Source organism: Rhinopithecus roxellana, chromosome 7, assembly GCF_007565055.1.
Source record: "Rhinopithecus roxellana isolate Shanxi Qingling chromosome 7, ASM756505v1, whole genome shotgun sequence".
Lineage (NCBI taxonomy): Eukaryota > Metazoa > Chordata > Mammalia > Primates > Cercopithecidae > Rhinopithecus > Rhinopithecus roxellana.
Genome location: NC_044555.1, coordinates 58,701,045 through 58,773,133, shown reverse-complemented (window position 1 = coordinate 58,773,133; position 72,089 = coordinate 58,701,045). Strand labels below are relative to the sequence as shown.

Here is a 72,089-nt window from a genome sequence, read left to right as displayed (position 1 = left end):
TCTACCAAGCAAATGGAGAACAAAAAAAAAAAAAAAGCAGGCGTTGCAATCCTAGTCTCTGATAAAACAGACTTTAAACCATCAAAGATCAAAAGAGACAAAGAAGGCCATTACATAATGGTAAAGGGATCAATTCAACAGGAAGAGCTAACTATCCTAAATATATATGCACCCAATACAGGAGCACCCAGATTCATAAAGCAAGTCCTTAGAGACTTACAAAGAGACTTAGACTCCCATACAATAATAATGGGAGACTTCAACACTCCACTGTCAACATTAGACAGATCAACGAGACAGAAAGTTAACAAGGATATCCAGGAATTGAACTCATCTCTGCACCAAGCGGACCTAATAGACATCTATAGAACTCTCCACCCCAAATCAACAGAATATACATTCTTCTCAGCACCACATCGCACTTATTCCAAAATTGACCACATAATTGGAAGTAAAGCACTCCTCAGCAAATGTACAAGAACAGAAATTATAACAAACTGTCTCTCAGACCACAGTGCAATCAAACTAGAACTCAGGACTAAGAAACTCAATCAACACCACTCAACTACATGGAAACTGAACAACCTGCTCCTGAATGACTACTGGGTACATAATGAAATGAAGGCAGAAATAAAGATGTTCTTTGAAACCAATGAGAACAAAGATACAACATACCAGAATCTCTGGGACACATTTAAAGCAGTATGTAGAGGGAAATTTATAGCACTAAATGCCCACAAGAGAAAGCAGGAAAGATCTAAAATTGACACTCTAACATCACAATTAAAAGAACTAGTGAGGCAAGAGCAAACACATTCAAAAGCTAGCAGAAGGCAAGAAATAACTAAGATCAGAGCAGAATTGAAGGAGATAGAGACACAAAAAACCCTCCAAAAAATCAATGAATCCAGGAGTTGGTTTTTTGAAAAGATCAACAAAATTGACAGACTGCTAGCAAGACTAATAAAGAAGAAAAGAGAGAGGAATCAAATAGATGCAATAAAAAATGATAAAGGGGATATCACCACCGACCCCACAGAAATACGAACTACCATCAGAGAATATTATAAACACCTCTACGCAAATCAACTAGAAAATCTAGAAGAAATGGATAATTTCCTGGACACTTACACTCTTCCAAGACTAAACCAGGAAGAAGTTGAATCCCTAAATAGACCAATAGCAGGCTCTGAAATTGAGGCAACAATTAATAGCCTACCCACCAAAAAAAGTCCAGGACCAGATGGATTCACAGCTGAATTCTACCAGAGGTACAAGGAGCAGCTGGTACCATTCCTTCTGAAACTATTCCAATCAATAGAAAAAGAGGGAATCCTCCCTAACTCATTTTATGAGGCCAACATCATCCTGATACCAAAGCCTGGCAGAGACACAACAAAAAAAGAGAATTTTAGACCAATATCCCCGATGAACATCGATGCAAAAATCCTCAATAAAATACCTGCAAACTGGATTCAGCAGCACATCAAAAAACTTATCCACCATGATCAAGTGGGCTTCATCCCTGGGATGCAAGACTGGTTCAACATTCGCAAATCAATAAATATAATCCAGCATATAAACAGAACCAAAGTCAAGAACCACATGATTATCTCAATAGATGCAGAAAAGGCTTTTGACAAAATTCAACAGCCCTTCATGCTAAAAACGCTCAATAAATTCGGTATTGATGGAACGTACCTCAAAATAATAAGAGCTATTTATGACAAACCCACAGCCAATATCATACTGAATGGGCAAAAACTGGAAAAATTCCCGTTGAAAACTGGTACAAGACAGGGATGCCCTCTCTCACCACTCCTATTGAACATAGTGTTGGAAGTTCTGGCTAGGGCAATCAGGCAAGAGAAAGAAATAAAGGGTATTCAGTTAGGAAAAGAAGAAGTCAAATTGTCCCTGTTTGCAGATGACATGATTGTATATTTAGAAAACCCCATCGTCTCAGCCCAAAATCTCCTTACGCTGATAAGCAACTTCAGCAAAGTCTCAGGATACAAAATTAATGTGCAAAAATCACAAGCATTCTTATACACCAGTAACAGACAAGCAGAGAGCCAAATCAGGAATGAACTTTCATTCACAATTGCTTCAAAGAGAATAAAATACCTAGGAACCCAACTCACAAGGGATGTAAAGGACCTCTTCAAGGAGAATTACAAACCACTGCTCAGTGAAATCAAAGAGGACACAAACAAATGGAAGAACATACCATGCTCATGGATAGGAAGAATCAATATCGTGAAAATGGCCATACTGCCCAAGGTTATTTATAGATTCAATGCCATCCCCATCAAGCTACCAATGAGTTTCTTCACAGAATTGGAAAAAACTGCTTTAAAGTTCATATGGAACCAAAAAAGAGCCCGCATTGCCAAGACAATCCTAAGTCAAAAGGACAAAGCTGGAGGCGTCATGCTACCTGACTTCAAACTATACTACAAGGCTACAGTAACCAAAACAGCATGGTACTGGTACCAAAACAGAGCTATAGACCAATGGAACAGAACAGAGTCCTCAGAAATAATACCACACATCTACAGCCATCTGATCTTTGACAAACCTGAGAGAAACAAGAAATGGGGAAAGGATTCCCTATTTAATAAATGGTGCTGGGAAAATTGGCTAGCCATAAGTAGAAAGCTGAAACTGGATCCTTTCCTTACTCCTTATACGAAGATTAATTCAAGATGGATTAGAGACTTAAATGTTAGACCTAATACCATAAAAACCCTAGAAGAAAATCTAGGTGGTACCATTCAGGACATAGGCATGGGCAAGGACTTCATGTCTAAAACACCAAAAGCAACGGCAGCAAAAGCCAAAATTGAGAAATGGGATCTCATTAAACTAAAGAGCTTCTGCACAGCAAAAGAAACTACCATCAGAGTGAACAGGCAACCTACAGAATGGGAGAAGATTTTTGCAATCTACTCATCTGACAAAGGGCTAATATCCAGAATCTACAAAGAACTCAAACAAATATACAAGAAAAAAACAAACAACCCCATCAAAAAGTGGGGAAAGGATATAAACAGACATTTCTCAAAAGAAGACATTCATACAGCCAACAGACACATGAAAAAATGCTCATCATCACTCGCCATCAGAGAAATGCAAATCAAAACCACAATGAGATACCATCTCACACCAGTTAGAATGGCAATCATTAAAAAATCAGGAAACAACAGGTGTTGGAGAGGATGTGGAGAAATAGGAACACTTTTACACTGTTGGTGGGATTGTAAACTAGTTCAACCATTATGGAAAACAGTATGGCAATTCCTCAAGGATCTAGAACTAGATGTACCATATGACCCAGCCATCCCACTACTGGGTATATACCCAAAGGATTATAAATTATTCTACTACAAAGACACATGCACACGTATGTTTATTGCGGCACTATTCACAATAGCAAAGACTTGGAATCAACCCAAATGTCCATCTGTGACTGGATTAAGAAAATGTGGCACATATACACCATGGAATACTATGCAGCCATAAAAAAGGATGAGTTTGCATGCTTTGTAGGGACATGGATGCAGCTGGAAACCATCATTCTCAGCAAACTATCACAAGAAGAGAAAACCAAACACCGCATGTTCTCACTCATAGGTGGGAACTGAACAATGAGATCACTTGGACTGGGGAAGGGGAACATCACACATCGGGGCCTATCATGGGGAGGGGGGAGGGGGGAGGTATTGCATTGGGGAGTTATACATGATATAAATGATGAATTGATGGGTGCTGATGAGTTGATGGGTGCAGCACACCAACATGGCACAAATATACATATGTAACAAACCTGCACGTTATGCACATGTACCCTAGAACTTAAAGTATAATAAAAAAAAAGAAAGAAAGAAAGAAAGAAAAAGAATTAATAATAAATAATTATTTAAAATTAACAAAAAAAAAGAGAATATCATTTCTTTTGACGCGTTTATATTTGGCCAGAATACACCATTATAGCTACACCAATACTTACAATATTGAGATAAAGGTACTTAAGTACCCATTTTTAATCTCTGCCTTGAGCCTTCTGAGTGCTTCCCTGTTGTCCCTGCCCATTGGTCATCTTTGAGATTCAGCAACACAGCAGGGGTTTCCTGTTCTGCTGGGTTTCTGTATATCCTGCAGTATACCAGGTGTTAAATCTTTTTAATATTATCCCTCTCCCCATCTATTCTCTCCCCTCTAGTTTTTATGTGCAAATTAATTTTGCTTTCTGAAGAATGGATGATGTTATAACCATAAAATTCCACTTTCTGAACTGGAAAGAAAAAAAAAAAACAAAAGAACACTGTAATAAAACTAAAGCATCTCATTATACTCTATAATTCAAAAGTATTAAAACTTAGAACAACTGGAACATAATCATCTCAGTTTAATCCTGTCCTTTAAAATAGGCTCTAACAAATGACAAACTGGGAACTATCTGCAACAGACCAAGAGTTAATGCCTTTACCCTATAAAGAATCTTTGCAAATATATAAGAAAATCATACCAATAGAAAAACAAAACAAAGCAGAACAAGTCATTCACAAAATAATTAAAAACAAACAACAATAAAAATAATTTAAAGCAAAAACACTTTTACAAAGCTTTAAGTTCATCAGTCATTAATAAATGCAAGTGAAAATGAGTTAGTTATAATTTATTGCCTATGAAACATCCACAGATAAGATAGAGTGAAAATAGCAGCACTGACTAGAGTATGAAAAAGTTACTTTCATCACTTAATGTCCAGGTGTTGGAAATAAATTTTTGGTGCCACAAAAGAAATAGCACTTGAACATAAATTTCCTCAGCAAGGCAATTTTACTTCTATAGAAGGGTGCATCTTGTGGATGAAGCAATGGCGAGAACACACCTGAACAAGGGAGGGGAAGGGATTCTTATCCCTGACGCAGGTAGCCCCTACTGCTGTGTCATTCCCCTATTGGCTAGGGTTGGACTGCACAGTCTAAACTAATGCCGATTGGCTATTTTAAAGAGAGCAGGGGTACAAGCCAGAGAGGCAGGGTGAGCAGTTTCAGCAGGAAAGACGGTTATGGAACAGGTGACTAAAGGAGACTCAGGTCAGAGCAGGTGACCAGGGGTGATTCAGGATGGAGCAGGTGACCAGGGGAACAGATGTGAACTACTGATTAGAACTGGCAGGAAGGTTGCTTACTGAAAATAGGGGCAAGGAGATGAAGAAAATGAGAAAGTTAAACTTTCAAATTGAGAACAAAGACCTGAACATACTGACATACTGACTCTTTGAACAGAAACTTAGAACTCACCGTATTTAACACAGGGAAAGAGTAAATCAACTGGTATAATCTTTTCTGAAAAAAAATCTGGCAATATACAACAATAGTTTTTAAGATTTATGTCCTTTGACTCAGAGATTCCAATTACAGAGACTTATCTGTGGCCTACTGCCATGGTTACCACTTGAGACCATCATTACAACAGTTACTAGTGTCACTACTTGAGACTGTCATTACAAGACTGAATGAAGGGACAAATGTAGAAATGAAAACTTAAGACAAAAGAAATTGTTTTAAAGAAGGGTCCAGGGGAAGAAGAAGAGAGTTCCCTGCTTCTGGTGAGCAAAGGCAGCCCCTGAGCTTCCACAGCCTTTCATATTTATTGAGTAGCAAGAGCAGGGAGGAGGAAGTAATGACTGGTCAGTTGCTTAATTGATAACAGGTTCATATTATTACTAACAGGCTTCAGATGTACCTAATCACAAGAAACACTGCGCTTGGGTCATGACTGCCCCCAGCATTCCTTCTGGGCAGCAGATGCAGTTTGTCAGTTTACCAACATTCTGCATGTATGAGAACAGTTTGCTGCTTACTCATATAGCCTCCAGTGGTATACTGAGTTGATCGAGACCCTCATTCTTTCGGTCTGTAACGTTTATCCTAAGGAAATATTTAAGTTTGTAGATAAAGCTTTGATTACAAGGTATTTTATCACATTATATACAACATAGGTAAGCCAGAAATCTAATTGTTCAACCGTAGGTATAAGTACTGTAACACACTTACATAATAGAATACTATGTAGTACTTAAGGTGATCTGTAAAACTATACTCAACATGGAGAGAGGTTCATAATACATTACTGAGTGAAATAAATATATTACAAAATATTATGAATGGTATCATCCTATATTTGTCTTCTCTGTGCCTGCCCTAGTTTTGCTGAATATCACAGGAAAAAATAACCCCATCATGTTTTATAATAAATTCATGTTCACAAACCTCAAATCAACATATTATCTGACAATCTTACCACTTTTCCCCAAGTTTACTCTTCCCACTCTTTGAGCTGATTAGTCCATAATTATTTCTCTTTCCTCAAACCGCCAATACCACCTCTCCCAACTTATTCTGAGCCAATGAACTTGCTTTCCTTCTGTCATATTCTTAAAATGAAGGAACTATCCTTTGCTTAAAGCTCAATGCCTTCTTACCATCCTCTCTTACCTTCTCTTCTCCTTTAGTCTTTCTCCCCTCCCCACGCCGCCCCTCCCTTGCTCGCATCACCAACTTTCCCATGTCTTTTAGATCTTTCTTACATGTAAATTTGTTCTGGGATCTCCTAGCTTAAATAAAATCCTTTCCTGGACCTTACATCTCCATCTAGCTACTAAATTTCTTCCTCCCTTCAGGGGGAAACTTCTCAAAAGAGTTATCTACACAAGCTATCTCTACTTCATCACCTCTTTGATGTGGCTTTTGTGAACCCAAAAAATGTCATCCAGGTTGAGGATGCATGCCTGTGACACAGCCTCAGGAAGTCCTAAGGACATGTGCCCAAGTGTGTAGCTTGGTTTTACACATTTTAGGGAGGCATGAAACATCAATCAAGTACATTTAAGAAATACATTGGTTTGGTCCAGAAATGTGGGACAACTCAAAGAAGGGGGTAGGGGGTCCAGGCTATAGGTAAATTTAAACATTTGCTGGTTGACAATTGGTTGATTTTGTTTAAAGACTTGGGATCAATAGAAAGGAATGCTTGGGTTGTGATGAGAAGTTGCAGAAACCAAAAAGTTTTATCATGCAAATGATGAAGCTTTTAGCTAGCAGGCTTCAGAAAGAACAGGCTGTAAAATGTTTCTTATCAGACTTAAAGTCTGTGTTGATTTTAATGCCAGAGAGGTATAATGAGGTGTGTCCAACCCCCACTTCCCTTCATGGTCTGAACAAGTCTTTCAGGGTAAAATTTAAGAGCCCTGGCTAAGGAAGAAGTCCGTTTAGATGGCTGGGGGTGCCTTAGAATTTTATTTTTGGTTTACACTTTCATCCCCACAATTCCAATAAAATGACACTTGAACATATCAACAATAATATGATTCATGGTCCCAAGTCAACATTTTCTATCTTACTGTTACTCAACCTTTTAGCAGCATATGTGTATCTGACCAAGCCCCTCTTGAAACACTCTCCTATTTCAGCCTCTGTGAAGCCACTTTCACCTGTTTTTTCTCCTACCTCTCTACACACTTTATTGACTTGTCCTGTTCTGGTTGTTATTCCTCTATAAGACCTTTGAAAATCAAAGTTCCTGCGGGCTAGATGCTGGACCCTCTCCTATACATTTCTACCTTGGATGATCTCATTCCTTTCCATGGGTTTATATACCAACTATATGCTCATAACATCCAAATTTATATCAGTAACTCTGACATTTATGAGTTCTAGCATCTAATTAACAAATGTTTGTTTTTAAAAATGTCACACACACACACACACACACACACACACACACACACACACAAAGTTCCCATTATCTAAGGACAGCTGGCACTGAAAATGCCACCAGAAGGGAATCAACTTAATAGGGGAACAAAATTGCATCACAAATGATAGAAAAGAGGTTTTATTTGGGACTTTAGAAAAATAAAACCAAAAATCATTAAAATAAGCTTATATAATCTCATTTAAAATATTTTAAATTTTAATTGCAGCTAAACAATAATTTTTAGAATGGACAAAGAATGAAATAAGAACTATTTGAGGGATTTGGGGTAGTTCTCTGATAAAAGTATTGAATGATACAGTATCCTTTACCTCATAAACAGGGTTATTTTTACCAAAATGTTTGAACAATTCACTGTTTCCTCCAAAGGTCTCTCATTAACTGGATATTCAAAATACCCATCACTCATCATCCAAGTAGATTTTTTTCACTTCAACTTAACTGATTTAAATCATTTTTCATGGGCTTTGATGTATTGAAATAGTTATCCAATACCACTTTCAACTTTATGAAATCCTGTGTCTTTTCCAAGATTTATAATTCTACATTGCAATTAATTTCTCTTTTTTTTTTTTTTTCACTGTTAGCATTCAATAGTCAACAGAGGACCAGTGATATGATGGAGAATAATACATGCTATTGTTTAGCAGAAAGGGGTTTTTTGAGGAGGACTAATTTTATAAGTGGTTAATTTACTGGTGAAAATTTCTATGGTATAAGGGATTTTTCTTTACTATACATCATAACTTATAAGCACTCAGAAAAAAATTAAAAATAATTGTATATACACATACACACATGCACATGTCTACATAGGTATATATAAAGTCTCGTGAGCTATATGCCCCAAATGGCAGGATTAAGGTTGATTTTTATAATTTTCTTATTTCCTGTTAATATTTTCTGATTTTTCTATTACTGGTCATGCATTACTTGTATAAATAAACTATCATGACTTATTAAATGAAAGTAGGCTTTGAATAGTGTTTGAAAACAATGAGGTTTATAGTCCCTGTCTGGTGACAGCTTTCATTTGCATTTGTATTATAAACTGGCAACTGAAATTAGACCTTGGTAGTCGTGTATTCTAGAGTCATTAAGTCCCAAATTACAGGGTACCAGTTGCTAGGGACAATAAACAGACTGAAACTACAAAAGGAGAGATTAAGGTTATATTTACTAAAGAATATTCTGACTGTTCATGTTGTTAATTCTGGAAGCATGACTGCAAATTGAAAAATCTGACCGCAGTTTAGAATTAAACTGAATCCCATTTTGAGATTTGGGGATTAAATAAATAGGTTGTCATAGTCTCTACTTTTCCAGCATTTTCTAAACCACGTTGCTTATCAGAATCATCTGGGTCTCTTGCTATAAATACAGATCCTCATGTTGCACCCTCAAAAACGTGACTTTGTAGGCCAGGAATCTATGTTGTTAGCTAACCGTAGGTGATTCTAAAGTAGCTCATCGATACAACCGTGTTTAGGAATCAATGTTTTAGGCCAATGGTTCTAGGAAGAAATCACCAAGCCCTTGGTGAATGAACATTTACACTCATTTCATGATCACATAACAGAGAGTTTCCTAGGGTATGGTCCTCTTTGGGCAATACAAATTGTGATACAATTTCTACTTGTATCAACTGCCTATCCTTCCCAACCAAAAGAAAGTGAGAATCAACAGTGTTACTCCTCAGTATCAAGTACCAAAAAATAGAATGCAGCAAAATTTGAAAGGGAAAAGCAGTCACTTAAAGCACACCTTTTGTCAGACTCCAATACATACAGATCATAAAAAATTTAAAACTGAAAGAATTCTTAGACCAGCTAATTCAACCTCGTAATTTTACAGATGAGAGTCAGAAAAACGAAGTCGTATGATAGTGGCAGTTGTTACAAAAACCAGGACACAAATACTCTTACACTTGTCTGTTTTTCCACTTTACCATGTATTTAATGAACCAATGATGAGTATTATTGGAGTTCCTTGAGAGCATGTATCTCTCACACTTCCTGGCACATGATGCCTGGGTTAAAGTTTGTTGAATTGAATGCTCTGTTTAAACTCCAAGCAGTAAAAATTAAAGTCATGGTGATAGCTTCTAAACATACTTACCTAGAATGTTGGCCTTTTTAATTTGTCAGGTAAAGCTGTATGAATAACTTTCTCAATAAATCTGAGACAAGTGAATTATGTTGCCTTAATGACTGAAAAAAAGAGAAGTCCCTTTTGTGGGATTTACTACATAAGTAGTAACATTTTCCCTATTATATCTCTGCCCCCACTTATCCTTGAAGATGCAGTTCGGCTGTGAAGTCAGTTTGTGCTTGGCCACAGAGAAAGCTGCATTGTATTAATATAAAGGGTAGTTTGGAGTCAAAACAGAGTTGCATTTTATTTTCAGCTTTGCTATTAAGGTACTTAACCTCTTTAAATCTACGTTTTCTCACCATTGTTCACTATATCCTAAGATATATCTACACCATGGAGATGTTTATGGGTTGTTTTTAAAATTCTACTTGTTGCTGAAATTTCAAGAAATGAATTTCAAGATGATACTACCCAGGATTGTTGGAATATTCATTGAAACCATGTATATGTTTCAAAAACAGAATGTAAGAAATCTTGCCTGACGTATAAGGGAAACTCAACAATTGCAGTCTCCAAGAGGACAGGAACTTCGTTTTGTGTACTGTTGTATTAGTGCCTTAGACATAGCAGAAACTCAGCAAATAATGTTCATGTGTTTCCCTTCCTTCCTCTGCCTACTTTGTTAATAAAATAAATCTCATATCAACTATCATTGTATCATACATAAATATTCTACACTTCTCTTAAATTTGTGTGACTTTCCATTATACTTAGAAATTTACTGTCTTCTTACAAAAAGTATTTCCATCTCTCAACAAAGTTAGTGATCTGCACAGCTGTGCCAAGAAGATGTAGTAATCTTTAACGTAGGAAGATGAACAATTTGAAAAACACACACATTCCCTGATTTCATTCGTGTTACATATGGACTCATGGCCTTCAAACACTCAAACATAACATGAAAACCATTGCCTTCGCATTGCAGCTACCTGAAGTTTTTGTTTTTTTCCTTACAGGGAACCACTGCAAGCCACAGATTTGAAATAAAATTGAGGGCAGTAGTATCAGGAGAAAAATCGTTGGGAATGTGTTGGAGAGAGTAAAACGGTCCAGCAGGCAGGTGCGTTCTGTCTGGACTTGCACTCCTACCTCCGTGGCCCCAAACTCGGGGCGCGGGGGGATGATTTAGAGCAACGCCTTTGGGCCTTACTGTATTAGACTATGGGGGTGCACTCCAGCAGTGGTTTTCCCCCATTATTTTAACCGCAGTTTCCTTTCTTCCAGAGAAGTGCTTCGTGTGAATCTCCAGCTGGGTGGGGAGGATACAAAAGAAAACCAAAGCCAATCTGGTCTCCTCGCATCTCGAAAAAGGTCGCACGGTCCATCGGCTTGCCGCCGCTCTCCCGAGTCCCGGGCCACGACCTCGCATTCAGAAGCCACGTTCAGCATCTAAAGGTAGCGGTCCACTCCCCGTTGGAGTGAAGAGAACGGGGAGAACGCCTTCCCAGAGCAGCTGCCGCCGGTCCCTGTCCCCGGCTCGCTTCAAGCTTTGCAGCCGCTGGGGCATTTCTGATGAGGGCCCTGGGAAGGCCCTCCGAAACATTCCGCCCCTCGCAAGTATTTACTCACTGTCTTCCAACCTTTTTGCTGTGGAATGTGTGCTCCATGCTCCCTGTCCCCATCTTGGGAGAAGGCAGGAACCGAAATGAGGGAGGAGCGCAGAAGCAAACACTTTACTTGCCCAGCTGGAACTGTTCGCTTTGGTCGACCAACACTGATTGCCCATTCCTCTGTGTTCCCTCTTAAAGAGCTTCTGAAAATTGCTCGAGAGGGGCGGAGTTGGGAAGCCAAGATCGTGGGAGGCAAACCTCAGCCCCCTCGCTGTCTGTGAGGCTAGAAGCCTCGGTTTTCCTTATCTGGAAAAGGGGGTTGATAATAATAATAATTACTTCACACCATTACTGCGATGATTAAATGCAGTAATATATATCTATCTTAGAATACTGTTTGGTACTGAGGAGTGTTAGCCCTTGTCATTAGTATGCATTCTTTCAACAAACTGTAATTGAGCACAAGCTCTGTGCTACCCTGAGAAGATAAGAGTGGTGAACAAGACTAATAATGTTCCTGCCCATATGAAATGTATATCCTAATGATGGTAAATGGAAAATAAGCTAGTAAACAATAAAAATATAATTATTTTAATTAACATAAGAAAATAAAACGAGAAAATACGTACAGAGGGAACATGTGGCAGGTGGCTAATGAGAAGCCAGTGGTCATGGACACTCCATCTGAGGAGGTGCCTGAATAACAAGAAAGACATGCACACAGATCTGAAGGTTCAGCATTCATTGCAGAGTAAACAGCTCAGGCAAAGACTCAAAGGTGAGCACATGCTTGGTCTGTTCCGAGGTGGAAATCAAGCACTTATTATATGACAATGACTTAAAGATGTATTTCTACCCCTGCACGTGTAAGGATAATTTATATGGGCATCTTCATTCTCGCCAAGAGTTGGAGAATGGGAAAGATATGGGAACCTGTCCCAGCTGTTTTCTCATTATTAAAGTGATTGATGACAAAGATCAGTATATGTGCAGAGAAACAGATCCAGCACCTTTCACCAACAGAAAATTCGTTAAATGCTGAAGGATTTTTAGCTAAAATTCTGAACAACTGGAAATAAGTTAAGGTGGAAAAAAATCTAATGCCAAGTTACAGACCTTTTTCATGAGGACACCAGTTTTGTGGTTTACCATTCCCTTAGAGTATGGATTCTTTTTTAAAAAAACATTCATTTATTTAATTTTTAAATTTTAGATTCAGGTGGTATGTGTGCAGGTTTGTTACAAGGGTATATTGCATAATGCTGAGGTTTGAGGTCCTAGTGAACCCATTGCCCAAATAGTGAACATAGTACCCAATCGGTAATTTTTCAGGGGAAAGAAGCTGTTCTATTAAAAAGAAACCTTGCACTCATATGTTTATTGCAGCACTATTCATAATAGTAAAGTCATGGAATCAATCTAAGTGCCTATCAATGGTGGATTGGATACAGAAAATGTGGAACATATACACCACAGAATATTAGGCAGTCATAATAAAGAATGAAATCATGTCCTTGGCAGCAACATGGATGCAGCTGTAGGCCATTATTCTAAGTGAATTAACATAGAAATAGAAAACATAGGCCATTATTCTAAGTGAATTAACAAAGAAAGTGAAATTAACATAGAAATAGAAAATCAAATACCACATGTTCTCACTTATAAGTGAGAGTTAAAGAGTGGGTACACATGGACATTAAGATTGAAATAAGAGTATGGATTATTTACATCAAATCAAAGAAGAGAGCCAATAGATGGGTCATACCCTCATTTTATGCTTAGAACTTTGAACTGGAATTGTTCTTAATTTTCCATCAAAGTTTTAAGAGAAGATAATTTCAAAAACAGTGCTGTCCTTCAGTTTCATTATTTTGTGTCTTAAAACTAATCATTCAATATTTGATAGCAATAGCATCTATCTCAAAGTCATTAGTATACCTTGGTTATTAACATAATTCAAATTAACCCTTCCAGTGAAGCTGACATCACCTTTGCTATTTTTAGAAACTTTGAAACTTAAGAAAATGAGTTGCCTCCTCACTGCTACACTTCCACCTTCTTCACCAAGCCTTAGGCTTGCCCTTAGGGTTTCCTTTTTAGAATGTTCATTTGCTGTGAAGCAGGCCTTTTCTGTTACTCTCCATGCAGTGTGTTAGTTGTGGCTTTAAAGAAAAAAATTCGCTCCCAATTTCTCCAGAGCTACAAGTTAGTCGTTAAGAAAGAAAAGTCAAAAAGTGAAATAGTCTCGGGATTTGGAGTTTCTATATGAATATTCCATAGGTTTCTTAAACATTAGGAAAAGATAAAAAGACAAGCAGCCAGGAGAGGTGAAATTCGTAACAGAATGGAGGAGCAAAACGTGGTAACTTAGTAAATAAAACACTTGAATAACTTTGCCATATCAGAGCAGGTATTTCTATATCCACACGCTCACGAGTTTTTAGAAAAGGCTAATGAAATTGCTCTCCAGATGGGAGTTGATGTCAAGTCTTATAGCAAATGACAATGCTTTCAGCATTATCACAATATCACGTCACTTCACCTAAAAGCTGAAGAAGCTACAATAACTCTGTTTGCTGAAGATCTTGAAAGTAGGAAGCAAAATCTGAATAGATGTACCCATGGGGCACATTTACTACACCTCTGTAATCTGCAACCAAACCAGAGGCATTCTCTGACAGAAAAATATTTCTTTGGACAAAAATAAATATATAAAGAGAGTTGGGTCATCAGCCTTCTTTTGTCAGAGTGTTGAGAACAAGAAATTTAAATCACCTATGTGAAGAATTTAAAATTTCCTTTATATACACAATTTAACTGTGTGCATATAAAATTAACAAAAATGCACTGATATCTAGCAGGTTGTTTAGGGAATGGTTCCTATAATTAGAGAGAAAAATGGCTTGCCAGAACGTGAACACTCTATTACCAATAGCTGCACATAGTCATTGAAGGTTTAAATCAAACACATCTGTAGCCTTAAAATTTTTTTTTTGCCTGCCAGCACCATGGCTACAAGTAGCTATTAAACTGAGATATAATAAATAATCAAAATGTGGATGCTGGAAGTGCTTGACACATTATGAGAAGCAGTGTTCCTATCACAGATATAAAGAAATGGCATGTTCTTGATGTAATGAGAAATCTTACCTACTATGTGGAACACAGACACCTCAGAAGTAATTAGCTGGGGGTAGTCGCACATGTCTGTAGTCCCAGCTACTAGGGAGGTTGAGGCTGGAGGATCTCTTGAGTCCAGGAGTTCAAGGCTGCAGTGAGCTGTGATCTCGCCACTGCACTCCAGCCTAGGCAACAGAGTCAGACCCCGTCTCAAAAAAAAAAAAAAAAAAAAGATAATAGTTATTCACAACTGCTTTGCAAAAGCTCGTGTTAGAACCACAGATGGCTCAGATAAACAGAGGAAGATACTTGACGACTCTAACTGGAATAAGCTGCAGTGAAAAATATATCCCTTACTCAAATGTCAATTACTTTATAGCTATTGATAATGTGTTAGCGCCCTCTACCGATTGTGAATTTCAAGGATACCCTCTACATCAAGGTATCCTTGATGTAGGTCTGTTTTGAGCATAATATAAGAGGAAGAAAAGTTGCCTAAGTTGAAACATCCAAGAGAAAAGAAGCATGAACAGCAATGGCGAGCAGTAATACACTGGAATCGTGTGAATTATTTTGATTCAAAAGCAACAGAATCACTAGATGTGTTTGTAAACCACAAAATAACACATCACGTGAAGCTGGAAGCCATTATCCTCACCAAACTAATGCAGGAACAGAAAACCAAACACTGCATGTTCTCACTTATAAGTGGGAGCTAAACAATGCGAACACATAGACACAGGGAAGAGAACAACACATACTGGGGCCTGTCGGGGTGGGGTTGGAGGAGGGAGAGCATCAGGAAAAATAGTTAATGCATGCTGGGCTTAATACCTAGGTGATGGGTTGATAGGTGCAGCAAATTACCATGGCAGACTTTTACCTGTGTAACAAACCTGCACATCCTGTACATGTATCCCAGAATTTACAATAAAATAAAATTAAGTAGGATAGAGGACAAACTGCTAAATCTAAGATGCATATTTGCAGCACTGCCCAGCATAGTAATAATTTAGAACATCTGGCAGCCCTTTAAAAGTCAAGAGACTGCTTTCATCTCTGTTATCTCATGTGATCGTCCTAGGACTTGGTGGATAGAATTATCTCCATTTTACAGGGGAGAAAACTAAGGCTCCAAGATTTAGTAACTTACTTCAGACCCATCAAGAGAGGACTGGATCAGATTCCTGATCCAATTGCCAGGAGGCAAACCCTGATCCAATTGCCAGGATCCAATCCTGATCAAATTGCCAGGAGGCAAATATTTCTGCTGCCCCACTGGAATATAGGGCTCTCCTGGCCTGCCCTTCTAGGGTCTGCATTTGCCAGCTCTAGGATGAACACTTATACAGGAGCTATTTCTAAATATCTAGATATCCCTGTTTATCAGTGCCCCACCATTCACTATGGTAACCCTACATGCTGAAAATAACCGTATCAAGGAAATTAGGCTGTGTACATTCACTCTCATCGCCATCTTGGTTTTGGTGGGTTTTGGCCGGCTTCTTTACTGCAATCTGTTTTATCAGCAAGGTCTTTATGACCTGTATCTTGTGCTGACCTCCTATCTCATCCTGCGACTTAGAATGCCTTAACTGTCTGGGAATGCAGCCCAGTAGGTCTCAGCCTTATTTTACCCAGCTCCTATTCGAGATAAAGTTGTTCTGGTTCACATACCTCTGACAGGGAGGTCTCAGGAAACTTACAATCATGGCGGAAGGCAAAGGGGAAGCAGGCACATCTTACATGGCCAGATAATTACATTACAAATTTTAGGGTATAGATAAGATTACTTTAGGAGAGAATATGGAGTAAGAGGGGGCTTTGCTAGAGTCCTAAAAGCTCTAAAGAGAGGCAATATTTAGAGTTCACACAGCTTAGTAACTCAGATATCTCTGACTCTAAAACTCATTATTTTTCTAAGATACTATGTTGCCTCTTAAAGAATAGATATTGAATACAATGTCATTAAGTTAATATTAATATGAAATGTGAACTTTTGCAAAGGGGAGATAAAGCATGGGGAATGATTAAGATCAGCAGGAAGAGTGTGAAGAGTAAGAAGAGAAGATGGCGTAGGGCAGAACCCTACGGAATGTGAACATTTCAAAAGAAAATGAAGAGCTGTCACAGAGGTGGGAGGAGAACCAGGAGGGTATAGTGTCTTGGAACGAGCTAAGAGAATAAAGGGGTTCAAAAAGGAGGGAATAAGGGCCGTGTGCGGCGGCTCATGCCTGTAATCCCAGTACTTTGGAAGACTGAGGTGGGTGGATCACGAGGTCAGGAGTTGGAGACCAGCCTGGCCAATATGGTGAAACCCCGTCTCTACCGAAAATATAAAAAATTAGCCGCATGTGGTGGCACGCGCCTGTAATCCCAGCTACTCAGGAGGCTGAGGCAGGAGAATCACTTGAACCCGGGAAGCGGAGCTTGCAGTGAGCCAGGATCGCGGCACTGCACTCCAACCTGGGCAACAGAGTGAGATTCTGTCTCAAAAAAAAAAAAAAAAAAGGAATAATCAAAGTAAAATCCTGCAGAGTTGAAATATGGTAATGGCTGAAAAGTATCTATTTGTTTTAGCAACACTGTTGAGAATTTTGTCTGTAAAGGAGAGGTAGGAGAAAGACCACTAGCTTATCTGTGTTTGGTGAGGGGGCATGGGGTATGAGTTAAGAAAGGTGACTTTGGAATGTTTTAGATGAGAGAAATTTTGACAGCCTTTAAGTCCTGAGAGTAAAGAGCCAGTTAGCAGAGAGCCGTCGAGGAGTCATGCAACAGCAGGGTTCATCAGAGGAGCTTGACTCTGAGTCAGCAACAGGGAATAGGGATGGAAGAGGGCTGGCTTAGATCAAAGGAGAGTAGTCGTTGTTTATCGTTATTGTTATTATTATTATTGCAAAAAGAACAGGAGAAAGGATTGGTGAGAGGTACAAGAAAATTAGAAAATTTCATGGCGAAAGTAGAGGCAGTTCCTGTCAGATGAATTCTATTTTGTCTGTGAAGAAACAGGCGACGCTGCCTACAGAGACTAAGCAGGAGAGACGGGGCCAGCTTGGTTCTTCATTTATGCCGCCCACCATTGCTGGTAGATTCTTTATCTAGCCTGCATCCTCTCATTTTCCTGGATCCCTATACGGCGCTTGACGCTGTTTACCACAAGAAATGTCGAACGAACGTGAGACACTAAGTGTGATACTCCAGTCGGAACTACTACTCCCAGAATGCAGTAGGGCTCCTGGGAAGTGCGGGCGGCTGGGAACGCAGCAGGCCTAGCCCTGTCGTCTGCTGCCATTGGAGGAGCGCTCCCACTCCCAAGAGGCCACGCATAGGCGGGGCGCTTCATGCGGAAGTCAGCGGCGTCCGGTCCCGGCGTCCGGTCCCAGCCTCCTCTGGGAGCTGGCAGTTGGCGACCGTGCGCTGACCCGCGCCCCTCGGTCCCGAGCCCGCGCGCCCTCAGAGGGTGCCCGGACAGGTAAATGGAGTGGGGCGCGCTCTGCGGGAGGCGAGGAGAGAACTGCGGGGGGAGGGCGGAGGTGTCGACGGAAAGGTGCTGGGGTGGAGCAAGGAGGCAGTGCAAGGGTGACTTGGGCTTCTCTGGTGTCGACAGTTTCAGTTGTCGGGCAGGACCAGTTTTGGCGAGGTGCGTCTTATGCCACTGGAAAGGCTTCGAGTTAGAGTGTCAGAATGCGTCACTTAAGCTGTCATTACAGGAGGAAAAAAATGTTAACTTTCTCTCAGTTTGCATTCTACAAGACCTTTCTGTAGCATTTAAATCTCTTGAGATCGCCCGAGTCCTCCAAAAACTCTCTACGTCCTTGTTCGATGACGTCACTTTCTGCTTCACCTTCTACTTCTGGCTGTTTATGCTCCTTCGTGGGTTCCTAGCCCCTTATTCGCCCTTCCTCCACTGCTCAGTATTGACAGTCCCCTTCTTCGTCTGTTCAGGAACTGTATTTCTGACTCGACCCGTTTCCTCAGCTTCAGACCTGTTTGGTGTTTTTATTAGTGGCCAATGTTTATCAAATTCTGACCGCGTACTTTGGTAAATGCTTTACATCTCCCTCTCCCATAACTCTCACAAGCAATCAACTGTCTTCATTCGGCCTCATTAATTGCTTTCAACTACCTGTATCTCCATTCCCCCTCCATTGATCCCAGAGGATACAGTCATGTTGGGGATATTAATTCCCTTTGAATACCTGTGGCTGAGAACAGATCCATTCATATATTTAACAAATATTTATTGAACGGCTGGTATATGCTTGACACGCTTAAGTGCAGGGGATACAGCTGTAAACAAGACTTAAGAGGTTGCTACTCTCAGGAACTTACATGTTTGTGTCTAGAGGGGAAAACAGGAATAATCGGGATGATGTTATATATTGGTTAATGCGAAATAAAACAGGTGGTTGACTTGAAAGGGTGGGATCCTATCCTAAGAAAGTCAGAGGGATCGGACTGGGTCTCAGAGCATCCTCCAGAAAGAATAGTTGTAATACCAACAGGAATAATCTTCATCTGTAACATGACCTTTCATAAACACCTCTTCTTTTCCCCATCTAAGCAGTGTTTATTCTTCATTCTTCTATCTCCTCCAAGGTTATTGCATCAGAATTCATGGTTTATCTGTAGTTGGTTTATTCCTTATAAGACCCAGAGAGAAGAGTGGGGGATTGAATTACTATTAGCTCAACTGCTGTATCTTACTGAGAAAGATAGTTTGGTTGTGAAAATATTATTCTTACCAGGTCCTTCTGAATATAAAGTTATCTACCATTTATAGTATATTTAAAACCAAAATATGCTCAATGTTCACTCATTTATTCAACAGATATTTGAGGGAATATTAGATGGTAGGCACTGTGCTGAGCACTGGGAAAATAGGGTAAAATAGACACTTTCACCTCTCTTCCAAGGATAAATAATCCTAACAGTATGCTGAGGAAATTCCTAAGGCATAGGCTGACACCTACATTTCTGTTCTTCATCCAAGGTGAGATCATCACAAAACATTAAGACATTTCCTGAGTAATTGTGAACATTCTGAGATTATTCACTTATTATTCTTTATGCGTTTATTTATATGTCTTTCCCCTTTGTTCTATGACTCCCTCAAGTATTGGAATCCCTTCTTCCTTAACTTTATACCTCTAGTGTCTACTTTGTCATATAGTAACCTGCCAGTACATACGTGTTGGACTGAAATAGAAAGACTCCCTATTTGATCAAATTTAAATGACATGATTTATACAAGGCCTTCTTTATGTAAGGCCATCAGCCGTATTCCTCAACCTTCTCATTCACCAAAGGTGGACCATTTCATCTTATTGGGCTAACTTACGTACCTTCTTTACCTTGTTCTCACCTCTATGCCTTCTCTTGCTCCATCCATCCCTCCTAAAATGATCTCCTATCTCTTCCCAGGCACCTTGTGTACCTCCCTCCATTAATTTAGTGGGCCAGTTTAATAATCTGCTCATGATATAAAGGTGGAAAAAAATTAATTTCCTTTTTATATTTCCTATGAAAAATTCTGCCAATGAACTCTTGCAAGAATTAACATAATAGGTCCTCCTGCAATAATATAAATAAGGATACAGAATACTTTTTAAAAATTTTACATTGCCTATCACCATGTGCTATGTAATGAGTTAATTGTACTACTTTATTTGAACAATTGTATAACCTCTGTTCACACAGCATGTTTTGGTATCATTTGGTTTCTACTTGGTAGAAACACATCTTTTTCTGTTTGTTTGTTTTGTTTTTTGAGATGGAGTCTTGCTCTGTCGCCTGAACTGGAGTGCAGTGACGTGATCTCGGCTCACAGCAACCTCCACCTCCCAGGTTCAAGCAATTCTCCTGCCTCAGCCCCCTGAATAACTGGGATTACAGGTGCGCACCACCACGCCCGGCTAATTGTTTTTTGTATTTTTAGTAGAGATGGGGTTTCACCATTTTTGGTCAGGCTGGTCTCGCCACCCACCTCGGCCTCCCAAAGTGCTGGGATTACAGGCATGAGCCACCGTGCCCGGCCAAGAAACACATCTTTGAGTATTACTTTCTCCTTCGCCTGAGATAATTTAAGTGGTAATGTTATTCTGCCACATTGTCATTTTCAGGATGTCAGTTAAAGGCTTAAGTATTAAAATTAAAGTTTTTTGGTTTTTTTTTTTTTTTTTTTTTTTTTGAGGCAGAGTTTTGCTCTTGTTGCCCAGGCTGAAGTACAATGGCATGATCTTGGCTCACCTCAACCTCCATCTCCTGGGTTCAAGAAATTCTCCTGCCTCAGCCTCCCAAATAGCTGGAATTACAGGCCTGCACCACCACGCCTGGCTAATTTTGTATTTTTAGTAGAAACAGAGTTTCTCCATGTTGATCAGGCTGGTCTCGAACTCCTGACCTTGGGTGATCCACCTGCCTCGGCCTCCCAAAGTGCTGGGATTACAGGCATGAGCCACTGCGCCCAGCCAAAACTGAAGTCTTATTCCATGCAGATATCTTTCAATTGTAAATCATTACTGCAAAAGACAAATTTTGTCTTTATAACGAATTAAAAACAACAGTAGTACAAGAGTGCTTGAGTCATGACTGTCATGAATTTAGGATGTGCCAACCTAAGATCAGCCAGATGCTTCTAAGATGTAAACATTAAGCATTGTCATTTTAGGTGATTTATTGACACCTATTTCTTTATAGACAGGAATGCAAGTGCAGCACTAAATTGTGTGCCATTGCTCATTTATAAGACATACATGTAGATGATCCAGAATATTGTTATACATTTTTCAGCGTTATCAAAATACAAATGCAGAATTAAAAGACTTCTCAAAACACATGGACTTGGCCTTTCCCCTTAGTTACCTGAAACTGTCTTCAGCCTCTACTTGAAGATGCTTTTGCTGAGGAGGAGCAGTTTCATCATTGCTGTTGTATTTTGTTACCAAATTTTTTTATAAAGGCAATTCCTTACTTACAAAAGTATATATTCTAAAAGTACTGTTGTAAGCTTATTGTTTGGAACGCTAGATGTATTTTCTTCTATAAATAATGCTATCCATGACATTTACGTTGTTATGCCAACCAGTATCATTTTATTAACTTTTAATTTAGTGGACTTGAAGACCTTCCCCACAATTTACAATAACTCCTCTATTAAAAAACTGCATTTATAATTCTCATTTGAATTCCCTTATAGCATATCTTTTTTTGGAAACCCAACAACTAGAACAAAAATATCATTTCTTTAGTCCCTTAACATAGTAAAAACAGACTTTTCGAACTCTAAGCTGTTGTGGGTGACCCTTCTAGCCCTTAGCTCTAAGGAAAGTCCTCCAATATGAGCAAGGAAAAAGAAGGGATAGAGGTTTTAGAGAGGGAGGCAAGTTGGGCAATATGAGTATCTGGAAAGGGAAGAGTAGGATTTGTTTGGGTGAACAGTGAGTTTCTAAAATGGAAGTCTGCATTGCTTGTCAGCCTTTTGGCTAAGATCAGGTGTAGTATCAGTTTAAAATGGGGGCTTGTTGTGGGTTGAATTGTGTCCTCCAGAAAGCTGTGTTGAAGTCCTAACCCGTGGTACCTGTGATTGGGACCTTATTTAGAAATAGGATCTTTGCAGATGTAATTAAGATGTAATTGAAAATGAGGTCACACTAGAGTAGAGTGGGCCCTTGATCCAATATGACTGGCATCCATATAATAAAAAAGAAGAGACAACAGAGAATGCAGTGTGAAGACACAGATACAGAGTACATCATGTGACTACAGAGGTAAAGATTGAAGTGCTGCATCTCCAAGCCAAGGAACACCAAGGATTGCCACCAAACTATCAGAAGCTAGAAAGAGATAAGGAAAGATTCTCTCCTACAGGTTTCAGAGGGAGCATAGCCCTGCCAACACCTTGATTTTGGACTTTTAACCCTCAGAACTGGTAGGCAATACATTTCTGTTGTTTTAAGCAACCAAGTTTTTGGTACTTTATTACTGCAGCTACAAGAAACTAATACAGGGTTCTTAGCAGGAATGAAGTAGAATTGGGATGATGGCTGTGGGACCAAGTGAGGAGTGAATAGGAGAACAAAGAGGAACAGAGTTGATATGGGGCTTTCCTTTATGTTGCATTATCTTTTTTTCTTCCCTTCTCTCTCTGGCTTATTTTTTCATTCTTTTTCTTCTTGGATCTTATCTTTATATAGCACTTCATGGTTTAGTAGGCATTTATATACTGCTAATAATTAGCAGAGCCAGGTTTTCTAACTTCAAATGCAGTGTTCATTGTACCACAGTTGTTTCTGTTATTCCAATACTCATCAAGACGTTATGGATTCTATTACAAGACGCTTACAGTGGGGGCAGGTAAGACTTCATAGGTGGGATTTTTAGCAGTATAGGAGAGAGGAAGGAATTCCCATTAGTGACATCTGGAAGGAAAGTAAAGTTTCTGTTGCTATGTACCCACTGTTTAACAGTCATTTTTAAGTTGGGGGCTGCTTTTATTGAATGAAACACTACTTGCCTATAACTTATATCCATTGTTCCTAGTTATATTCCGAATAATGTGCTCCCTGTTCCAGGTAACTGTACTTTATATAAACTCAAAAACTATTGTAATATTCCTTCTAAGTCCTCTTTCTCATGTTACATAGCTCTAGTTCCTCCAGCCAGTCTTCAGATGACATAATCTCCATGTCTCTCACCCATATTGTCTCCCTTTTGTCCAATCGTTAAATATTCTACCCAGAATTGAATTCAGTATTTCACATATGTTCTAACCAGCACAGAGTGTAATGGGACTAGTACTTAAACAGGTCAAGACACCCTGTTTCTTAACGTACTTTGAGATTATGTAAGCATTTTTAAGCAATATCTCATACTGTTGGTTCATAATGAACTTACAGTCCACTGAAACACTAGATCTTTTTGTATTAATTGTTGCGAAGCTCAATTTTCTTCTTGAACCTGCACAGGGACTGAGGCTCCTACTTTTTCATCTCTCTGTTCCAGGGACCATATGATTTCTTATTTGTTTCTCTTTGTGTTTTTGTTCCTCTCTACTGTATGTCTCTTTGACCCTAAGCAATGACCTCCTTCCTTGTTATAAAATTTCATTGATTGTTTTACAGTCTTCATGCTCTTTCTTTCCTTTTGGCTTCTGGGCCACCACACTTTTGGCTTTCCCATTTGGTCCTCCTTAGTCTTTGTGAGTCTCGATCTACCTTTCACTCAGCTGTTGGTTGTGCTTTGGGTTTTATCCTCGGCACTCTTCTTTTTTTCTGTATGCAATATATCTTCAGCAAATAAATCATGTTTAAAATGGCAGATCTAACTGAGCTCATCTGGGAATAAAAGGGCACAGAATCAGTCCCGGAGGAAAGTCAACATTTAGAGGTCAGGTAGAGGAGGAAGAGTCAGCAAGAAGACAGAAAGAGCAGCCAGAGATGTAGGAGCATTTCAAGGAGGATTGGTCAGCAGTGTTGACTGTGCCTGAGAGGTCAAGTAAGGTAAGAATAGAGAAGCAACCACTGTATTTTGCAACACAAAGGCTGTTGGTGACCTTAGGAAGCATGGTTTTTTGGAGTGTTAAGGGCAACAGCCAGATTATAGTAAGTAGAAGAATTAAAAGGAGGCAGAGGAGCAGAGATAATGCGTAGCAATGCTTTGAAGAAACAGAACAGGGCCAGGCACGGTGGCTCATGCCTGTAATCCCAACACTTTGGGAGGCCAAGGCAGGTAGATCTCTTGAGCCCAGGAGTTCAAGACCAGCCTGGGTGACATAGTGAAACCCTGTCTCTACAACAAAATACAAAAATAGCTGGGTATGGTGGCACACACCTGTAGTCCCAGATACTACGAAGGCTGAGGTAGGAGGATCACTTGAGCCTGGGAAGTGGAGGCTGCAGTGAGCCGAGATTGTGCCACTGCACTCTAGCCTGGAGCTTGGGTGACAGAGCAAGATCCTGTCTCAAAAAAAGGGAAAAGAAACAGAACAGTAGGATCCACAGTTAGGGAGGCTTTAGGATCAAGGGAAATTAAAGTATAAGACAGCAATTTGGAAACTATAACTTGCTACGTATGTGTAAGGAGAATTCTAGAAAGAAGATGATCGAGATCGCAACCCTGGAGAACAACTTCAGTTCAAGAGTAGGAATGAAACAGAGACCCCCAAGAGACATTCAGCCCAAGAGACAGATGAGCACCTTGCTGTTGTGTTTCACAAAGTATGTTTGTGTGAATCACCTGCATCCAGACAGACTTGTATTAAATACAGATTCCAGGGCCCTACCTCAGGCCTGCGGAATCAGAATTTCAGGAAGTGATGCCAAGAGTTTGAATTTTTAGCAAGTGACTCATACTCTGCCACACAAGATGATTCGTATTCCCACTACAGTTTGAGAACCACTGGTATATTGGGTGCTGAGCATGTTAACAAATAAAAGTAGGTTTAACAGTTAATCGAAGACTGGTAAAGCATTTGTTCATCTGTTTTTATGTTTACGCCATTAAATAAGAGAAGCTGGGCTTGTTAGGTGGGAAATAATAGCACATATTCATAGGCAGACTTAAGGAAAATAATCTTAAACTCATGCCATATTGTTTTAGTAATGTTTTGTTTATGAAGGGTCTTACCATTCCTTTCTTGTGGAAGCTCTGAGTTATTTTCACTTTGTTTCTATTATGGATAATGACTTTATACTGGCAGTGCACAGTAAAAGGATAAGATTATGGGCTCTAGAACCGTACTGCCTAGGTTTAAATTGCAGCTCCACACTTACTAGCTCTGTAATTTGAGGGAAATTATTTAAGTCATTCGTGCTTCAGTTTTCTCATCTATAATAGAAGCATCATAATAGTGTATAATCTCATTGAGTTGTGAGGACTAAATGGATTAATAATTATAAAGTACTTAAAATGGTACCTGGCACATAGTAAACAATAAATATAGGCTATTTTTATTGTTAATAGTTATCTTTATGAATCTAGAGTCTTCTGTTGAACTATTTCTCTAGGATAAATTTTCAGGCTGAAATTTCTACATTAAAGAATGAAGACATCTTTATGTACCTTTGCTATTATAGTCATTGCTTTTCAAAAAGGTGATATCTGTTTGTGCTGTAATAATTTGTAAATGAAATCTATCAATGGTGTGTGTGTGTATGTGTGTTTTGTATGTCTCTTTATGTGCATACAAGAATGGCTGAGGTTGTAACTTTGTAGGAAACTTTGACCTTTTTTTTTAAGCCTGCTGTTAAGTCTGTTGTTAAGTTTCATGTTATAGTACCTTGTTAGATACTATCTCGAGGTAATATGTTGATAAATGATAGTAAGTTACTTTTGAAAGATTATGTCAAATAAATATTCTAAATCTGTGCCTTTTTCCTTTTGATAGACTGAAGCCATGGCGATTCTTTTTGCTGTTGTTGCCAGGGGGACCACTATTCTTGCCAAACATGCTTGGTGTGGAGGAAACTTCCTGGAGGTGACAGAGCAGATTCTGGCCAAGATACCTTCTGAAAATAACAAACTAACATACTCACATGGCAAGTGAGTTCTGTTCTGCATGTGGTAAGGGATGAAAGAAGGGAATTCTGTTACTGTAATCAGAATGGTAGAAAAGTAGAAAACAAGCTTCTAGGTACATAATTTGAATAAGCGGACAGAATAGTAACCTTCACCAACTTAGAAAATATCTGGTTTTATTACTTATAAATTTAACTTGTAGTTATTTTATTCTATTATTGAAGTGATATTATTTTATTTTGAAGAAAGATATGGAAATGTTAAATATAAAAATGACTTTGCTCTAGAGCTGTGTGATATGTGAAATGATTCAGATAAGATAGATAATGTTCCTTGGGTTCATTCTTTCAGTAAATATTTACTGAGCGCTTAACTATTGCCAGGCACTTTGCTTGGTGCTGGGGATATAACAAGAAATGTAGTATTTGCCCTCATAAGGGTTATAGTTTAATGAGGGAGGCAGTCAAATCCATGATGTCAAGGGTGGGAGGGTGGGAAGTAGTAGATAGGAGGATGGTATTCCAAGTAGAAGGAACAGCAGGTAGAGAAGTATGAAGGCATGAGATCATAGGGCGGGCATATTTAGGGAACTGCAGACTGTTCTCTGTGACTGGTGCCCAGGATGGTGAAAATAAAGCTATAGAGAGATGGGTAGAAGAAAAGTCATGTAGGGCCTTGTAGGCCATATTAAGAGCTTGGACTTTACCCTGTGGGCAGTGGGAAGGCATTGAAGGTTTTCAGCCAGGATGTGACACAGTCAGGTTTTATTTATTTATTTATTTATTTAGAGACAGAGTCTCACTCTGTCACCCAAGCTAGAGTGCAGTGGTGCGGTCTTGGCTCACTGCAACCTCCATCTCCCAGGTTCAGATGATTCTTGTGCCTTAGCCTCCTGAGTAGCTGGGATTACAGGCGTGTACCACCATGCCCAGCTAATTTTTGTATTTTTAGTAGAGATGGGGTTTCACCATGTTGGCCAGGCTGGTCTCAAGCTCCTGACCTCAAGTGATTCATCTGTCTTGGCCTCCCAAAATGTTGGGGTTATAAGCGTGAGCCACCGCGCCTGGCCTTCAGTCAGTTTTTGCTTTAGAAAGATCACTCTGGTGACTGTTAGAGTGGCCATAGATGGGAAATCTTAGTAGTTAGTTTTAAAAAGTGCCTCAACCTTCCCCATTGGCACTTGAAAATCTTTTCTTACTTAACCCAGCCTTACTTCCTTAGTTCTTATCTCAGAATGAGGTCCTTATTACTTTCTATGGCTAACCCCTTATACAGTTTAAGGTCCCCTCTAAGCTACTGTGAGAGAGACCCCCAAGATACAGTATTAATTTTAATGAGATAGTCCAGAGATGAGTGGTTTGGGATGTTGGGGTGGCTCTGCCATTTCCAATTCCCTAATTCCCAAAGCAATTAGTGCTTTCCACCTCTGGCCAAGACAGCTCCTTTGGTGCTTGTTATATCCCAGCGCTTGCCCAGTAACTTTTAAAGATAGGACCCAGAAGTGGCCTGATATTGTTGAGAAGTTTCTACTTACATCTTATTGTTCACTACACAGTCATGTAGCTAACATAGCTAGAAGGGAGGCCCAAACATAGAATACGCCTCTTTGAGAAAGGTAGCTCCAAAGACCTATCTAGTCACTGTGTTTGGCTCCAAGTCCAGCATGTCTAGGTGGTACACAGTCCTCTCCATCAGGCCCTGGTGTGGCTCCTGTGGTCCACTGACCATAAACTAAAAGATAAGTCATATGTTTTCCCTGCTCTCCCAGCCTAACCCAGTAGACAATGGTGAAATAAGGATCAACATAGTGAGAGTTACAAACTCCCATTTGGAAAAGGGAAGAATGAGAAACATGTAGAAGTCATTGCTTTCCAGTAATGATCAAATAATTGCCTCATACAATTTCAAAGACTCCCTATTCTGACCAGGTAGTGGTTAGTGGTTCTGCTTTCTTGGAGAAACTCCCTCACCTTTTTTCCCTGACTCCTGGCTTTGTTCTACAAGAAGTTCTTCCTTTCTGGCCACATCCAAAATGGGAGTTAGAGAGTATATCATCTTTGGGAATTGTACACATTTTGTAGTCCTCTTCCTGCCAGCGTAGGTTTGTGGGCCTAGAGGTTAAGGGTTAAATAATCCTAGCCTCTTATGATTTGCGCTTTATACTTTCCCTAAAAATGTATTAGCCTTACAAACTGTGTTTCTAGGTAGCTCCTGGGAAAATGTCCAGGGAAAGCACATGTAGTCCTTTTAGAGGCAAGACTGGGAAATAGGGCATATATCTTCCACTCATGTATTATGAGCCAGAATTTAGTCACAGCCATATGTAGCTTTAAGAGAGTATAGAATATGTAATCCAATTAAAATGCAGTTATAGTAGAAGGAGATGTTATCTGTCTGCCATGCCTCTCTACCTGTGCCTCTGATCTAGCTGTGTTATTTTGAGGTTTGGTACCTTTTTTTCATGCTTTTGTTATCTTCTAGGAATGTTGATCTCCTCTTAAGCCTCCTTGTAAACTTTTGCTCACTTTACAGGTCCCAAGCGAAATACTTTCTTAATTTGTAGTTTAATGCCTCTGAAAGGGCAGTTCTGATCATGTTCCTTCCTTCAACAGATACTGTCTGCCCTCAAGGTAAAATTCCTTAACAGGACTTGGAATATTCTTCAAGATCTGCCACTTTTTCCTTCTTTGGGCTCATCTTTTACTACTTTAGTCCTCAGTTTTGCTTTCCAGCCATACGTAGCCATTTGCAGTTCAATGCTAGATTCTTTCCCTCTTCCTAGCCTTTGCAATAGCTGTTACCTTTTACTAGAATATATTTATCTACTGACTTTTGAAAAAATCTCACTTCGTGTTCCTGAGCTTAGATGTTTCCTTTTCCAGAAACCCCTGAACACTAACACTGAGTCAGTCACCCCAATGAGATACTCTTTTTATGTGTCTATGTAGCATCTAATTTGTTCATATTGTGACACTTATCACACTGTATTATTATTATTATTTTATTTTATTTTATTTTATTTTATTATTTTATTTTATTTTATTTTATTTTATTTTATTTTATTTTTTTGAGATGGAGTTTCACTCTTGTTGCCCAGGCTGGAGTGCAATGGCGCGATCTCGGCTCACCACAACCTCCACTTCCTGAGTTCAAGTGATTCTCCCACCTCAGCCTCCTGAGTAACTGGGATGACAGGCACGCACCACCATGCCTGGCTAATTTTTGTATTTTTAGTAGAGATGGGGTTTCACCACGTTGGCCAGGCTGGTCTTGAACTCCTGACCTCAGTTGATCCACTCGCTTCGGCCTCCCAAAGTGCTGGGATTACAGGCATGAGCCACCGTGTCCGGCCTCAGACAGTATTATAATTGAAATGATTGTTTATCTCTGTACTCTGACTGTAGGCTTCTTGATGGCAGGGATCATACCTTGCTACCTTTTGTGGCCTCTGCACCAAGTGACTCACAAGTCTGGTTTAGGAGAAACAAATTTTATGGGGAAAGTGATGACTTTCATTTTGGGCATGTCATGTTTAAGCTGTCTATGGTATGTCTAGTTGGATATGTCTAGTAGACAGTAGTGTGGGTTGTCCTGGAGCTCAGGAGATAGGTGAGATCTAGATTTGGGAATCATTAACACAATTGTGGTAGCTGAAAACAACAACAAAACATGAGAATGCGTGCTGCCCACCAGGGAGAAAGTGTGAAAAAAGCAGGAGGCTAATGAAGCTAGAAAACGTTAGTGTAGAGGGAAAGGGACTATGATATAAACCAGGTATATTAGCCTGCTTGGGCTGCTGTAACAAAATACCATAGACTGAGTGGCTTAAACAACAGATACTTGTTTCTCACAGTTCTGGAGACTGGGTGAGGTGCCCACTGATTCAGTTCTTGATGAGGGCCTTCTTCCTGGCTGGCAGATGGCTACCTTCTTGCTGTGTTCTCAGGTGGTGGAAAGAGAGTAATCTCTTCCTCTTTTTCAAAGCTACTAATCCCATCATGAGGACCCCACCCTCATGACCTCATCTAATCTTAAGTGCCTCCCTCAGGCCTTGTCTCCAAATATAGTCACACTATAACATATGAATTTTGAAAGGGCACAGTTCAGTCTATAGCACCAGGCAAACCTGATGTCAAGAAATCCAGTGAAGAGAAAACACTTTTCAAAAGGAAGTGGTCAACACTATCATATGTTTCAGAGAGAGCCACTGGATATGGCAATGTGGAAGTCATTGGTGGAAATGGTGCAAATAGTTTTAGAATGTTAGAGGAAAAGATTTTGCTTGAGTTCCTGTATCTCCTTGTAATTCATGTCAGCCCTCTGTGAACATTAATGTAATTCAACAGGTACCCCTATCTATCCACTTGCCCAAGGTATAAATCTGGGAGGCAAAATTTAGTTAGCCTGTCTCATGCCAGTCACCAAGTTCTATAAATGCTGCCTTCTATCTCTCTGCTCTGTCCCTTTTTCTTTATTATCCATTCTACTTTAGTTTATTTCCCTCCTCATTTCTTATCCGGTATACTGCAGTAGTCTCCTGTCTGGTCCTCCTTTGAGTCAGTTTTCCACACTCTAGCCAATGTGTCCGTTTTAAAGTGCAAATCTGATCACAGCCTCCCTAGGCTAAAACCTTTGGATGCTTGTTCATTATTCTTAGGGTAATGCACAGTGTGGTTTATAAAGTCTTGTATAACCTGGTTTTTGCTTACTTGTCCAGCCTCGTCTGTCCAGATAATTTACCTTTTCTTCATATTCTGTACTCTAGTCATGTGAGCCTATTTTACTTTCCTAAATCTATTATGTGCTGTTTTATCTCTCGGCCCTTATGCTTGCTGCTTCCTCTCTGGAAAAACTCTTCGCTCACTTTTTTTTTGTTGTTTTTGAACCAGTCTCACTTTGTTACCCAGGCTGGAATGCAGTGGCACAGTCTCGGCTTACTACAGCCTCAACTTCCTGGGTTCCAGTGATCCTCCTGCCTCAGCCTCCCGAGTAGCTGGGACTATAGGTGTGCGCCACCATGCCTGGCTAATTTTTGTATTTTCTGTAGAGATGGGATTTTGCCATGTTGCCCAGGCTGGTCTTGAACTCCTGAGCTCAAGCAATCTGCCTGCCTTAGCCTCCCAAAGTGCTAGGATTACAGGCATGAACCACCACGCCTGGCCTTTCACTCACTGTTTACCTTGCCGTCTGCTACTTATTCTTCAGGTCTTAAATCAGACATCACTTGTTTCAGGAAGTCTTTTCTGGTTACCCTTTGGCAAATCTCCATTTCGTGCCTCATCTATTAATATGTCCCCAGAGCACCATGTACTGCCTTTAACTTTCCTGTCATCCTGTTTGCCATGCTGCACTGTAATTTCTTATACTGTGATCCCTGTGAAGACTGGGAGTTGGTGGTTTTGCTTTTTTGCATCGTCAGCTTCCAGCACAGTAACTAACTCAAAGTAGGTACTCAAATGTTGAGAATTTGGTAGAAAAGATGTTTGCTTTAAGAACTTAGGAAAAAGCAAAGAAAACCATATGGCAAAGAAAACCATATGGCCTATTGGGGGTTAATCTTAATTACATGCTCCTCCTAAGATGTCATCTCTTGTTCATGCTTTAAGAGTCCAATTATGCTTTTGCAGCTGTCGTTCTAATGGGTAATACACGTGCTGTTGTGCTATGTAGCTAGAATAGAGATCTTCTTTTTATTTCTTATTTACTTCTCTCAGTTTGACTTGAAAGAAACAGGTATATTGGGAAGGGGAAGAGGGAGAATAGACTGTATCCATAAGTAATGTGGTGACATTGGCAGTACTGAACTTGCTTATACATAGATAGAAGATAGAAGTAAAAGTGATGTTGCTTATAACCACAGTAAGTTTTATATCTTTTATTCTACAGTTATTTGTTTCATTACATCTGCCAAGACAGGATTGTATATCTTTGTATCACTGATGATGTAAGTAACTTGAAGACATATTGCTATTTAACTATGTGTACTATTAATACAGCCAGTTCTTAATTATCTACACCAGGGGTCCCCAACCCCCAGGCTGCAGACTGGTACAGGTCTGTGGCTTGTTAGGAACCAGGCCACACAACAGGAGGTGAGCAGCCTATGAGCATTACCACCTGAGTTCCGCCTCCTGTCAGATCAGCAGCAGCATTAGATTCTCATATGATTGCGAACCCTGTGATGAACTATACATCCGAGGGATCTAGGTTGCATGCTCCTTATGAGAATCTAACTAATGCCTGATGATCTGAGGTGGAACGGTTTCATCCCGAAACCATTCCCCCTCCCCCAGTCCCTGGTGCCAAAAAGGTTGGGGACTGCTGATCTGTACCTATGGTGGGCAAAGGTGATGCAAACTTTACATAGCTGGAATTGTTAATATTTTACATTTGTCATATAGAGCAGCAAATGATAAGAAAACTTAATAACTGGGGTATGTGCAAATCAACTCAATTTTGGTAGAGTTTTAGCTTAGCCTGTTGCAACTTCTATATTCTATTTTGTAGTGAGAATTGGTGTTCATAATTATAATTCTTTGATATCAAAACCTCTCAAAAATTGTTTACCTGGAATGTTAAATTAGATAACGTCACTCCTTCTATCAGTAGTTAATGAATTCTTTAACGTGTGTGAACTTTGGAAAAACAAAATTACGGTACATTATGATCAGCTATATAAACCTGTAGTTTACATTGGCTAGGTATGACTGTTTATCGGCTCTCAGCCCAAAATTCTCAGTAACTTAATGATGTCATTAAGGTCCTTTCTCTTCTCTGCTTTCCTCCGTGTCTCCTTCTTCCCAGGCAGGTTGCCATTATGGTTATGTAGAGCTACATACTTATTTATTCATGTCCAGAGAAGAGGGACTGTGTCTTCTTGAGTGTCTTATTGTAGGAATGAGGAAGCTTTTCCCAGCTGCATGCCCTCCCCTCCCCCTGCTTTCAAAGTGAACTTCCTTTCATGTCTTATTGGCTGCATGCTCATTTCTAAACTGTCTACTGACAAAGAGACATGGAATTGGCATGGTTGCCATAGATCAGGGTTCCTAATCTTTGTTATATCACAGATTCGTCACTTGTGGGACGCTCCCAGAATGTTTTTGTTTTCTTTTTTTAATTTTCCTTTTCCAGAATGCTTTTAAATGTATAAAACACACACAATTCTAACAAAACCAATTGTGTTGAAATATATATATGTATAGTATTCAAAACGTTTTAAAAACTTGATGTAGTAATATATATGCTTCTTTATGAACTCATTAACAAGGTTTAGTCATGGGTCTAATAACTAATAATCTTGATGTGATGGGTGTTAACAATATTTTGAGATATCTATAACTGTGATGGTATATGAAAAAAGATTTCTGTTGGTAATAGTTACAGGTACTGTTAATACCACCTTGGTTATGAATATACTACCTATATTCACAATTGAAATGTAAGTTAACAATTGATAAAAATAATGATGTGATTATCTTTTTTTCTATCCAAGTACAAGGGCCCCTTGAATTTGGACCATTGACCCCAATTTAAGAACCCTCGGCTTACACTAAGCATCTTGGGTGAAAGGGAAATGACTGTCAACCATAGTGATCATCACAATGATTTTTATCTCTGGCTTCACAATATTTTCCAAAAGTAGAAAAAAATCTAGCTATATGTGAAATGACTGATGTGAAAGAGCTTGGAGTAGATAAAAAATAATAATGAAATCTGGGATAGTCGGAGTCGAGCCTCGTATTTCTTGAGCTGTAATTTGATACACACATACACATACATACATAAACACACATAGATTCATTTTTTTCCTCTAAGGTATTCTTCTAGAGAACACACATAATTTTTGGCTGGCTGAGATTAGACATGAGTATGTCACTTGATCTTTTCAAATGTGCCACCACTATTGAAAAAATTCAATTTGTTGTTAATATCAGTAGTATTATGTGTGTGTGTGAAAGACTGTATGATTATTATGGAATTTATTAAACATATTCTTGTGCTGGGCCTTCTAATAGATCCTGTGAAATATATGGAGGAAGTAAAACCCAATTCCTGATGTCAAGAAGTTGATAATTATCATTAGTCAAGAAGTTGATAATTATCATTATCTTCAGTTGTCAATGACCAGATATATCTGGATTCACTCTCAGCTCTTTCATTTACTAGTTGTTGGACCTTTGGGCAAGTTAGTTACTTTTTCAGAGCCTTCCTTTATTTATCTTTAGCATAGGATCAATGCTAGTTCCTCCTCATAGAATCATTGCTCAGTCCATGTTAGCTGTTTTTTATTGTTGTTCTTAATCACTCACATCATCTTTGTTTACTTTCTAAATGTGAGTTCTATGTTGATCTCTTTTCAGGATTTTGAACGTTCCCGAGCCTTTAATTTTCTGAATGAGATAAAGAAGAGGTTCCAGACTACTTATGGTTCAAGAGCACAGACAGCACTTCCATATGCCATGAATAGCGAGTTCTCCAGTGTCTTGGCTGCACAGCTGGTAAGATCTTTCTCAGGATAAGGTATTTTGATTTTTATCTTCTTTATTACCTTCAAACACTATGAATCTAGGGGGCCCTGACCTGCAATATAGTTTTCTGATTGTGTTAGTGTAAGTCAACATAATAAAACTTCCCTGATTAAAAAAAATGTAAAGGGGCAATTTTAGGGTAGAAAACAGTGATATTCTTTATTATCTCTGTATTCTCTAATGATAGTGGTCACAGTGTCTCATGATCGGAAGAGCATTAAAGATCATCTAGTTCAACTACCCATCTGATGCTTAAATGTGTTCAACATGCCAAATTATCTTTTAACCTATACATAAACCTTCTACCCTTCTATGAGGCAAATTTAATTTTCTAACAACCCAAATTAGTAATTTGAAACTCTCTTCATCTGTATGAGTCCCTAATTATCAGCTTCGTGAGGTTTTACATGTGTTTATACCTGTGAAATACCACTGTACTCAAGGCAGCATTTTTATCTCCTTAAAAATTCCCTCATGTCGGTCCCCTCCCCGACACTCTGCCCCAGGCAACCACTGATCTGTTTTCTATCACTATAAATTAATTTTGTCTTTTATAGAACTTTCTGTAAATAGAATCATACAGTATGTACTTTTTTGTGTCGTGATTGTTTCACTCAGTGTAAGGCTTTTGATATTCTTCCATGTTGTATAAATCAGTAGTTTGTTCCCCTTTTTGCTAAGTAGTAGTATATGCATGTACCACAATTTGTTTATCCGTTTACCTGTTGCTGGATATTTGGGTTGCTTCCAGTTTTCAGCTATCATGAATAAAGCTGCTATGAATCTCCATATATAAGTCTTTGTGTGGACATATGTTTTTATTTCTCTTTGATAAATACCTAGGAATGGAATTGCTGGGTCATATGGTAGGGTGGTGTGTAATTAAAAAAAAAAAATCATCACTTTTTTTTTCCAAAGTGGTTGTACCATTTTATATTCTCACCAGCAGTTCCAGTGTCTCTGCATCCTTGCCAATACTTGATGTGGTCTTAAGTTTTGCCATTCCAGTTGATGCGTAATGGTATCTCATTGTGGTTTTAATTTATATTTTCACGATGTCAGACACCTTTCAAAATGCTTCCCTTTTATCCACGAAACTGTTTGAGTATGAAGACCTAAGCTCTAGGTATGATTTTGTTGTGAGTTAAAAAAAATGATGTATTGTAATTGAATACTTTCACTTCTCCTGTGTTTTTAATACTGAGTATTACATTTCTAAATTTTATACACACATGCACACACACACACACACACACACACACACACATACTCTTCTGGCAATGAAGTCTTTTTAAATTGGTTACTTATAAACCTTTATTATTCAAGCAGTTGGTTTGTTTCATACTCCCCACTAGGAAATGTTCATCTATGTATAACTGTATAAAACACTACCAACAACAAAAATACCAGTACTTAGTCAAAAGTAAATAGGGTCAGCTAGAAACAATACTTTCAAATTAACCAATTTGTCATTAGCTCCAGATCTGTGTGACCTTCTGAACAAAATCTCTACCTGTTCCTTCATCTGTAAATAGAGATAATAATAGCATCGTTTCATAGAGTTTTGGGGTGGATTAAGTAATATCCCGTTTGACGCAGTTAACACAATGAAATGACTGGAACATTGTGTATTAAGCACCCCGTAATTGCTAGCTATGGATAATAATTTCAAAATATAAATTATCAGTGTCTTAGATTCTAGATCCTGTGAGAAGCCAATAAAAATAGTTTATATGTTGTGATCCTGGCAGATACAAGAACAGATGCTAAGAAGCTGGGCCAGCCCCTACCTCATCATACTCAAGAAGTGGGGAACGATTTTGCAGCATTCTTTCCCCTACTGCCCCAACTACAGTCTTTTTTCTCCTTTCTTCCTTGTCTGAGCACAGATTATATATGCCCCCCAATCTCTGCCCCACAAGTCACATGTATATTTGATATAATATTTATTTTTAACTCATTTAAAATAAGATAATTTTTAGACTATATACTTATAGTTTGTATAGAAGCATTTTTTTATGCTGCCCGTATTTTTTCCTGGTTATTGTAACATTTTTCCAGTGAAGTGACATGTATCTTTTATATCAATAGAGACATAATTTTATAGCATTCCTCAGTGTAAATTGTCATTCCCTTTATTTATGTTTTCCTATTGTAAATAATGTCTGGGTACCGTAAGTTAAAACTTATTTTCTTATAGAAGCATCACTCTGAGAATAAGGGCCTAGACAAAGTGATGGAGACTCAAGCCCAAGTGGATGAACTGAAAGGAATCATGGTCAGAAACATAGGTATGTTCGTGGCATAGTTCATGCATGTGGGCAAAAATAATAAAGATTACTTGACTGGGGTCAAATTATTCTAGAGAAGCCAAAATAGCACTTCCTTATTCTTACCATTGGGAGTTAATTGTCAGCTGAGACACCTATGATACTGTCTGCTTGTGCAAATGGTTTCTTCTTTGTCCTTGCAACTATTCTTCATTCTAAATTTATTACTTTGCTTAGCGAGACTAATTTCTAAGAACCTTATGATAATTCAGCAGTTTAGAATAATTTGGTCAGTTTGGTCATATAGTATTTCGCTGAGTTAATGCATCACAGGTTACCTAACCTTGCCTGAATTTTGGACGTATAGGTTCTTTAGCACAGTGTTACTCAGAGTGCTGTTTTGCAGCCAGATAAGGAGCTTGCTGAAGAGTGTCAATCAATGTTGTGCTTCCTTCACTGAGGCCCTCTTGCTATGAAAATAATGTCAATTATCCTGAACAGTATGCTTAGAGACTTAGTCAACCAGTTGCAAACACTCTTAAGTAGGACTGATTTAGAAGTTTATGCTACAGTAACAGTACTGTTATGTCTTTGTGCCTATTATGTTTTTCTTATTTTCTTGAGATTAATTATCAGGAATGGAATTAACAATCAAAATGCAGAAACATTTTCGTGGTTCTCGATATGTATGTCTCAGCTATTTAAAGTGATTTCCTTTGATTTTAGTTTTAATTATACATCTAGATAGAGACTAGAGAATCTGTTGAGACAACTACTATTTGTTTTTACTCTTTTTTTTTTGGTCACCAAATGTATTTATTTTGCTTGAAAGTGGAGGCAGACAATTGCTACAGTATTATTTATTGCAGTCGCATAAAGTTTCCAGAAAAATCAACATTTTTAATCAACTCCTTTTAAATGACTTATTTATTTTTAGAGTTACAGAAACAGCAAATTTAAAATGTGAGAAGAACATTCCCAGTTAATTCCCTTTCATTTTTTTAACAGCTTAATTGAAATATAATTCACATATCATATAATTCACCCATTTCAAGTATACAGTCAGTGGTTACTATATTCACAGAATTGTGCAACCATTGGTGCAATCAATTTTGTAACGTTTTTATCATCCCTAAATGAAACCCTGTACTCATTTGCAGTTGGTCCTCATTTCTCCTCAACTCTCAGACCTAAGCAACAATTAATTCCCTTTTCATCTTCATAAATTTGCCTATTCTTGACATTTTGTATAAATGGAATCTTGTAACGTGGCCTTTTGTGTCTTCGTTCACTTAGCGTAATGATTGTGAGGTTCATTCATGTCGTAGCATAAATCAATACTTCTCTTTTATGACTAATAATTCCATTGCATTAATGTATTTTATGTATCTAGTCATTAGTTTATGGTCTGGTTATTATAAATAATGCTGCTGTGAACATTTGTGTACAAGTTTTTGTGTGAGCATATATATATATGTTTTTGGTTCTCTTGTTTACATACCTAGGAATAGAATTGCTGGATCACATGGCAACTCTTCAACATTTTGAGGAAGGGCCAAACTTTCTTAAAGTGACTGTACCATTATACATTCCTAATAGCAATGTATGAGGATTCTGATTTCTCCACATCGTTGCCAAAACGTATCTTTTTTGATTATACCCAGTCTAATGAAATGGTATTTTATTGTGATTTTGATTTGCATTTCCCTGGTGACTAATGATGTTGAGCATTTTTTCATGTGCTTATAGCCCATTTGTATATTTTCTTTACCTTTGGAGAAATGTCTATTTAAAAATACTTTGTTGTTTTTAAGTGGGTTATTTGTGTTTTTATGGTTGAGCTATAAGAGTACTTTATATATTCTGGATACTAGACCCTTATCAGATACATGATTTTCAAATATTTTGCTCTATTCTGTGGGTTGTATTTTCATTTTCTTGATGGTGTTCTTTGAAGCACAACAGTTTTTATGAGGTTCGATTTATTTTTTCCTTTAGTTGTCTGTGCTTTGAGTATCATATCTAAGCAACCATTGCCTAAGCCAAGATCATGAAGATTTACTCCTTTGTTTTCTTCTAAGACTAGTTTTAGCTCTTACATTTAGGTCTGTGATCTATTTTGAGTTAATGTTTATGTATGGAATACAGAAGAGATCCAACTTAACTATCTTGAGTATGTATATACAGTTGTTCCAGAACCATTTGCTGAAAAGGCTTTTCTTTCCCTGTTGAATGATCTTAGCATTCTTATAAAAAATTAGTTATCAATGGATGTATGGCTTTATTTCTGGACCTTCAATTCTGTTCAATTTATCTTTATGCCAATACCAGGCTGTCATGATTATTATAGCTTTGTAGTTTTAAAATCAGGAAATATTAGTCTTCAAATTTTATTCTTTCTCAAAATTGCCTTGACTATTCTGGGTACCTTTCATTTTCCTGAACTTTAGGATGAGCTTGTCAATTTCTGCAAAAAAAAACGCTATCTGGGATTTTGATAGGGATTGTGTTGAATCTGTAGATCAATTAGGGGAGCCATTTTAACAATATTAAACTTTTGATCCATGAACATGGGCTTTCTTTCTATTCATTTAGATTTTCTTTAATTTTTTCCAACAATGTTTTGTAGTTTTCAGTGTGCAAGTCTTACATGACAAAGACTCTGCTTCACCAAGTTTTAGACAAGCTCCTCTGAGCACTCGTTTAAACTAGGTCTCATCCTTGGGCTCTGTCCTTGGCCTGCCTAAGGAAGTCTTAGCAAAGAATCCTGCTAATACCCCACCCTTGATCAAGTTCCTCATCCCCTATATTTCATATATAAGTCCAGCCAGCTTTTAGCAGGAATCCTGTTAGGCCAGTTTAGAGAGAATGCCCTTGCCCTTGATGTCTCCTCTTAGTAATTTTCCATCTTCTGACCCCCCTCACTTTGTTCATAGGCCACAAATCCCCACTGGTCCTGGTTGCATTAGGAGTTGAGCTCAATCTCTCCCCTCCATTGTGATAGCCTTGACCCCTATTGCAGTAATCACAAAATCTGCCTTACCATTTTTTAACAAGTATCAGAATAATTTTTCTTTAACAGTATCTCTTCTAACATCCTTCTTGCCTTGTTCCTAAATATTTTTTTTTTTTGATGCTATTGTAAATGGAATTTTTCTGCTTCATTTTTGGATTGTTCAGTACCAATGTATAGAAATTTTATTGATTTTTATAAATTGGTCTTGTATCATACAACCTTGTTCTCATTTATTAGTTCTAATAACTTTTTAATAGTTTCTTTAGGATTTTCTCTATATAGAATCATGCTACTTGCGAATAGAGATAGTTTTAATTGTTCCTTTTCAATCTAGATACTTTTCATTTCTTTTTATTGCTTAATTGCCCTAGCTAGAACCTCCAGTATAATGTTGAATAGAAGTTGTAAGAGTGGACATCATTGTCTTATTCCTGCTCTTAGGGAGATCTTGAAGAGTCTTTCACAATTAAGTATGAGGTTTTTCATACATGTCCTTTATCAGGTTGAGGAAGTTTCTTTTTCTTGTTTGTTGAGTGATTTTTATCATTAAACAGTGTTGGATTTTGTCAACTTTTTTTACATCTATTGAAATGATGGTTTTGTTCTTTATTAATATGATATAATAATTGATTTTCAGATATTAAACCAACCTTGTGTTTCTGAAATAAATCCCACTGCATCATGGTGTATAGTCCTTTTTGCATATTATTGGGTTCATACTGCTAGTAGTCTGTTGAGGATTTGTTAAATGTCTATATTTTTAAGAGTTGTTGGTCTGTCGTTTTCTTTTCTTGTGATGTCTTTGTTTGGTTTTGATACCAGGGTAATGCTAGGCTCATAGAATGAGTCAAGAAGTTTTCCCCTTTTCTTCCATTTTGGAAAGAGTTTGTGAAAGTTTTGTATTAATTCTTCTTGAAATGTTTGGTAGAATTCACCTCTGAAGCCACCTGGGCTTGGGCTTTTCTTTGTGTGAAGTTTTTTTGGTTTTGTTTTTGTTTCTTGAGACGGGGTCTCACTATCACCCAGACTGGAGTGCAGTGACACAATCCTCTCTGATTCCTCTTTCATTCCCTTGGTGGGAGAGTTACCTGCAGTCTTGACCTCCTAGACTCAGGTAATCTTCCCACCTAAGCCTCACAAGCAGCTGGGACTGCAGGCATGTGGCACCACGCCCGGCTAATTTTTATTTTTTGGTTTTTTTGTAGAGACAAGGTCTTGCCATGTTGCCCAGGCTAGTCTCAAACTCCTGGGCTCAAGCGATCCACTTGTCTCAGCCTACCAAAGTGCTAGGATTACAGGCATGAGCCTCCGTGCCCGGCCTGAAGTTTTAAAATTACTGATTTAGTCTCTATACTTGCTGTAGCTCTATTCAGATTTTTTATTTCTTGAGTCTGTTTAGTGGTTTGTATCTTTCTAGGAATCTGTGCATTTCATCTAAGTTACCTCATTTATTTACATACTCCTGTTCATAGAATTTCCCTAAGATCCTTTTCATTTTGTAAGTTTAGTGGTGATGTCTCCTTTTTCATTCCTGATTTTAGTAATTTGAGTTTTCTCTCTGTTTTACTTGGTCATTCTATGTAAAGGTTTGTCCATTTTATTGATCTTTCTAAAGAACCAACTTCTGGTTTCATAGATTTTTTTTCTATAGTTTTTCTCTTTAATTTTTTCACCCTAATATTTATTTCCTTCCCACTGCTAGCTTTGGATTTAGTTTACCCTTCTTTTCTAGATCCATAAGGTGGAAAGTTAAGTTGTTAGGTTATTAATTGAAATCATTTGTCTTAGCTCTGGCTGCCATAACAAAATTCCATAGACATAGTGGCCTAAGCAACAGAAATTTATTTTCTCACATTTCTGGAGGCTAGAAGTACAAGATCATGGTGCCAGTATGGTCAGGTTCTGGTAAGGGCTCTCTTTCTGGCTTGCAGACAGCATTTTCTCTCTCTGTTCTCCCATAGGGCAAGGAAAAGAGAGCTAACTGTCTAGTGTCTTTTATTTATTGGATACGTAATATTTGTACACATTTATGGGGTACGTGTGATATTTTGTTACATGTAAAGACTGTAATGATCAAGTCAGGATATTTGGGGTGTCCATCAGCTCAAGAATTTATAATTTCTGTGTGATGGGAACATTTCAAATTCTCTCTCTAGCTATTTTGAAATATATGATACACTGTTGTTAACTTCAGTGACCCTGCTCTGCTGTCAAACATTAGAACTTATTCCTTCTATCTAACTGTATGTTTGTACCTATTAACCAACCTCTCATATTCCCTGCTCTGCCCTGCATACCCACACCCTTCCTAGCCTCTGGTATCTATTACACTATTGGCTACCTCCATGAGATCAACTGTTTTAATTCCCACATGTGAGTAAGAACATGTGATACTTATCTTTCCATGCCTGCCTTATATCACTTAACATAATAACCTCCAGTTACATCCATGTTGCTGTAAATGACATGACTTCATTCTTTTTCATGGTCAAATAGTATTCCATTGTGTTTATATACTACATTTTCTTTATCCATTCATGCATTCATGGACACTTAGGTTTACTCCATATCTTTGCTGTTGTGAATAGGGATGCAATAAATATGCAAGTGCAGATATCCCTTTTATGCACTGATTTCTTTTCCTTTGCATAAATACCCAGTAGTAGGATTGCTGGATCATATGGTAGTTTAATTTTTAGTTTTTGGAGAAATCTCCACACTAGTTTCCATAGTAGCTGCACTAGTTTACTTTCCCACCAACAGTGTGTAAGTGTTTTTTGTTTTTTTTTCTTCATCCTAGCCAGCATCTGTTATTTTGTGTCTTTTTAGTAACCATTCTAACTGGGGTAACATGATATCTCATTTTGGCTTTTATTTGCATTTTTTGTATGTCTTCTTTTGAGAAGTGGTTATTCATGTCCTCTGCCCAATTTTTAAGGGGATTATTTGTATATCTCCTGTTGAGTTCGTTGTGTATTCTGGATATTATTCCCTTGTCAAATGAATAGTTTGCAACTATTTTCTCCCATTCAACTGGTTGTCTCTTCACTCTGTTGATTATTTCCTTTGCTGTGCAAAAGCTTTTTTTGTTTAATATAGTCCTATTTGTCTATTTTTCTTTTCGTTACCTGTCCTTTTGAGGTGTTAGCCACAAAATCATTTCCTAGACCAGTGTTCTGAAGTGTTTTCCCTATGTTTTCTTCTAGTAGGTTTATAGTTCTGGGTCTTAAATTTAAGTCTTTAATCTATCTTGGTTGATTTTTGTGTGTAATGAGAGACAGAGGTCCAGTAATTCTTCCACATATGGATATCCAGTTTTCCCAATACCATGTATTGAAGGGAGTGTCCTTTCCCCAGTGTACATTCTTGGCACCCTTGTTGAAAATCAGTTGCCTATATATGTGTGGCTATACTATGTGGATCAATGTCTGACTTTCACTATTCTATTCCATTGACCTTGTATCTGTTTTTATACCAAACCTTGCTGTTTTGGTTACTGTAGCCTTGTAATATGTTTTGAAGTCAGGTAGTGTGATGCCTCCAGCTTTGTCCATTTTGCTCAGGATTGCTTTGGCTATTTGGACTCTTTTTTGGTTACTGAAATACTAATTTTAGGATTGTTTTTTCTGTTTCTGTGAAAAATGACATTGGTACTTTGATAGAGATTGCATTGAATTTGTAGATTGCTTTGGGCTTATGGTCATTTTAATAATATACATTCTTATGATCCATGACCGTAAGATGTCTTTCTGTATCTTTGTGTCATCTTCAGTTTTTTTATCGGTGTTTTGTAGTTTTACTTATAGGAGTCTTTCACCTCCTTGTTAAATTTATTATTCGATATTTTATATTTTCATAACTATTATAAATGGGATTGCCTTCTTGATTTCATAAAGTTTTATTTCACCAAGTTCATTATTGGTGCATAGAAACATTATGGATTTTTGTATGTTGATTCTCTATTCTGCAACTTTACTGAATATATTTATCATATCTGGGAGTTTTTTGGTGGAGTCTTAAGGGTCTTTTAGATATAAGATCATGTCATCTGCAAAGAGAGATAATTTGACTTCCTCTTTTTCAACTGGGATGCCCTTATTTCTTTCTGTTGCGTGATTGCTCTGGCTAGGACTTTCAGTATTGTGTTGAATAGGAGTAGTGAAACTGGGCATCCTTCCAGTACTATGTTGAATAGGAGTGGTGAGAGTTTTCCAGTTCTTAGAGGAAAGGCTTTTAGTTTTTCCCATTCAGTATGATGATAGCTGTGGGTTTGTCATAAATAGCCTTTATCATGTTGAGGGATGTTCCTTCTATGCCTAGTTTGTTGAGAGTTTTTATCATGGAGAGATGTTGAATTTTTTTTGATACCTTGAACTATATATTTTTATTTGAATAGATAAAAGTAGAATATCCTATTTTCCTTTTGAGCTATGTCATCATATGGCTACAATTATGGATGAAAATGGAAATGTTTCACCCTGACCCATTGCAATTTCTATGTTACACATTTGCTCTTTTTTTTATTATTATTATACTTTAAGTTTTGGGGTACATGTGTAGAATGTGTAGGTTTGTTACATAGGTGTACACATGCCATGGTGGTTTGCTGCACCCATCAACCCATCATCTACATTAGGTATTTCTCCTAATACTATTTCTCCCCAGCCCCCCACCCCACCCCACAACAGGCCCCTGTGTCCATGTGTTCTCATTGTTGAATTCCCACTTACGAGTGAGAACATGCAGTGCTTGGTTTTCTGTTCCTTTGTTACTTTGCTGAGAATGATGGTTTCTGACTTCATTCATGTCCCTGCAAAGGACATGAACTCATCCTTTTTTATGGCTGCATAGTATTCCATTGTGTATATGTGCCACATTTTCTTTATCCAGTCTATCATTGGTGGGCATTTGAGTTGGTTTTAAGTCTTTGCTATTGTGAATAGTGCTGCAATGTGTCTTTATAGTAAAATGATTTATAATCCTTTGGGTATATACCCAGTAATGGGATTGCTGGGTCAAATGGTATTTCCGGTTCTAGATCCTTGAGGAATCGCCACACTGTCTTCGACAATGGTTGAACTAATTTGCACTTCTACCAACAGTGTAAAAGCGTTCCTGTTGCTCCACATCCTCTCCAACATCTGTTGTTTCCTGACTTTTTAATGATTGCCATTTAATGATCGCCATTCTAACTGGTGTGAGAGGGTATCTCATTGTGGTTTTGATTTGCATTTCTCTAAGGACCAGTGATGATGAGCTTTTATTCATATGTTGGCCACATAAATGTCTTCTTTTGAGAAGTGTCTTTTCATACCCTTCACACGCTTTTTGATGGGGTTGTTTTTTTCTTGTAAATTTGTTTAAGTTCCTCGTAGATTCTGGATATTAGCCCTTTGTCAGGTGGATAGATTGCCAAAATTTTCTCCCATTCTTAGGTTGCCTGTTCACTCTGATGATAGTTTCTTTTGCTGTGCAGAAGCTCTTTAGTTTAATTAGATCCCATTTGTCAATTTTGGCTTTTGTTGTCATTGCTTTTGGTGTTTTAGTCATGAAGTGTTTGCCCATGCCTATGTCCTGAATGGTATTGCCTAGGTTTTCTTCTAGGGATTTTATGGTTTTAGGTCTTACGTTTAAGTCTTTAATCCATCTTGAGTTAATTTTTGTATAAGGTGTAAGGAAGGGGTCCAGTTTCAGTTTTCTGCATCTGGCTAGCCAGTTTTCCCAACACTATTTATTAAATAGGGAATCCTTTCCCCATTGCTTGTTTTTGTCAGGTTTGTCAAAGATCAGATGGTTGTAGATGTGTGGCGTTATTTCTGAGGCCTCTGTTCTGTTCCATTGGTCTACATCTCTGTTTTGGTACCAGTACCATGCTATTTTGGTTACTGTAAACTTGTAGTATAGTTTGAAGTCAGGTAGCGTGACGCCTCCAGCTTTGTTCACTGCTTAGGATTGTCTTGGCTATATGGGCTCTCTTTTGGTTCTAAATGAAATTTAAAGTAGTTTTTTCTAAATCTGTGAAGAAAGTCAGTGGTAGCTGGATGGGGATAGCATTGAAACTGTAAATTACATTGGGCAATATGGCCATTTTCACGATACTGATTCTTCCTCTCCATGAACATGGAATGTTTTTACATTCATTTGTGTCCTCTTTGATTTCACTGAGCAGTGGTTTGTAGTTCTCCTTGAAGAGGTCCTTCACATCCCTTGTAAGTTGTATTTCTAGGTATTTTATTCTCTTTGAAGCAATTGTGAATGGAAGTTCATTCCTGATTTGGCTCTCTGCTTGTCTGTTACTGGTGTATAAGAATGCTTGTGATTTTTGCACATTGATTTTGCATTCTGATACTTTGCTGAAGTTGCTTATCAGCTTAAGGAGATTTTGGGCTGAGACGATGGGGTTTTCTAAATATACAATCATGTCATCTGCAAACAGAGACAATTTGACTTCCTCTCTTCCTATTTGAATACCCTTGATTTCTTTCTCTTGCCTGATTGCCCTGGCCAGAACTTCCAACACTATGTTGAATAGGAGTGGTGAGAGAGGGCTCCTTGCCTTGTGCTGGTTTTCAAAGGGAATGCTTCCAGCTTTTGCCCATTCAGTATGATATTGGCTGTGGGTTTCTCATAAGTAGTTCTTATTATTTTGTGATACGTTCCATCAATAGCTAATTTATTGAGAGTTTTTAGCATAAAGCAGTGTTGAATGTTATCAGAGGCCTTTTCTGCATCTGTTGAGATAATCATGTGGTTTTTGTCATTGGTTCTTTTTATGTGATGGATTACATTTATTGATTTGCATATGTTGAACCAGTCTTGCATCCCAGGGATGAAGCCCACTTGATCATGGTGGATAAGCTTTTTGATGTGCTGCTGGATTCGGTTTGCCAGTATTTTATTGAGGATTTTCACATCGATGTTCATCAGGGATATTGGCCTGAAATTTTCTTTTTTTGTTGTGTCTCTGCCAGGTTTTGGTATCAGGATGATACTGGCCTCATAAAATGAGTTAGGGAGGATTCCCTCTTTCTCTGTTGTTTGAAATAGTTTCAGAAGGAATCGTACCAGCTCCTCTTTATACCTCTGGTAGAATTCGGCTGTGAATCCTTCTGGTCCTGGACTTTTTTTGGTTCGTAAGCTATTACTGCCTCAAGTTCAGAACTTGTTATTGTTCTATTCAGGGATTCTACTTCTTCCTGGTTTTAGTCTTGGGAGGGTCTATGTGTCCAGGAATTTACGCATTTCTTCCAGATTTTCTAGTTTACTTGCGTAGAGGTGTTTATTGTATTCTCTGATGGTAGTTTGTATTTCTCTGGGATCAATGGTGATACCCCTTTTATCATTTTTTATTGTGTCTATTTGATTCTTTTCTCTTTTCTTCTTTATTAGTCTCCTAGCAGTCTGTTTTGTTAATCTTTTCAAAAAACAGCTCCTGGATTCATTGATTCTTTTTGGAGGGTTTTTCATGTCTCTGTCTCCTTCAGTTCTGCTCTGATCTTAGTTATTATCTTCTGCTAGCCTTGAATTTGTTTGCTCTTACTTCTCTAGTTCTTTTAATTGTGATGTTAGGGTGTCGATTTTAAGTCTTTCCCACTTTCTGCTGTGAGCATTTAGTGCTATAAATTTCCTTCTCAATACTGCTTTAGCTCTGTCCCAGAGATTCTGGCACGTTGTGTCTTTGTTCTCATTGGTTTCAAAAAACTTATTTATTTCTGCCTTGATTTCATTATTTACCCAGTAGTCATTCAGGAACAAGTTGTTCATTTTCCATGTGCAGTTTTGATTTTCTTAATCCTGAGTTCTAATTTGATTGCACTGTGGTCTGAGAGACTGTTGGTTATGATTTCCATTTTTTGCATTTGCTGAGGAGTGTTTTACTTCCATTTATGTGATCAATTTTAGAATAAGAGTGATGTGGTGCTGAGAAGAATGCATATTCTGTTGATTTGGCTTGGAGAGTTCTGTAGATGTCTATTAGGTCCTCTTGGTCCAGAGCTGAGTTCAAGTCCTTAATATCCTTGTTAATTTTCTCTCTCGATCTGATATTGACAGTGGGGTGTTAAAGTCTCCTACTGTTATTGTGTGGTAGTCTGAGTCTCTTTGTAGGTCTCTAAGAACTTGCTTTATGAATCTGGGTGCTCCTGTATTGGGTACATATATATTTAGGATAGTTAGCTCTTCTTGTTGCATTGATCTCTTTACCATTATGTAGTGGTCTTCTTTGTCTCTTTTGATCTTTGTTGGTTTAAAGTCTGTTTTATCAGAGACTAGGATTGCAACCCCTGCTTTTTGTTTGTTTGTTTGTTTGTTTTTTGCTTTCCATTTGCTTAGTAAATATTCCTCTATTCCTTTATTTTGAGTCTATGTGTGTCTCTGCACGTGATATGGGTCTCCTGAATACAGCACACAGATGGGTCTTGATTCTTTATTCAATTTGCCAGTCTGTGTCTTTTATTTGAGGCATTTAGCCCATTTACATTTAAGGTTAATATTGTTATGTGTGAATTTGATCCTGTCATTATAATGCTAGCTGGTTATTTTGCTCGTTAGTTGATGCAGTGTCTTCATAGTGTTGATGGTCTTTACAGTTTGGTATGCTTTTGCAGTGGCTGGTATTGGTTTTTCCTTTCCATATTTAGTGCTTCCTTCAGGACTTCTTGTAAGGCAGGCCTGGTGGTGACAAAATCTCTAAGCATTTGCTTGTCTGTAAAGGATTTTATTTCTTCTTCGTTTATGAAGCTTAGTTTGGTTGGATATGAATTTCTGGGTTGAAAATTCTTTTCTCTAAGAACGTTGAATATTGGCGCCCACTCTCTTCTGGTTTGTGGGGTTTCTGCTGAGAGATCCGCTGTTAGTCTAATGGGCTTCCCTTTGTGGGTAACCCGACCTTTCTCTCTGGCTGCCCTTAACATTTTTTCCTTCATTTCAACCTTGGTGAATCTGACGATTATGTGTCTTGGGGTTGCTCTTCTCGAGGAGTATCTTTGTGGTGTTCTCTGTATTTCCCAAATTTGAATGTTGGCCTGTCTTGCTAGGTTGGGAAAGTTCTCCTGGATAATATCCTAAAGAATGTTTTCCAACTTGATTCCATTCTCCCTGTCACTTTCAAGTACACCAATCAAACATAGGTTTGGTCTTTTCATATAGTCCCATATTTCTTGGAGCCTTTGTTCATTCCTTTTCATTATCTTTTCTCTAATCTTGTCTTCACGCTTTATTTCATTAAGTTGATCTACAATCTCTGATATCCTTTCTTCCACTTGATCAGTTCAGCTGTTGATACTTGTGTATATTTCACAAAGTTCTTGTGCCGTGTTTTTCGGCTCCATCAGGTCATTTATGTTCTTCTCTAAACTGGTTATTCTAGTTAGCAATTCCTCTAACCTTTTTTCAAGGTTCTTAGTTTCCTTGCACTGGGTTAGAACATGCTCCTTTAGCTCAGAGGAGTTTGTTATTATCTACCTTCTGAAGCCTACTTCTGTCAATTCGTCAAAGTCATTCTCCATCCAGTTTGTTCTCTTGGAATTGTCAGCCTTTTTGTACTGGTTTTTCTTCATCTTCGTGGATTTATCTACCTTTGGTCTTTGATGTTGGTGACCTGCAGATGGGGTTTCTGTGTGGACGTCCTTTTTGTGGATGTTGATGCTATTCTTTTCTGTTTGTTAGTTTTCCTTCTAACAGGCCCTTCTGCCGCAGGTCTGCTGGAGTTTGCTGGAGGTCCACTCCAGACCCTATTTGCATGGGTATCACCAGCGGAGGCTGCAGAATAGCAAAGATTGCTGCCCGTTCCTTCCTCTGGAAGCTTCATCCCAGAGGGGCACCTGCCAGATGCCAGCCGGAGCACTCCCGTATGAGATGTCTGTCAACCCCTGCTGGGAGATATCTCCCATTCAGGAGGCACGGAACTCAGGGACCCACTTGAGGAGGCGGTCTGTCCTTTAGCAGAGCTTGAGCGCTGTGCTGGGATAGCCGCTGCTCTCTTCAGAGCTGGCAGGCAGGAACGTTTAAGTCTGCTGAAGCTGAGCCCACAGCCACCCCTTCCCCCAGGTGCTCAGTCCCAAGGAGATGGGAATTTTATCTATAAGCCCCTGGCTGGGGCTGCTGCCTTTCCTTCAGAGATGCCCTGCCCAGAGAGGAGGAATCCAGAGAGGCAGTCTGGCTACAGTGACTTTGGGGAAGTGCGGTGGGCTCTGCCCAGTTCAAACTTTCTGGCCGCTTTGTTTACACAGTGAGGGGAAAACTGCCTACTCAAGCCTCAGTAATGGCAGACACCCCTCCCTTCACCAAGCTTGAGTGTCCCATGTCAACTTCAGACTGCTGTGCTGGCAGCAAGAATTTCAAGCCAGTAGATCTTAGCTTGCTGGGCTCCGTGGGTGTGGAATATGCTGAGCTAGACCACTTGCCTCCCTGGCTTCAGCCACCTTTCCTGGGGAGTGAACAGTTATGCCTCGCTGGCGTTCCAGGCAACACTGGGGTATGAAAAAAATCTCCCGCACCTAGCTCAGTGTCTGCCCAAATGACCACCGTTTTGTGCTTGAAACCCAGGGCCCTGGTGGCATAGGCACCCAAGGGAATCTCCTGGTCTGCAGATTGCGAAGACTGTGGGAAAAGCGTAGTATCTGGGCCGGAGTGCACCGTTCCTCATGGCACAGTCCCTCACGGCTTCCCTTGGCTAGGGGAGGGAGTTCCCCGACCCCTTGTGCTTCTTGGATGAGGCAACACCCCACCCTGCTTTGGCTTGCCCTCTGTGGGCTGCACCCACTGTCTAACCAGTCCCAATGAGATGCACCGGGTACCTCAGTTGGAAATGCAGAAATCACCCACCTTCTTCATTGATCTCACTGGGAGCCACAGACCAGCGCTGTTCCTATTTGGTCATCTTGCCAACCACCCTGAGATGTTGAATTTTATCACATGCTTTTTTTATCAGATGCTTTCTCTGCATCTATTAAGGTGATCATGTGGCTTTTGTTCTTCATTCTGTTGATGGAATGTTTCATGTTTATTGATTCGCATGCATTGAATCATCATCGCATCCCTGGGATAAATCCCACTTGATCATGGTGTATTATCTTTTTGATGTGATGTTTGATTTGGTTTGCTAGTATTTCATTGAGGATTTTTGCATCTGTGATCATCAGGGATGTTATCCTGCAGTTTTGTTTTTTTTTGTTGAGTCCTTGTCAGGTTTTGGTATCAGGGTAATGCTGGCCTTATAGAATGAGTTAGAGAGAATTCCCTCCTCTTGAACTTTTTGGCATAGTTTGAGAAGTGATGTTAGTTCTTCTCTGTAAGTTGCATGGAGTTCTGCAGCGAAGCCAGCTGATTCTGGGCATTGTTTTGGTTTTGTTGGGAGACTTTATTACTGATTCAATCCCACTACTCATTACTGGCCTGTTCAGGTTTCCTATTTCTTCCTGATTCAGTCTTGGTAGGTTGCATGTGTCCTGGGATTTATCCATTTCTTCTAGGTTTTCCAGTTTATTAGCGTATAGTTGTTAATAATATTTCTATGGTCACTTCTTCCAATTTTTAGATTTGCTTTAATATGCAAGGACTTTTTCCTGAGGATGTATCTATGGTGTTGGTTGGGCAGGGCACTTTGACTTTGATTATGGGTACATTCAGTAGTGTAGTTTGTATAATTTCTTTAGCTAGAAACAGCATCAACCATGTCTGTATTTTTCTTCGTGGCTCAGGGTGTAGTTGTTATAGAGGCTGTGGTGAAGTTTTGCTGGGCATGGGGACTCCAGGTGGACTAGTCCTTGTTTTCGAGTGGTGTCACCAGTGGGTGAAGCATGCCTGTCCTTTGGCCCCAAGACAGTGTATTCATTAAGTTATATTTTTAAAAATTTATTTTTTAAAAAAATTTATTTTATTCTGCATGCATATACTTAAAGGCATAAGTACTTCTGTAGTAAATATGAGCTGTCAAGAATACCAGTTGTAAGTTATATCAGATTTGAATTAAAACAAAGATAACGATAGCACATATGTAATATAAAACTTGACCTTTTCTATTTTTCAAATATTTTCAGATCTGGTAGCTCAGCGAGGAGAAAGATTGGAATTATTGATTGACAAAACAGAAAATCTCGTGGATTCTGTAAGTGTGGAATCTGATAATATTTTTTAGGATGTAAAGTGGAGAAAGTATGGATGATGGCTAACATAATTGGGAAATGCCTTGAATTCAAAAATTTGGGGTTTTTTTTTTTCCTTTCTCATTTCCATTATGTGATTACTTTGTAATAATGAGGATAACAGTGAGGCACAGAAAAAAAAAAAAATCATCCCCTAATAGCCATTAAGATAGCTTTGGTTTGGAAAACATACTTAGTATACAGAAACAATTTTCTAAAGCTTTGGATTGAGGCCTATATGATTTAGCACCTCAACTACATGTACCAGTCTGTTCACTTTACAAATTTGTAAAACATGAAGCAAATGTGCAAGGCATTTGTGACCCAATATGAATCCTGAAAACTGGACAATTCACTTTCTTGCTTATACTGATAGTTTCATCTTGCCTTGTATCAATCAAGAGACATGGATTGGAAAGGGCCAATAAATAAGCCTTAAAGGAGACAGTGTATCCTTGTGAGTTGCTTATACTATGGTTCCATATGTCCTCACATTTTCAAAGCAGTTACTGTGAATGAAAGTTTTAAGGAAAGATGACAGATGTATGGTGAACAGAAGGAGGACAGAGATCAGCTACGATTTGGGTCTACACAATTATAAATTTAAATGTACAGTACAGGTTTACACCTTGAAACAAAACAGTGATTGATTATGGTCGTTGTGACTGACAGCTGAATTGTAGTGGTTAAGAACACAAGCTCTAGTATCAGTTTGCCTGGATTTGAATCCCACCTCTGCTACTTACTAGTTGTGTGACCTTAGGCAAATGACTTAACCTATTTGTGCCTCAGTCATCATCTTCTGTAAAATGAAGATGTACCCACTTCAGAGCATTTTAAGGATTAAATCAGATAATGCATGTAGAGTGCCTAACACAGTAACAAAGATACATAGTAAGAGCTATTTAAATGTTCGTCGTTATTGTTAATTTTACAGAGACATCTTTTAGCAGCAGGTTTTAGGATATACGGTCTACTATCAGGTTTTCTAGGAGTTTATAAACAGTTTTTTCATCAAAGCATGTGGTAATTGGAGGAAGGATGGTACCATACAGGAAGTCAAAACACCTGGATTCTAGATCTCACTTTGTGACCCATTGCTGGGGGGGAAAGAAAACAGAGAAGTATCTGATTCCAGATCTGCAGAACAATACCTTTGATACTTCCAGACTGTCTCTTAGTTATTCTTAATTCTTGAGGATTACCCTGCTTAGCTGGAATAGTCTGTCTTTGACCAATACTAGTATAATCTGTACTTTCCAAATAAAAGTCTTAATTTTGTTGACTTCATGACTGAAAACAACAGAAGGTACTAATGAACTAACAGGTATCTCTCTTTATGGTAGAATAACATATATGCAGCAAATTATATCAAGTGTACTACTTTTAAGTTATAGCTCAGTTATTTTTCATGTGTATCTATACCCTGTAACCACCACCCAGATCTAGATAGAAAACATTTCCAACACCCCAGAAGGCTGCCTCATACCCCTTCCAGTTAATAATCCCCAATAGATGTAATTATGTTTCTGACTTATATCACCATAGATAGTATTTTGCCTGTTCTTAAAATTTATTTGTCTCTGGCCTCTTTCACTCACCATTATGCCTGTGAGATTCATCCACTTTTTTAATTATAGTTATCACTTATGTTTTGTTGTTTTGTATTATTTCATTATACAAATCTACCACAATTTGTTTATCCGTTCTTCTCTGTGGGGCTTTATTTCTGGATTCTCTATTTTGTTCCGTTGGTCAGTTTGTCTACCTTTATGCCAGTGCCACGCAGTGTTGATTACTATAACTTTATAGAATTCTTGAAATTAAGTAGTGTAAGTCTTCCAACTATATTCTTGTCCAATATTGTCTTCACTCTTTTAGGTGCTTTGCATTTCCATGTATGTTTTAGAATAAGCTTGTTTTCCATCTCTCAACCCCACAACAATGTGTATCTTTGTGACTGCATTTAATGTATAGGTCAATTTAGGGAACATTGGTATCTTGACAGTATAGAGTTTTTTGGTCCGTGAACATGACATGTCTCTGCTTTTGCTTAGGATTTAAAAAATTTTTCTCAGCAGTATTTTTTAGTTTTTGATGTACAGGTCTTGCACATATTTGTTAAATTTGCCCTTGAGAATATCATGCTTTTGTATTGTGTAACAAATTTTGAAATTTTGTTTTTAATTCTTTATTGCTAGTATATGGAAAGAAAGTTGGTTATTGTATATTGACCTTGTTTTTATCCTGCAATCTTAGAAAAATTCATTTACCGGTTCTGGTTACTGCTTTGTACATTGCTGCCTTTTATTTTCCTTGCCTTATTCTGGCTAGAACCTTCTACACAATACTGAATACAAATGATAACAGTGAACATCCTTGCCTGTTGATCATCTAGTGGGGAAAAATTCTATATTTTTTGAAAAAAAAAATTCATTGTTAAGTTTGTGGTTTACTGTAGATTTTTTTGTAGGTACCCTTTAATAGGTGGAAGAATTCCCTTTGATTCCTCATTTGAGAGTTATATTCATGATTTTATCAAATGCTTTTTCTCCATTTATTGAGATTTTTGTTTGGTTTTTGTCCTTTATTCAGTTAGTGTGGCAAATTACATTGCTTTTTGAATGTTAAACCAACTTTGTATTTCTGCAAGGTCATGACTTATTATCCTTCTTATCTAACACTTTATTGGATTTGCTATTGTTTTGTTCAGGAATTTGGCATCTATGTTTATAATAGATACTGGTCTGTAATTTATTTTTGTTTTTAGGTTTTGGTATCAGGAATATGCTGGCCTCATTAAACAAGTTGGGAAATGTTAACCTCTCTGTCTTCTGAGTTTAGGTGCTATTGGTATTATCTGTTGTAGATGTTTGGAAGAATTTACTAGTAAAGCAGATTGGGCCTCGAGTTTTCTTCGTTAGAAAATTTAAAATCTGCCATCTTGCTGTTTGTTTCCTATTTGTCCCACCTAGTCTTTGTTCCCTCTTTTTTTTGCCTTCCATTGGATTTAGTACATTGTTATTCCATTATGTCTCCTTTGTCAGTTTATTAGCTATAGCTCCATTTTGTCATTTTCTGATTGCTTTAGGGTTTACAGTACATCTTTGATTTATAATCTCCCTTAAAGTGGCATTTTTCCACTTCATGAAGAGATAAGAACATTATAATAGTATACTTCTATCTGTTTCTTCTTGGCCTTTATGCTATTGTTGACATATTTTTATTTACACATATATTAAAAACTTCAGAATACATTGTTAACTTTTTTGTTTAAAGAGTTATCTTTTAAAGAGATTTAAATAATAAGGGAAGTCTCTTCTATTTACCTATGTATCTACCATTTCAGTGCTCTTAATTCTTTTGTGTAGGCCGAGTTTCTATCTGATGTTATTTTCTTTCTGCCTGTATGCTGTAATTTAACATATAATCTTCCGTTGTAGTTCAAGTGTGTAGGTCTACTGGAAATGAATTATTTCAGGTTTGATATGTCTGAAAAGTTTTTATTTCACTTCCTTTTCTTTTGAAAGATATTTTCACTGAGTATAGAATTCTAGGTCAGTGATTTTTTTTTTTCTTTTAATACTTGATGAACGGTGGTTCATCACTGTCTTTTACATTGTTTCTGACAAGAATTCTGCTGTCATTCTTACATACATAAAGTGTATTTTTTTTTCTTCTGGATGCTTTAAAGATTTTCTCTTTATCATTGGTTTTAAGAAATTTTATAATATATATGCCTTGATATATATTTCTTTATGTTTCTTTGGCTTTGAGTTTGTTGTAGTTTTTATGAAATTATGAAAATCTTTAGCTCTTTCTACGCTTCCAGTTACATCTATATTAAGCCACTTGAAGCTGTCCCACAGCTCACTGATGCTTTGTTCATTTTTCAGTCTTCTTTCCACTGTGTTTCATTTTTTTTTTTTAATGGTTTCTATTGCTATGTCTTCAAGTTTACTTATCTTTTCTTCTGCAGTTTGCAATCTGTTGTTTCTGTCCTGTGTATGTTTTATCTTTACAAGTTTGTTTTGGATCTTTTTTATATCTTCCATGTGTCTCCTTAACATGTGCATACTTTCCTCTACCTTCTTGAGTATACGAAGTGTATTTATAATTGACGTGCTTATTCTACTTACATGTAATGCAAATTTTGATAGTTAGGTGTAAGTATCTTGCTCTTTGTTTTTTATTTGCTCCATCCCCATCCTCTTCTTTTTTATTTTGATTGCTCAGGTACTTTTTAAATTTTTTTTTTAAAACCATCTCTATTTGTTTTTTAACACCTCTATTGAGAAATAACTCACAGACCATACAAACTGCCCATTTAAAGGGTACACTTCAGTGGAATTTAGTATATTACTTTATTAAAATTGTGGTAAAATATGTATAACATAAAATTTTGCCATTTTAACCTTTTTAAAGTGCACAATTCAGTGGTGTTAATTACATCCACAATGTTGTGTAACCATCATTACTACCTGTTTCCAAAACCTTTTTATCACCCCCTAACAAAAACTCTGTAACCACTAAGTAATAATAACTCCCCATTCTCCTTACTCTCAGTCCCTGGTAACTCTAATCTACTTTCTGTCTCTGTGAATTTGCCTATTCTAGATATGTCATATAAGTGGGATCATACAAAATTTGCCCTTTTGTGTCTGGCTTATTTCACTAAGCATAATACTTTATTGCTTAAAAAAAAAAATGCTAACAATCACCTGAGCCTTCAGTGAATCTTAATCTTTTTTTTGCTGGGTGGAGGGTCTCACCTTGATGTTAATGGCTACTGACTGATCGATCAGGCTGGTGGTTGCTGAAGGTTGTGGTGGCTGTGGCAATTTCTTAAAATAAGACAACAGTAAAGTTTACCACATTGATTGACTCTTTCACAAAAGATTTCTCTGTAGTATGTGTTGCTGTTTGATAGCAATTTACCGACAATAGGACTTCTTTCAGAATTGAAGTCAGTCCTCTCAAATCCTGCTACAGCTGAGTTGATGTAATTTTCTAAATTTTTGTTGTCATTTCAACAGTGTTCACAGCATCTTCACCAGGAGTAGTTGCCATCTCAATGAGTAGTTGCCATCTCATTTTCCTCATTCATTAAAGTTTTATAAGAAACTGCAGCAGTTCAGTCATGTCTTCAGGCTCCAGTTCTAATTCTAGTTCTCTTCTGTTTCTACCACATGTGCAGTTACTTGCTCCACTGAAGTCTTGAACCCCTCAAAATCATTTGTGAGGGTTGTAGTCAGCTTCTTGCAAACACCTGTTAATGTTTCTATTTTGACTTCCTCCCACGAATCATGAATGTTTTTAATGGCATCTAGAATGACGAATCCTTTGTAGAAGGTCTTCACTTTACTTTGCCCAGATCTATCAGAGGAATCATTATCTATGGCAGCTATACTAAATGTTTTTCTTAAATGATAAGACTTGAAAGTTGAAATCACTCCTTGATTCATGGGCAGCAGAATGGATGTTATATTAGCAGGTGTGAACCCCGAAAGTCTGAGACAGGTCTCAGTCGATTTAGAAAGTTTATTTTGCCAAAGTTGAGAGTGCACACCCGTGACACAGCCCCAGGAAGTCCTGACAACATGTGCCCAAGGTGGTCAGAGCCCAGTTTGGTTTTATGCATTCTAGGGAGACATGAGACATCAGTCAACATATGCAAGATGAACATTGGTTCAGCCTGGAAAGGCGGGACAACTCGAAGCAAAGGCAGGAAGACTCGAAGTGGGGAAGGGGCTTCCAGGTCTTAGATAGGTAAGAGACAAATGGTTGTATTCTTTTGAGTTTCTGATGAACCTCTCCAAAGGAGGCAATCAGGTACGCATTTATCTCAATGAGCAGAAAGGTGACTTTGAATAGAATGGGAGGCAGATTGGCCATAAGCAGTTCCCAGCTTGACTTTTCCCTTTAGCTTAGTGATTTGGGGGCCCCAAGATTTATTTTCCTTTCACACAGGCATGAAACCAACATTTATCTCCTCATACGTCTCCATCAGAGCTCTTGAGTGACTAGGTTCATTGTCGATGAGCAGGAATACTTTGAAAGGAATCTTTTCTTTTTGAGCAGCAGATCTCCACAGATCTTCTGTACACCATCCTGTAAACAGATGTGCTATCTTCCAGGTTTGTTGTTCCATTTCAAGAGCACAGGCAGAGTAGATTTAGCATAATTCTTAAGGGCCCTAGATTTTCAGAATGGTAAATTACCATTGGCTTCAGCTTAGTCATCAGCTGCATTGGTCCCTAATAAAAGTCAGCTTATCCTTTGAAGCTTTGAAGCCAGGTATTGGCTTCTCTCTATGAAAGTCCTAGATGGCATCTTCTTCCAAAAGAACGGTGTTTTGTTTACATTGAAAACAATCTGTTGTTTAGTATAGCCACCTCTATCAATCTGAGCTAGGTCTCCTGGATAACTTACTATGGCTTCTCTGTCAGCACTTGCTGTTTCACCTTGTACTTTCATGTTATAGAGGTGGCTTCTTTCCTTAAACCTCATGAACCAACTTCTGCTAGCTTTAAACTTTTCTTCTCCACCTTCCTTGCCTCTCTCAGTCTTCATAGACTTGAAGAGTTAGGGCCTTGCTCTGGATTAGGCTTTGGCCTAAGGAAATGTTATGGCTGGTTTAATCTTCTATCCAGACCCCTGAAACATTCTCCATGTCAGCAGTAAGGCTGTTTTGCTTTCTTTTTTTTTGTTTTTGTTTGTTTTTTGTTTGTTTTTTTTTTTTTGAGACGGAGTCTCGATCTGTCACCCAGGCTGGAGTGCAGTGGCCGGATCTCAGCTCACTGCAAGCTCCGCCTCCCGGGTTTACGCCATTCTCCTGCCTCAGCCTCCCGAGTAGCTGGGACTACAGGCGCCCGCCACCTCGCCCGGCTAGTTTTTTGTATTTTTTTTTAGTAGAGACGGGGTTTCACCGTGTTAGCCAGGATGGTCTCGATCTCCTGACCTCGTGATCCGCCCGTCTCGGCCTCCCAAAGTGCTGGGATTACAGGCTTGAGCCACCGTGCCCGGCCTGTTTTGCTTTCTTATGTGTGTGTTCACTAGAGTAGCACTCCTAATTTCCTTCAAGAACTGTTCCTTTGCATTCACAACTTGGTTAACTGTTTGTCACAGGACACCTAACTTTAGACCCATCTCAGCTTTCAACATGCCTTACTCACTAAGCTTAATTATTTTTATCTTTTGATTTAAAGCAAGGGATGTGTGACTTTTCCTTTCACTTGAATTCATAGATGCCATTGTAAGGTTATTAATTGGCCAAATTTCAATATTGTGTCTCGGCAAATAGGGAGGCCTGAGACGGAGAGAGAGAAGAGAATAGCTGGTCAGTGGACCAGTTAGAACACACAGCATTTATCAGTTAGCTCCGTCGTCTTATATAGGCACAGTTTATGGCACCCTAAAACAATCACAATAGTAACATCAAAAGGTCACAGATCGTCATAACAGATAGAATGAAAATAATGAAAAGTTTGAAATCTTATAAGAAGTACCAAAACGCAGACATGAAGTGACCACATGCTGTTAGAAAAATGGTGCTGCCGCATGTCCTCACTCATAAGTGGGAGCTGAACAGTGAGAACACGTGGACACACGGAGGGCAACATCACACACCGGGGCCTGTCGGGGAGTCGGGGGCTAGGGGAGGGAGAGAGCATTAGGAGAAATATCTAATGTAGATGACAGGTTGATGGGTGCAGCAAACCACCATGGCACATATATACCTATATAAGAAACCTGCATGTTCTGCACATGTATCCCAGAACTTAAAGTATAATAATAATAATAATAATAAAAAGAAACAAGAAGTACAGGCCAAGCAGAAAAAAACACCAGAAAAATGGTGCTGATAGTCTCATCATGGGGTTTCCACAGACCTTTGATTTGAAAAAAAACAAAAACAAAAAAACACCAGTATCCATGAAGTGCGATAACGTGAAGTACAATAAAAGGAGATAGGCCTGCAATTCTTTCTGTTGTTCTTTATTGTTTTCTGCAGTTCTGTTTCCATGTATGATTTTTGTTGCTTCAAACTGAAGTTCTTTTATTGTTTGTTACAATGTTGATCCTTATGAGAGATTCTCTAAGCTTTTGTCTGAAAATCTGTTTCATCATTTTTTTGAAGAATACTTTATAGTTTTTTAGTTTTTCACAATGTCAATTAAAAAAAAATTTTGTTAGTGCTTCAAAAATGCCATTCCATTTTTCTTTGGCTTTCATATGTTCTTGGAGAGATTGTCATCTCCCTTAGTCTTACTTGAAAAATAATGATTCTTACCCCACCTTTGGCTGTTTTTGTTATTGTTATTGTTGTTGTTTTTGTTTTTGTTTTTGTTTTCAGACAGAGTCTCGCTCTGTCGCCCGGGCTGGAGTGCAGTGGCCGGATCTCAGCTCACTGCAAGGTCCGCCTCCAGGGTCTCCTGCCTCAGCCTCCGGAGTAGCTGGGAGTACAGGCACCCGCCACCTCGCCCGGCTAGTTCTTTGTATTTTTTTTTTTTTTTTAGTAGAGACGGGGTTTCACCATGTTGGCCAGGATGGTCTCGATCTCCTGACCTCGTGATCCGCCTGTCTCGGCCTCCCAAAGTGCTGGGATTACAGGCTTGAGCCACCGTGCCCGGCCAGTTTTGTTTTTTTAAGACAGAGTCTCTCTCTGTCACCCAGGCTGGAGTGCAGGGGCATGATCATGGCTTACTGCTGCCTCCACCTCCCGGGCTCAAGTGATCCTCCTGCCTTGCCTCAGCCTCCCAAGTAGGACCACAGGCATACGCCATCACACTTAGCTAATTTTTTAAATTTTTCTTAGAGACAGGGGTCTCCCTATGTTGCTCTGGCTGGTCTCAAACTCCCAGGCTCAAGTGATCCTCCCACCTTGGCTTCCCAAAGTGCTGGAAATATAGGCATGAGCCACCACACCTGGCCCCCTTTGGCTGGTTTTAAGAGTGTCTTTTTATATTTGGTTTTCAACTTTTTATATATGGTTATTAGCTTTCTGTGGCCGCTATCACAAATTATCACAAATCTGGTGGCTTAAAACAACAAAAATTTATTTTCTCCCACTACTGGATTTCAGAAGTTCAAAATTAGTTTAACTGGGCTGAAATTAAGGTGTTAGCAGGGCTACACTCCTTCCAGAGGCTCTAGGAGAGCATCTGTTCCGTGCCTCTTCCAACTTCAGGTAGCTGCCAGTATTTCTTGACTTGTGGCTGTATCATTGTAGTCTCTGGCTCCATGTTCACATTACCTTCTCCTTTGCATGTGTGTCAAGTCTCCATCTACTTTCCTTCTATAGAGACATTTGTGATGTCATTTAGGGCTCATATGTATAATCCAGGATATGCTCTTCATCTCAAGATTCTTGACATAATCACATCTGTAAAGACCCTTTTTCCAGATAATATCACATGTGTCACATTCACAGGGATTAGGACACGGGCATATCTTAGGGCAACATCTAACAATTGTTCTTTGTAGGTGAACTTGTTTTAAACAGGTGGTTTGTCAGTGTTCAGGTGTTGACCTGAAGATGGTGGAGGAATCTCCATTACAACCTGTTGAATCACACAACTATGTTCGGCTTTATTAGTTTCATTCCTCACTGCTTTTTCTCATCTACATTATCTTCCTCTTTCTTGAATTATGTATTGTGAATTAGTCTTCGTAGTATATCCTCACACATTTTCTTCATATGAGTTTGTGGGTGATAATCCCTTCAAGAACAAAAGCGTTAGTTTGGTCTCATATTTGAACAATGTTTTGACTGGTGTAGAAGTCTAGGGTTAAGATCATTTTCTCTCAAAATTCTCTGAATATTGCCGCATTTCAGTGCATGAAGAGTTTAGGCATCTTAAGAAGTTCAACAACTATATAGCTTACACGTTTTTTATTTGGGCCAAGTTTGAGGACTGCAACCCAGAACCATAGATTCAAGTTGCTCTGAATATGTGTTCTAATTAGCAGCCGTTACAAGTAGGTTTTTAAAGGAAAAAAGGAGAGGCAGTATCTAATTTGTTTACCAAGAATTTACATTAAAATAACATAAGCTATGGATTGGCTATACATTGTCCTTTTTATCACAGATTCCAGGAACATGAAGATAATGGTTGAGGGAGCTAGTCAGCAACACAATGCCTTTAAACAGTTGCCCCTCTGGGCATTGTGTGGGGGGTGTGACTGAAGTCCCCATACTCATGTCTTCTGGGCCTGATAAATTTTATATACCTCACATAGCTCAGGCTGCTCTGAGCTGTTTTTCTTTTCTCATTTCCCCCTTTTGATCAAAATTTTTCTCTTCTGAAAGCATTGATGATTAGCATTTTAGATGGAAGTGTATCCCATGTCACTGGGGAGGCTTATTCCCAGATATTCTTGTCCCATGTTGGATGGAAAGAGGTAAAAAAGGTACTGTGGCTTAAAGAACTTAATGAGGTCTCAAGGCTAAATTGATTGGCAACACAGAGGGACAGAGCAACAGGATCTCAGTCAAGCCATCCACTCATGATGGAGCCATGGCATGAACAACTATACAGTTTACTCAAGTCCACCCTCACTTATGACACCAACTGCAAGTTTGGGGATTCCCCAAACCACCCTCAGATTTGATAGTTCATTAGAAGGATTTATAATACTCCATGAACACTGTTATACTCACAGTTATGGTTTATTACAGGCAAATTTTACGTAGTAAGACCAGCCAAGGGAAAAAGTGCATAGGGTGGAGTTTGGGAAGATACCAAATGTAGAGCTTCTGTTGTCCTCTTCCCATGGAGTCAGGACACATTACTCTCTTGGCATCAATGTGTGACAAAATGTACAGAGCATTGCCCAATAGGGAAGCTTACCCAAGCCTTAGTGTTCAGAGTTTTTATTGGGGTTTTATTATGTAGGCATTATTGACTGACTGCCCTCTGGCTTGATCTCAATCTCCAGCTCCACTGGCTGTGATCCACAACCTCCTAAATCACATAGTTATTTTTTTCTGGAGTGTCTTTTCCCCCACCCTAAATCACATTGTTACTATCTAGATTACAATCTATTAGAAAAATAAATCAAGGCTGTGCATGGTGGCTCGTACCTATAATCCTAATATGTCGGGAGACCAAAGCCAAAAGATCTCTAAAATCCAGAAGTTCAAGACCAGCCTGGGCAACAAAGTGAGACCTTATCTCTACAAAACCAAAAAAAAAAAAAAAAATTAGGTATGGTGGGGTGCGCCTGTAGTCCTAGCTACTTGGGAGGCTGAAGATGGAGAATTGCTTGAACCCAGGAATTCAGAGCTGCAGAGAGCTATGATCATACCACTGCACTCCAGGCTGGGTTACAGAGGGGTGACCTCCATCTCAAAAAAATAAAATAAATTTTTTTTAAATCCCATAGCATCAAAAAGAGTAAAATATGAATATATTTTAACCAAGGATGTAAAAAAATGTGCACACTGATGAAAGAAATTGAAGAAGACACAAATCAATGGAAAGATATTCTATGTTTGAATCAATATTATTAAAATGTTCATACTGCCCAAAGCAATACACAGATTCAACACAATCCCTATTGAAATTCCAATGGCATTTTTCACAGAATAGAAAAAACAATTCTAAAATGTGGATGAAACTAGAAGACATTATATTAAGTGAAATATACCAGATACAGATGGACAAATACTGTATGATTTCACTTATATATGGGATCTAAGAAAAATGTTGATTTCAGAAAAGCAGAGAGAGAACAGTGGTTGCCAGGGGGTGGGAGACATGGAGAGATGTTGGTCAAAGTGTATAAGCTTACAGTTATAAGATGAATAAGTTCTGGATATTGGACATACAGCATGGCAACTATAGTTAATAATAATGTATTGAATATTTGAAATATGCTATAAGAATAGATCTTAAGCATTCTCACCACACACCCAAACAAGTAACTATATGAGGTGATGGATATTTTACTTAGCTTGATTGTGGTAATCATTTCATGGTGTATACATGTATGAGAATATCACATTGTATACCTTGAATATATACCATTTTTATTTGCCAATTATACTTCAAGGCAGAAAAAAATAAAATTAGAGTAGAAACATAAGCTTGAAGTTCTGAAATGTTACTAAAAGTGTAACATTTGCCTTTTTTCAATATTCTTGCCACATGGTAGGTAGGTCCTTTTAGTCTGAAGATTCAAGTATTTCTTATTTGGGGGATATTTTCTTCAGTCAGTCCTTTGATTATTGATCTTTCTCTTTTGGTTGTATTCTCTCCTGTGACTGCTAATAGGTCTGTTGATTTTATAAATTGATCCTGGATTTGCTTGATCATTTTTCCATGTATCTTACATCTTCTTTCATGATTTACAACCTAGACATTTTGCTCTGTTTTCAGAGCAATTTTTTTGAATTGCTACTGCAGAAGCTGCTTTTGCTCATTTATGTTCTGCTTTTAAAAAATTATGCCAGTCATTTTATTAAAATGCAGTTTTTGGAATATTGTCTTATGTTATCTAATTTTTTTATGTCCTCTGATGACTTTGTGTGAAATTAGTGCAATTATGTCTTGTATCTGAGGATACTTATTAGACATTTTTTATTACTATTATTCTATCTTGTTTCCCATATTAACTTAGTTCCATTAAGGACTGTTTGCCCCCATTGCTTTTTTTGTCTCCACACTTTAAGCACTATTTCTTCTCAAAAGTTCTTGTCCATATGTATATTCTATTCAACATATATATTTAGCTCCAGATGTAATCAGTTTTGGTCTGTGCCTCCAGGTGGCATCCTGTGCACTCTTCATCAAGTGAAACCCAAAGGCCGGTGCCCCTGTCAGTTGTTCTACCGCAGAGACTTTGTGGAGTATGTGGTTGGAGATTAATCTATGGTTAAGGGAGTGTTTTTTTTTAAAACCAGTATGTTGAAGTATGATATACATAAGTGCGTCCACTGTGAGCATACAACTTGTATTTTCACAAAGCAAACATACCATGTAGAACCAACAGCCAGATTAAGAACTACAGCATGAACAGTACCCCAGAAGCTCCCTTTTGCCTTCTTTTAGTCACTACTCCCCTCCAAAGGTGGCCACTGTCTTGATTTCTCCCACATAGATTAATAAAATACAGCAGGGGCCTAGAGTGGTGGCACACACCTATAGTCCCAGCTACTTGGGAGGCTGAGGTGGGAGGATCGTTGGAGCCCAGGAGGTCGAAGCTGCAGTGAGTCGTAATTGTGCCACGGCACTCCAGCTGGGGTGACAGAGCAAGACCCTGTCTCAAAGTAAATAATAAAATATAGCAGGTACTCTGTTTTTGTCAAGTTTCTATTGCTCAAAATGATGTTTATGAGATTCATCTGTGGTAAATTGTGTAAATGTAGTAGTAGATTGTGAATTGTCATTGCTGTATTGTATACCATGTTATGACTCTCCTACAATTTATTTATGCATTGTACAGTTGATGGGCATTTGGGTGGTTTCCAGTTTAAGGTATGAAACGTAGTGCTGTCCAGAACATTTTTGTATATGTCTTTTGGTGAATTTGTGCATAAATCTGTTGGGTACATACCCAGAGTGGAATTGCTGGATTATTAGGGAGTTTTGTTGGTTGGTTGATTGGTTGCCTTTTTGTTTTAAACTCCTTATATCCTGGTGGGAATCGTTCGGTAGATACTGAGAAATTGATGAGGCAAAAGAAAATGGATAGCAGAAGGAATGATGTTCTATGGGTTTTGGCCCTCACAAAAGTAAATACATATCTTCCTACGGAAATCAAACAGGTTTTTATGGCTCAAAGCCCCAGAATTATACTGGGCAGAATAGGCAAATGTGCTTGCAGTCAGCTGGCTTTAAAGGAGCCTTTCTTATTGGAAGTATAGAGAGGAAAATGCTTTTCCACTAGGGGAAGAACCACTTCTGGTGCTCAACATCATGTGCATTGCTGCAGTGGAGAAGAAAAAAGAGGGAAGCCTTTTAACTGGGCTCATACTGCTTGTGATAGGCCTGGCAGAGTCTTGCTTTTGGCAGCTATTGAGTATGAATGGCCGGTCTCTACTTGTAAAGAGAGATCATTGGACTTAAACAGAATTAATGGAAGTAAAATGTTCGCAGGTTGTTCTTGCAAATCATTCATGTAGTCAGTGCCAGGGGTTAAACAAGTCTTGTCTCTTTTCTAGTCTGTCACCTTCAAAACTACCAGCAGAAATCTCGCTCGAGCCATGTGTATGAAGAACCTCAAGCTCACGATCATTATCATCATCGTATCAATTGTAAGTTTTTGTCCTTTTAGTGTACGGCTGTATTTTTCAGTCTCTAAGAAATTAGGTACTAGAATTCTCTCTCGATGATTAACACTCTGAAATGAGCTACATAGGTCTTTTAATAGTGAAACACATGACCAGGCGGTGGCTTTCCTAGGAAGTCACATAGGAAATATCTGTACTTAAACCCCTCCTTCCTATTGAGAATTACTATATATAAAGAGACATATAAAACTGACATCACAGAAATGTAGTTATTTTAAATAAAGACGTTTCTGTTTATATGTAATGGGTTTGTTGTTTCTATTTTTAGATTAATTATGTATTTTTAAAGTTTTAATTTCTAATATGGCAAATGCTGATAATTATAATCCCCCTTAAACAAGAACTCTTTGAAATCCTCAGTAATTTTTGAGTGTGTAAAGAGGTCCTACACCACAACTTTAAAAACTATTGCTAACGGGTGGGGGGGGGGGGGTGCTTTACCCTGTTCATAGTCAGATAAGGTTGCCTTTCCTCCCCATCCTCCAGTCATGTCCAGAAGCCCAAAGTTACCTCCAAGCAGATACCTCTGACCCTGCATCTCCTCGACCACAGTTTAAGGGTCCTCTGCCTTAGACAGTTGGATTTATCTAAAAGAGAAGAGCAGTCATAGATCTGTAGATTTTATACTGGAAGTAATTGTCATGGCCTTAAATGGTTCCTTGCTCAGGCTTCTCTTTCTAACATCACATTTTAGTCTCCTGAGCTTAGCTTCTTATTGTTTGGTCTGGGATTTTAGGTTGATTTGTGCAGCTGAATTTTTGTTAAATTCAGAATATCTTTACTGATGACTTACTACATGCAGAGCACAGCTCTAAATGCAATATCAATCTTTGCCAAAAGGTGTTGTCACCTAACGAGATGTACTTCAGCTTGAAAAATCTTTATATTACAGCTGTGACAAATAGTCAACTTTACATCAAGTTGGTAAACTTTACATTTGTTTCTTGTGTATGTGTGAATATGATGTCAGAAGTTCAACCTGTTCATTAACAAACAGAATCTGCTGTAATCTGCCCCCCAACCCTGACCATATTTACAGTTCCCTACAAGGCAAATGCTTTGCTCACTTTTGGAGCAAAGGGTATGCAATTCATAAATGCATCCTTTTCCAAGCTTGCAAGTAATGAAATCAGTCGCTTAAAGTTCTCAAGAAGTTGCAATTTAAAGCAAAATAAAGCCAGGCATAGTGGCTTATTCCTGTAATCCCAGAACTTTGGGAAGCTGAGGCGGGAGGATTGCTTGAGGCCAGGAGTTTGAAGCCGTCCTGGTCAACATAGTGACACCCTATCTCTACAAAAATAAAAAATAAAACTAAAGCAAAATAAAGTGACTAATGCAGTGAACCTAATGTTTAAAATCTGTTTTTTTGTAATATAATAATGTGAACAAGTAGTGACTGTTTTATCATTTAAAATTATAATCTAAAATTAAAAAGCAAACACATCTGTAATAGCACCAGTGTTTTTGCAGTGTTACTTACATCATCTGCTTTTCTTTGTTTTGGTCATCGTAATTATTGTGTCACTATCCACTGAACAGTTCATAGCGGTATTCTTTCCCGTAAGTGATATAGATGAAAGCCTTCTACTCAGGCTTTTAAAATATATTCTTGTATCAATCACAAATTAAGTTCATGTGTAAAACCTAAAAATATAATTAATGAAAGCATAGTTCAGGAGAATTATGCTGATTTGTGATTTTTTTTATGACTTGTTAATCACACATCAGTGAGAGTTGCTCATTTAGCCTTGATTCTGCTGAGTTACCAGTGAAGAGCAACAACCCCACTGCTTTCTCTCCCACTGAAGGAAACACTAGAATTCAAGTGGGTGTGAGTTATACCAAAAAGGACAATTTTTTTTTTGAGACCGAGTCTCGCTCTGCCGCCCAGGCTGGAGTGCAGTGGCCGGATCTCAGCTCACTGCAAGCTCCACCTTCCGGGTTCACACCATTCTCCTGTCTCAGCCTCCCGAGTAGCTGGGACTACAGGCGTCCGCCACCTCGCCCGGCTAGTTTTTTGTATTTTTTAGTAGAGACGGGGTTTCACCGTGTTAGCCAGGATGGTCTCGATCTCCTGACCTCGTGATCTGCCCGTCTCGGCCTCCCAAAGTGCTGGGATTACAGGCTTGAGCCACTGCGCCTGGCCAGCAAAAAGGACCATTTTAACTACACTTCTGTCTTGGAAAATACTTGATTAGTGTGTTCCATTGCTACATAACTGCTACTCTAATGGAATCAGAAGCATTTCTTAATAAGGTTCTACTTTCCTATATATATTATTTAGAATAACATGATGGATTCAAGAAAATTAAATTGCCCTCCTCCTCCCTCCAGGTGTTCATCTATATCATTGTCTCACCTCTCTGTGGTGGATTTACATGGCCAAGCTGTGTGAATAAATAAGAAAGAAAAAGTTATCATTAACCGTGGATATGAGAGAACAAGGAGTTAAAAGCAATCCATGTGACTCAAGCCTTTCACATACTGACAGATGGTATCTGCCAGTCTCTTCAACCCTCTTCTCACTTTTTAAAATCTTGTTCCATGCCTCCAGGTTTATCTTTGTCTTATCAGCCAGTTTATTCCCGTGAACTTCAGATCGAACCATTCATTGCAGCAGTAGCCTTAAAAAGGCCTTTGTTTATTTCTTTGGTTTGTTTACTAGTGTCATCTATTTAGAGCAACATTTTTGTTTTTAATTGCACCAAGCTGTCACGACTAGTCTTATGAGCTATCTACTAAAACTGTGGAGGAATTTTGTATGTGCACACAAAAGTATTCAAGAGACAGTATTGCTAACATCTCATCTTAATGTCTTTTGTTATTGAGAAGTTTTAGGTGCTTCAAAACAATATAAATGGATAATAGTTGTGATTTGGGGAATTGTAATGACGTTGGTGCTGCTTGCTTCTAAGAGCTCAGACAAAGTATGAAACATTCTTATTTCAGTTAGAAATGTTCAGATGGGGAGCATTTTGCTAGCCCATTAGAAGCACACAGAATTATCCTTGTTCTCCTAATACTCCCTTTCAGGAATAAAGTTCAGTGTGCTGATCATTCACAATACAGTGGATAGCTTGATATCTTCTGTTTTCCCATTGCAGTTGATTTGAGAAGATGAAGGTTTAAATATTGTTGAAGGTTGCAGTTTTTTAAATGTGTTCCTCCTCCTTCTGTGAATATTTAGGGAAATCATGTCACTAATAGAATATGTAGTAGAGGGAGTGGGGAGGTAGATTCCTCTGACTTGCCAAAGAAAAAGAAGGGAACCACAATGGATGTGCTAGCATTTTAGCTGTGCAAAGGGGAGGTAGTGTGGGAAAAGTGTTTCCATTCTGGGAAAAGGCCAAACCGAATACGGTCAGCAGTCAACTCTAGGGTTTGGGCTTGACTCCTGTTGAATGATAATTTGAGCATTCTTTGTGGTTTAATAAATTCTTAAATCTGCCTAGTTTTGATGAATTCTTTTGTGAAACTTGAAAGAGAATAGACAGTATGACATATAGAATTAATACAAAACAGTTTAACAACCATTTAACTGCAGTGTAAGAAAATTGGACTGTAATCATATCGCTACTGGCATCTTTTATCTAGTATGCATTTCTGGTGTGTATCTGAAAGGAAGACATTTTTCTACCCTAGATCCAATTGCATTTATTTATCAATAAGTGCCATTAAATTGAAATTATATTACATTTTACACTTTCTCAATGAATGAACAAATTAGTCTGTAGAATCTAGCCACCTGTTTAGCCTAGTCATGTGCCTTGAACATATATGTGTCCCATAATCTAGCCCATGGTACCTGTTCTTCCATCCAAACCTTTCAATTCATGCTATCTGATTCATTTATTTGACATATATCTTAGGCCCACTTGAACTCTTTTCTTGTTTATCTAGCATAGCACAAATGTTTCTCCAGTCTTCTTTATCAATGCCTCTTAATTGCATCAGCATTTCCTATTGGAAAATACATCTGTTCCAGAAAAACATTTGGCATTCCTGAATAATTTCCAAATGTTTTTAATCCAAAGAAAAAGGTTTCAAGCTTATTTCCCTTTCTTATACACACCTGAATAAAATTGATGTGCATGTTTTAGGGATCAATAACCTAACTGTTCCTTGGTCTATTTATGTATAAGAATGCTTTTTAAAGCACATGTCTCGTTTTAAATGACGCACAAACTGAAGACGTTAATAAAATTTAAGAGTAATACAATGATTTGCTTGTTTTAGAAGTTCTTTCCGGAACCTAATTTCTTCTGATGACATTTGCCATTGTGTACAGAACAAAAGTATTTTACTTATGCCGAAAATATATTAAAAAGTGTTACCTGGAGACTGAAACCAATGAAAGGTTCTGAAATGATCACACAGCCTTCACAGCGATTGTCGTGAGCCCATGATTTAGATAGATCTGAAAAAGAACCCCAGGGATTGTCATCCAATTTAGCACAATTCTGAAAAGTCTTTCTATCTAAAGTGAAATGACTGGTTCTGAAAGAGACTCAAAGGGAAGGCGTAATGGTGGGAGGGAATAATTCATTATAGCAAACAGGGTTACCTAAACAGAAATAAAAGAAAAACAGGCACAAATCAAATATACAAATAGACAGGTCACAACAAAATAATCAGTCACTTGGGACCTCTGAACGTAAGGTGGCTAAAGTCAGGTATAGAATATGTCTTTGTTACAGGCTGCAGTAACTTAAAAACAGCCTATTTAAGTTCTCCCTTGGCTTTATCCAGATTTCAACTGAAGTATGCATTCTCTAAAACACACTTAGAGAAAAATAAAAGATGGTTATTTATTTGGTTATGAATAAAGGAAGAAGTGACACCAACTATTTCTCTTCAAACCCGTGGCAAAGGCCAGGGGCGGTGGCTCAAGCCTGTAATCCCAGCACTTTGGGAGGCCGAGACGGAGGGATCACGAGGTCAGGAGATCGAGACCATCCTGGCTAACACGGTGAAACCCCGTCTACTAAAAAATACAAAAAACTAGCCAGGCGAGGTGGCGGGCGCCTGGAGTCCCAGCTACTCGGGAGGCTGAGGCAGGAGAATGGCGTGAACCCGGGAGGCGGAGCTTGCAGTGAGCCGAGATCACGCCACTGTACTCCAGCCTGGGTGACAGAGCGAGACTCCGTCTCAAAAAAAAAAAAAAAAAAAAAAAAAAGTAGTGTCACAGTCCAAAAGTTTCCTGAATAGTGAATGTAGATGCCTTTAGATAATGGTTTCTTCTTGCTTGACTCTGTTGGTATCTATCTTTTCTGGCCTCAAGATAGACAAAGATAGTGGGTTGCTTCCCAGGGTATCTTGATGGAAATGAATGTAACAACTATAACAGCAGCACCCTAGACCCTACCAAAGTGTTCTACATTAGAAGCAAGTCTATTTCTTGCAATGCCGTCTTCTCAAGTATAATAAACAGGGTGGAAGTAGTGGTTGTGGTTGCTGCGTATATCAGCGTGAATCCAGTGAAGACAGCAGAGCCAAGACAAGTGTTCGGGAAACAGAGTTTAATACAGAATTCAAGGTTACACAAATGTGTGACAAACTGGGAAGTGAAGGTCTGGAAGGCAGGTACCAGAAGATCAGAAGAACAGTCCTAGCACTTTCACTTGAGGCATTGACATAGGCAGACAGGTCAGAACTTGCTGGAAAACCTAAGAATCTGTATGTCTGCTTGCTGATAGGGTTTTGCTGT

At 38.4% G+C, this 72,089-nt stretch overlaps 1 protein-coding gene across 2 annotated transcripts; it reads left to right on the top strand.

Annotated features, from left to right (window-relative positions):
* The first annotated feature begins 17,909 nt into the window (after window positions 1–17,909).
* VAMP7 (vesicle associated membrane protein 7) lies at window positions 17,910–70,604 on the top strand. Of its 2 annotated transcripts, XM_010353423.2 has the most exons (8): window positions 17,910–18,084; window positions 25,999–26,153; window positions 32,016–32,073; window positions 34,490–34,627; window positions 36,858–36,948; window positions 51,982–52,049; window positions 66,254–66,346; window positions 68,717–70,604. In XM_010353423.2, the coding sequence occupies exons 2-8, from the start codon at window positions 26,008–26,010 to the stop codon at window positions 68,783–68,785; spliced, it is 663 nt and encodes a 220-aa protein (XP_010351725.1). In that variant the 5' UTR covers window positions 17,910–18,084; window positions 25,999–26,007; the 3' UTR covers window positions 68,786–70,604. The 2 variants fall into 2 exon arrangements, with proteins under 2 accessions (XP_010351725.1, XP_030790236.1); XM_030934376.1 differs by lacking the exon at window positions 17,910–18,084 and having other exon boundaries at window positions 26,061–26,174.
* The last annotated feature ends 1,485 nt before the right edge of the window (window positions 70,605–72,089 follow it).

Coding starts and splice junctions, on each gene's coding strand:
- VAMP7 (XM_010353423.2), top strand. CDS start 26,008: ATGGCGATTCTTTTTGCTGTTGTTGCCAGGGGGACCACTATTCTTGCC. Junction 36,949..51,981: donor AATCATGGTCAGAAACATAG/GTATGTTCGTGG, acceptor AAATATTTTCAG/ATCTGGTAGCTCAGCGAGGA. Junction 52,050..66,253: donor CAGAAAATCTCGTGGATTCT/GTAAGTGTGGAA, acceptor TCTCTTTTCTAG/TCTGTCACCTTCAAAACTAC.